The sequence below is a fragment of the Cryptomeria japonica genome, chromosome 5 (assembly GCF_030272615.1).
Source record: "Cryptomeria japonica chromosome 5, Sugi_1.0, whole genome shotgun sequence".
NCBI lineage: Eukaryota > Viridiplantae > Streptophyta > Pinopsida > Cupressales > Cupressaceae > Cryptomeria > Cryptomeria japonica.
In genome coordinates this window covers 197,981,788-198,053,876 of record NC_081409.1, presented here as the reverse complement: position 1 = coordinate 198,053,876, position 72,089 = coordinate 197,981,788, and positions in this window count along the sequence as shown.

Here is a 72,089-nt window from a genome sequence, read left to right as displayed (position 1 = left end):
ATTAATAGAAGAATTAGGCTAAAATAATTAAATAAATAGATATTTATTTAATTAGACTGGACAATTTTAGGTGTCTACATTTTGTCCCTCTTTGAGACAATGTAGCTTGTCGGGTTATTTCAAAGAAGATAATATGAACTGATACAGAGTTGCCCCAAGATGAGAATGATATGCCCCCTCGAGAGATTGGATGAAAATGTCTGGAAAGATCGCAGACAATCTCTTGATAAGAAAGAAAGTCTAGAAAGGACTGACCAGATAGAATAGAGTGACAGAGTCACGACATAAAGAAGACTGACTCAGGAGACTAGGGCTAGGGTAGTCTATAAGATAGACCACAAGGGAAAACATCCTCATTGTCATCCACACATCGAAGAGATCAGAGTGCAAAGAGAGAATAAAGCAGTAGCAGTCAGCAGTGATGGCAATGGTGCATAGATTCGATCGCGTTCGCCGATTTCAGAGGCCAGCAGATGCAGGAGAGCCGATGAGTACCATAAAAATTCCTTGTACTTTGTCACAATAAATGTTGTCGTAAATGCATGCTAGGTAGAGAAATAAATGCGCTTTAGGTAATGTCAAACAAGGTCAAAAAATGCTTAGGCGCGTCTACATTAGTGCCAGGCGCGTTTGTGTTTGTGCTAGGCACGTCTATGAAGGAAAAGGTGTTTGCGTCAAATGCGATCGTGTCTGTGTTGTACAATGCATTTGTGTAGGACAAGCATGTTTGTGTTATATGGATGTGTTTGCACAAAACAAAGGCACGTCTATGTATTACAGGCACGTCTGTGCAAATCAGGTGCGTATGTGCAAAATGTAAATGTGTTTATGTCTTCAAGGTCAAATCAGTAGTTTTGTGATGAACATATGTTATCGATTGGATAAGTTGTTGAGAGGATACACTCAAGCAGGTCCTCTAGGGAAGACTAGAATAGCAGATAGGGCAAGGATTGACAATTCTGTGATAGAACATACAATGCCAATTAGGAAACTACTCAAGAGGATACACTCAAGTAGAGGCCCTAGGATAGGATAGATCAAGACACTTTGTGATGAACAGGGAGTACCAAGACATAGTACTTTGTGATGAATAGGGAGTACTAATATGAGCAACACTTTGTGATGAACAAGGAGTGCAAAATATGAGCAGCACTTTGTGATGAACAGGGAGTGCAAAATATGAGCAGCACTTTGTGATGAACAGGGAGTACAAAAACGTAGTACTTTGTGATGAACAGGGAGTACCACGAGGATAAAAAGAAACACTTTGTGATGAACAGTGAGTGTCACTAGGATAGAACACCATATGATAAATATAAGCACTAGGATAAAAAGCAGCATTTTGTGATCAATAGCGAATACCACTTTGACTAACACAGTTGATTTGCTTGACTGTAGGAGTACCTACCTATGCTGGAGTCACGAGAGAGATTCCCATTGACTCAGAGCTTGCAACCAAAGCTGAGATTTGAGGATAGAGCAGCTATTGAGGTTATGGGCTTACACTACATTCTATATGTGCCTAAGTTTCGGGTGAACATGGGTTTTGCTGACTGCACTTGCCAAGAGATGGCACTCAGAGACTTGTAGTTTTCATTTGCCAATGGGTGAGATGACAATCACCTTGGAGGATGTATATAGGATACTAAGGATACCGATCAATGGGGAGTTGATACCCTATGATCGAGACGGAGACAGGGATGCCCTGAGATGAGTGTTTTGAGATCTGAGACTAGAGATGAGGGCTGGACACATGGCTTGGGACATGATGACATGGACTGGATTGGCACTACCAGCAGTATTGGTAGGAGTGATCAGTGGGTTCCTATGTCCTGATAGGGTGACATGAGGATTAGCTGTGGGCTAGGGAGGCACATTGGAGACACTGGTGACATAGTATACCAGATTTGCCTGGGGACCATGTCTGCTAGCACATTTGTATTATGAGCTTCATCAGTTTGTATACCATGGATCAGTAGGATTGGGCTGTAGAGTGACATTGTTGCAGGTGTGGGCTTATGAGCATCTGCTAGTGACATGACTGATTCATTTCAGAGGCAGGGATCATGGATGCAGTTTTGTTCACTTATATGATATGATTACATCGCAGCCACGAATTGGCAGGTTGAAATACTGGTGGCGAGTCATTGATGAGATTGACACTGTGGTATGTATACCATACCGAGAGTGCAAGGAGTGGGAGGATGACGCGGTTGAGCTGCCGTATACTTTCAGGAGTAGGTATCTGATTGGGTGGATGCCCTATGTGTTTGAGAGGCAGTTGGTTGACAGAGTGGGTAGGTAGTTCGGTAGGATTCAACGGATGCCACGGGGTTTCGGGATGTATGCTCAGACAATGAGAGATCAGGCACACTTCAAGCCATTGTTGTCATATGATCAAGTCATGATGCAGATTATAGAGATGATTCCCTTGCCTTGGGATATGTGGCTAGAGATAGAGGATGCAGGGATGGATGCAAAGTATACTACATATGGGGCGGAGCATCCATTTCCACGATTGACAGATCCAGGAGAGCTGATAGATGGAGATGGCAGAGGGGATGAGGATGATGATGGAGATGGAGGAGGTAGAGGCCAACGGAGGAGGCAAGGTGCAATAGGAGAGAGGAGAGTGGCTCTATGGAGAGAGGGTGGAGAGGAGAGACAGGCTTGCGTGGTGAGAGGTAGAGGTGGGTTGCCTTTACAGGTGCCAGCAGCACAGAGTCCCAGACAGGTGTAGGGATAGGTACAGGGACAGGGATAGGGGCAGAGGCAGCCACAGGTACATGGACAAGGGCAGCCACAGGAGAAGCCATAGGTACAGGGGGCCGAGGAGGAGGATGAGCTACTAGAGTTGAAGGAGATCTGCCAGGGACAGGCAGATGAGATCTAGGATCTCGAGTGTGAGAGGGATAGGCTCAGGAGATAGCTGAGAGACACTGAGCGAGAGAGAGATCAGGCTATCTAGTGCTATACAGAGGTTGAGATAGCATTGAGGATCGGGAGGCAGGCAACAAAGGACACAGGGGCTGGATACGCCTATGTTCTGCAGGCAGGGGAGGAGATAGGCTACTAGCAAGACCTATACTACGGGGCAGTGCCACCAAATCAGTGGGCTAGGAGCTTCCGTAGACCATCATAGACAGTGATGACCATCGGAGGGAGTCACAGGAGATAGGCATCTAGCGGTGGGGTCATGGGTCCTCCACCACCAAACAGAGGGGACATGAGAGATGATCATGTGGTGGGTCCTTCCAGGGCTCAGACTCCGTCGAGGCCAGGCATCTCTGAGGGAGAGAGTTCATCATAGCCTTAGAGGGCTCCCTATGTATCAGTTTTGTACCATTTTGTATGATGATGTAGACACCTTCGGGTGATTGTAGCCATATGATTTTGACATCATTGTATCATGACACTTATGATTTTTGAGATATATATATGAGATGATTTATCTTTGCGGAAGCTATATGCATGTGTACCTATGTGATGCGATGTTTCTATGTGATGTATGTTTCTATGTGATTGTAGTCACATAAATTTGTCCACCTAACTAAATGAATATTTAGTATTTATTTGATTATTTAACCATCAATCAATAATTAATTAAATTAATATTTAATTAATTCATCTTAACCCTCTTCTCCTATTAATTAAATAAATTATTCAATTTATTTGATTTAATTCACTTAACCAAATTCAGACCATTAATTAAATAAATAAATCATATTTGTTTAATTAAACCTTCTTTCACATTTAAATAAATAAATCATATTTATTTAAATCCCCCAAAATCCCACCTCTCACATTTAAATAAATTAACATTTATTTAAATCACCTTTATCCTCCATCCACTTGCATTTTCCTACAAATGCAAGTTGCACAACCATTTTAAATAAATTATTTATTTAAAATCCTATTTATCCTCACCCACTTGAAACCTTTAATGGTTTCCCTTAAAGTCTTCAAACTTAATGGCTTCCCTTAAAGTCTTCTTAAGATTTTAATGGTTTCCCTTAAAGTCTTCAAACTTAATGGCTTCCTTCTAGAGTCTTCTTAAGCCTTTAAAGGTTTCCCTTAAAGTCTTCAAGCATTTAATGTTTTATCTTCCTTTTTCTCATTTAAATAAATTAATATTTATTTGAAATGCAAATTACACCATTTAACTGAAATAAATGATTTTATTTTAATTGAAAATCTCAAAATTCCCCCCACTTGCATTCTCCTACAAAATCCACTAGCATGCCTAAATCTCTTCTAGGTTCTTCTAACTCCTTCTAATTAGCCTAATCCATCTCCTAAATATTGTCACATTCCTAAGCAACTTGGAGTCACTTCTCAAAGCCCTCATTTAAGGCTTTATGTCTTCAAATGGTTAACCTCTAAAGTCTTCCAAACCATTAAAGGCTCTTACATAACCATTTATGGTTAACTCACCTTTTACCTTTGGTTAGAGACTTTCCTCTAACTTAACCATCCTTTTGACTAGTGGGTCTATTCAAAGTATTTATTTATTTGACTAAGGTAACCATTTAACCATTGCACATTCCTTTATCCCTTGGATAAAAGAAATATCCATTAACCTAACCCTAACCCAACCCCCTAGGGTAACCATCATGTCCCCTCAAGCATTCAGTGCTCCTTATCTCTACTCTCAATCCTCCTCATGGTGACACTTGTCAACATGGGATTGGGTTGAAAGTCTCACATGGATTGAATATCTTTCAATCCTAGCCCTTGTTAAGATTTCTCGATCTTAACCCTTCATTTCCCCATTTATTCTATAAATAGAACCCTTCTCCTCAAGCAAAGAAGGAAGCATTAGAGTATTATTGTTATACTGGTATTAGCATAGAGCTTTTTCATAGCATCACTATCTACACTTGCATAGCATTTATTTATCATTTTCAACCATCTTGAATCTCCATATGGCATCCATGGCTAGTGATAAAAGCTAAGAGCTACACTCATTTGGGACTTGGAGAGGGGAGAAACAAGGGAGAAGCATCAAAAGGCATCATGGAAGCATCTTAGGGAGGCTCTTCTCCTTTCTTTTGTTTTGTTAAACTTCTTTCATTCTTTTTTGAAATCGCTTTTGATATGTTTGGAATGGTTTTCAGTTCTTTGTTTTGGTTTTATGGTTGAAACTAACTTATTAATATTGAACTTTGTTGTTTCCTTGTCCCCATTTCCGTGACATCAGTGATGCTTATGATATGGATGTAAATATGTATATGAAAAAATGCAATATTTTTGTTCTTTTATGTTTTATATGTTATGCAAATACAAATGTGAATGTATGAAATGCAAATGAATATGATAATCCAAATAACTATTTACATGATGAGAATGTAAAATGTGCTAACATGTGTTGTGTGCAGGATGTGATGCAATTGTCATATATATATGTATGTATGAAATGCAAATATGTGGTAATGCAGGTACAAACTACATGAAGTGCAAATGTTTTTGGTGTGTCATTATACTCAGTCAGGTGATAGCGAGCTACACGGACTCAAGAAGGACAATGGAGGTCAATCAAGAAAGGGGTATGGAAGATAAAAGATATGAAAGTGAAGGAGCTTCTTGTGTGTTATCATCATTGAGATTTATTATGGCAAAATAGGTTATGACAATCTAGGCATATGTTCGACCTAGAAAATCATTGTACCTATTTGCATGGAGATCAGATAGTTACAAACAAGGAATGCCCCAGTTCACACTAGACTCACAATATCCTCATATCCTTGGACAAGTCATAGCATTACTAACAGACAATCCACAGGCATCAAAAGAAAAATAGGTGACGATACCCCATCCTCACCTTTCTAGTCAAAGACATCCTAGAGATAGAATCTCTAGTCAGAGACATCCTGGAAAAGCTAAAAGACGTGTCACCAGAAAGATAAAATCAAAAGAAAACCAAGGCTCGACCCCAACATTCACTATAGTCCTCAATTTTAGTATCTCTTGTCACTTGTATAAGTCTATTTGATTGTGGTCACAATGTTTACTTTCAAAAAATGATAGATAGAACTGAACCATATGTTGTCTGAGTCTATTGAAAGATTTGATTTGTTGAAGCCCATTATTGTTGTTGTGTCTCATCTGAAACTAATACTTTATTGCGAAGAAGATGGAACTTTATTACGGATTGTGATGCCAATGTTGCTTTATTGTGGATTGTGTGTGGATAGACTGAAGAAAACTAGAATAAATTGTACTCCTCGAAACATGTGATGCTCTCAGTTCCACATCCATCACTAGACATAGGATTTGCCTTAGCCACATATAGGAGCTGATTTATTATGGATGGAAAGGGGTGAAAAGGAAGGTTTATTATGAATGTCTAACCAATCCTAGGTAGATCAATAACAAGCCATGATGGGAATGGGTAAGTTTATTATGAATGGATAGGCTGCGAGTGTGTGCAAAGTGAAAGGATGAAATGAAATCTTGAAGGAGGGAGGAGCAATATCTCTACGCATGGTGCTCGTGACCCAGTTTTCACCATGGTACTTGCCCAGGGCACCACCAAAGTGGTTTTCACCATTGGACGAAATGTTTTTCTTTACTTTTTTTTTATTTTTCAATTTTTTTGTGTCACAAGGTGCTTGTTTGCCAGGTTTTCACCAAGTAACGATTTTTTTATGTTTATGATTTTTTTTTGTTTTTTTGAATTTTTAAATATTTTTTATTTTTTGAATTGGGATACTCTAAAGAGCTATGTGTAAAACCTGCGAAGGTGCATGTTGTTGATAGGATCCTCCAAAGGTTCGCCATCTAGAGTTGAAAGCTGATATGCACCAAATCCATAGACCGTTGTGATGATGTAAGGACCAAACCAATTTGGTTTGAACTTTCCCTTCTGTTGGAAAATGCACACTCCAATGAGACATTGTAGGTGATTGAAGGTTTTGTCATTGATGGCAACCTTACAATCCTATGACACCGGCAAGGCAATCCACCGGCACTAACAAGATCAGACTTTACACTGGCACACAGACCACCGGCACTGGCAATGAAAGGAAGCATACCGACATAGAAGCTGATAGGAATTTTGTTGATAATATATTTTGTTTATTATTGTAAAATCATTGTAAGCCGACTTGGAAAATTGTAAAATGACTCATATATATAAGAGATCATTATAGAACATTTATGTAAGCATGGAGGAATGTAATTAGGCGAAATAAGGCAGACCTATTATGCAAATTATAGGTTAAGGGTTCATGTATGAAGCAAAGCTATAAACCGGTACTAGATCTAGCATAGTAGATGCTATTTTAAAGCAGTACAACACATTGGATTTATATAATCCACTTTGTAAGTCGGTGAGACTTCCCATTTTATAATTGAGTAGTGAGCTCTACGCACTTGGCCTTCCTGCATGTGCAGGCCCCTCTTGTAGCAATAATATTCTCTTATTGGCTAGTAAGTGAATATTGTGGGTCACAAATCCCACCGAGGTTTTTCCCACACCGGGTTTCCTCGTTAAACTACTGTGTTATGGTGTGTTTTTCATGTGGTCATTTTTATCTTTGTTTATTGCATTACTTTCTGTTTACCGGTATACAGTATTAATATGGTCTACATGTTTTAAGTCAAGAAAATCTAATTACCGGTTAGATACTGATTCACCCCCCCTCTCAGTATCTGTGGGAATCCTAACAATTGGTATCAGATCTTGGTCCTCTATTTTCAGAAGCCTAACATCTTGAGGAAGATCTTGACATCGGTAGAGATGGAAAACTTGATGAAGCAATTAGAAGCAGCTCTCTCAGACTATGATACAGAAAAGTTGAAAAATATCAAACTTGAAGATGATCTAAAGGCTGCACAGGATATTATTCAAGCACTTCAAGAAAATTTGACCATTGCAAGAAACAAGAGAAGAGAACTTTGTGAAAAGATGCAAAATGAGAATGATGAAAAGGAAACTCTTAGTGATCTGGTCAACAAGCTGAAACAAGAAAACATGACAATAAAGAATGAGATGCAAGATATGACTATGAGATTTTGTAAGGAAATTGAACATAGAAAGAAGAATGAAGAAGATTTGACTAGAAGACTAAGTGATACTGTAAATCAGCACAAAGAAAAATTCAAGAAAAGCTCAGAAGAACTTGGTGACTTGTTGAAGAATCAAAAACCTAATAATGACACTTGTGGACTTGGCTTTAAAGTTGGAGAAAGCTCTAGTACTGCAAACACACAGGATCATAGCAAACCGGTAAGACAACCTACTGCTTATAAATTCAATGGCAAATGCTTTAACTGTAATAAGTATGGTCATAGAGAAAATCAATGTAGATCTAGAAATTATCAGAATACCAATATACCCATTGGTCAATGTTCAAAATGCAACACCTCACTGGTATAGTTCAGAGGACAGAGGCAACAATAAAAGATAGCAAAAAGTTTCTTGAAAGCCTGAATCTAGTTTTGGCAGATCTTTTTAAAATTGTAACCAACTGGTTACAAGGGTGAAGCGGGAAACCACACTCTATTAACACTTTGACAACCTTTGTCATTGATGCCAAAGGGGGAGTAGTGGTATGAGAAATATCCAATAACTTAGGGATCATCTACTTAGGGGGAGCACATATTTTTGGTAACATTTTTGGACTTCAATTTTTGGATACACTTTTGAATTTTTCTCATGAGTGTTGCCATCAATGCCAAAGGGGGAGATTGTTGGCAAATGCACACTCCAATGAGACATTGTAGGTGATTGAAGGTTTTGTCATTGATGGCAACCTTACAATTCTATGACACCGGCAAGGCAATCCACCGGCACTAGCAACATCAGACTTTACACCGGCACACAGACCACCGGCACCAGCAGTGAAAGGAAGCATACCGGCACAGAAGCCGACAAGAATTTTGTTGATAATATATTTTGTTTATTATTGTAAAATCATTGTAAGCTGACTTGGAAAATTATAAAATGACTCATATATATAAGAGATCATTGTAGAACATTTATGTAAGCATGGAGGAATGTAATTAGGCGAAATAAGGCAGACCTATTATGCGAATTATAGGTTAAGGGTTTATGTATGAAGCAAAGCTATAAACTGGTACTGGCTCTGGCATAGTAGATGCTATTTTGAATTAGTACAACACATTGGATTTATATAATCCAGTGAGACTTCCCATTTTGTAATTGAGCAGTGAGCTCTAGGCACTTGGCCTTCCTGCATGTGCAGACCCTGTTAGGCCCAATATGGAAAGCTAATGTACTGAGAGGGGAGGGGTGAATCAGTACTCCAAAACTTTTCTTTTATAATAACATTACTGTTATACATAAACAGGATAGTGCAGTAACATATAACAAAACTATAATCAACAGATAACATTCATACATGATTCACTCCATAACACATATATTTTGGTCATGCAGAAACTCTTGGTTAGAGAGAAAAACTGTGGTGGGGATGGCACCCACAACTTCACTAATGCAATAATAAATAATGCTCGGTTAGAGCTACATTTAGCTATTTCTGATAGCTTACCCTATTAGGAGTATTCAGATCAGTTAGATCTACCTTGCTAAAGGATTTTACAACACTATATAAGTGTAGCACCTGGTTAAAGGATTTACAAAGACTTGGTTAGAGTCTTTTACCCTGTTATAGGTTTCTCTTACAACTTCAAAATATTACAATAGAATCATTACAAATATCTGCAACTTTACATCTGAAATGTTGTAGCAGATTCTATGTGCTCAAAATAAGATTACCTTGCCTATAGCATACCTCGGTAACTCATAAAGTAACTCGGTAAACCCTTCTGTTTACTTTGTTCCTCAACTATTCTCTGATAACCTTCTCAGTGACCTCTGTTTCTCTATAACAGTCATAATACTCTGTGATTTCTCATGTATCACATAAGTCTTGCTTCATACACACATGCACACACATTTCTCACATTCACATCTCTCTTTTTTCTAACCCTAAATTCATGTTGTATAAATAGACTTCTTATGTCGGTGATCCGATTCATTGCTTCAATCTTACAAACATGATTTCTCGAATAAATAACCATGCAAAATATTTCAATGGTTAGATGACCTCAAAATTATACAAAATTTGTATGTGCAATTTCCAATGTGATAACAATTCTGTGTGCCTCTATCTTGTAACACGTTTTCATATGTGTGTCCAGGTTCAATGAATCTGGTAACAAGTTTCACTTGGTGTATATCAACTCGGTGTATTATCTTTACTGCTCAATAGACATGAAATAACACTTGGTAGACAACTCGGTGTATACTGGACTTTGTGACTGTTTTCCTTCTGTAACCGACTAGACTGTTCATACCGACTTCTCTATGTGTACCGACTGCATGATTCGGTAATACTAACTGAATAGAATATAGAATGACTTCGTATATAAAACTAATGGAAATTTAATAAGTAGTAACAATCTCCCCTTTTGACATTAGTTGAGATATTTGACAAAACTACTTTCAAAGTCATTACTAAAAAATCTGTATACATTACAAAATTGACTAAACATGCATTATATACATTAGTCATTGAAATAGTATAATCAAATATACTCCCCTTATCAATATGCTATACAAAACTTTGTAATCATTGTTCTGTCCTCTGTTCATGCTCGGTTCACTGCTCTTGGATACTTTGCATATTCTACTCATTCTCTGCTCGGTATACTCCCCCTGTATACTACACTCTGGTTGTTTGATACTTTGAATACTATACACTCTTGATGATATACTTTGATATACTCCCCCTTTTTGACAAACATCAAAATTTGGTTACCATTGGGAGGTGGCAACTGATCAAAAATGGATTTGTACTTTGTCTGGGCATCGGTGAGGGCGATAGAAAGTGCATCCTTGACACTATCCATTAAAGTATTTTGAGCATTAATATCAGCCAATAATGAAATTAAGCCATCTAAAGTGCTTCCTTCTTTTGTAGTAGAGAGAGAAGTGGCTCGGTTTAGCTGTTCTTGAACAGATGAAAGATGAGGAAGGAATAATGTTTGAAGTGTCATTATGTCCATCCTGATCTTGTGTTCTTCATTCCTCAGTTCCAATTGTTGAGCCATGAGCTGTTGTAGCTTAGTATAAAAGTTCTGAATTGAATTTGACTCAGGGATCAACTTATTTGAGAGATCGGTGATCTCTTTCTCAATTGCTTCTGTTTTATTCTTAATGTCCTTAAGAAATTTAAAGAAAATGTGCAAAGTTTCTGAAATAATGAAAGAATGTGCTTGAGTTGAGGGGACAACTTAGCAATAAATTTGACAAGTTTTACCTTGCCAACAGCAATTGATTTCTGTACTTCCTTTATCATTTTAGCAGTTAGCTCCTTGTCTTTTAGTTTGCTCAAGCATTCAGATGCATCTACTCCAGATGTCTCAATCTGATTGAGGAGTTCATCCAATTGAATATGGATGGCTGCATCGATTGATACTGTAGCTGAAGGTAGCATATCTAATAGTAAGGTCTTTACCTTCTAAAGTACTTTATTCTTCCTCTGAATGGCCAGTTGCTTCTCCTATTTGGCCTTTGCTTTGCACAGTTCACCGAATTCATTGAGTGCTTGCCCTTTCAATTTGGAGATGTCTACATTGGGAAACACTATCGGTTTTGTTAAATCAATTTTGAAACTATGCTTTTTCAACTTCTTTTCTTTACCTTTCATTGGGTGAACCACTACTATAGCTTGAGAGGCCTGAGGACCCTTGGTAGGTTGCTTGGTAGAGACAACACTTTTGTCAATTTCTTTAGGCTCGGTAGTGTCCTTCGGTGTCTCGGTGCTTGGTGTCTCAGCTGTAACATTTTCCGTGCTAGAAGGTGCTTGAGAGGTTGGTTCTTGTGAAGTACCTTCTGCTGTAGACTTTTGACCTTCGGTGCCTTCACTTGTAGCCTGAGGAGCTTTGGTTGCACCAGGTTGATTGATCAGTGGGTAAGGCTAAACTTGTTCCAAAACAGATTCACTGGAGACAAGTTTTGCATAAGCATTGCCTTCTATCATTTCTTGTTTAGGTGCCTCTGCATCCATGATATCTTCATCTATTTGAATGGTGTCTGTGGGGTCTTGCTCAGTGACATCAGGCTCTTGGTCGGTGACATCGACTATTTCCACTGTAGATTGTTCACTAGCATTCTTTCTTCGAAAGATGGTCTTCCATTGCTCTTTTGTTTCCTTCTCTACCTCTATATACAGGCCATTCATCAATTTCAAGGCCTTTTGTTTTACTGTAAATTGAGTTTGGTTGTTTGTCAGATGTTCTTTTATTTCATCAGCTGACATATCAGGAAAGAGATGCACCAAACTTCTTTCTCTGATTTGTTTCTCCGAGTCTAGGGCATATTGCCATCTGGTTTCAATATGTGCATTTAATTCCTTAGGAATCGAATTACATACTTCTAATGGTACCACTCAGAATTTGAGAAGTGTGCAAATGACAACTTCTTCAATTCGCCTCTTTTCATTAGCTAATCTGGATTCATATTTAACAAATCTGAATCCACCAAATCCACCATATTCCTTTAGATTATTACAAAAAAATTCTACACTATGTACATCTACCTTCTTTCTTTTCACAATCTGAAATTTATTTGCATCTTCAAATTCGGTATCACTCGACTCTTTTAATTGCATCTTCACAGTCTTTTGTTTCTTACTCGGTGATGCAGCAGATGCCCTTGTGTTAGGTCTCTTTGTTAGAGGGGTTGGTAGGACCATTGAAGTGTCCTGTTTCTTTCTCTTCAACACTTTTCCCTTAGGCAATTCGGTGCTAAGTGTTATGGCTGCTTCTTGGGCTTCTGTCTCCTCTTCGGTGATGGCTAGAACTCCTTTGACAGGTGTGGAGGAAGACTCTTCTCCAAATTTCTCAGTTAATGCCTTAATCATCTTTGTAGGTTTTCTTGTAGCCTTAGGTACTACAATGCTCATTTTTACTTTTTCTTTCCTTTCTTCATAAGTTCCATACCTCAGCTCAGTAGTATGCCTTGGTAATGATAGATAGGCATCAATTTGCTATTGTGTGATATCAAAATCAATCTCGTAACCCATAGGTGAAAAAGATTGAGTCCTCAGTTCCACAGCATTCACATAACGGTAATCGGTGTCTACCTCAAAACATATTTCATCTTTGTATTTTTCTACCAGTTGTGGTGGAATCCGGTACCTATTATGCATTTTTTCTTGGAACTTGCTGAAGTAATCATCCATTATATCATTAAAGTTATCACCTAACTTCTTGATGAAGTCATTGATCTAATGGGTGATTGGTCGGTGTAATTCCCAAACAACTTTACCGACTGTTGGAAAAAAATTCTCAAAGTAGAAAAACATACACACAAGTAGTGATCCAAATTTTAGAGTGTTTGCTGAGTTGTTCTTCTTCGGCTTCCTAATTGTGTTCAGATTTTCAAACAAGTTCTTCAACAATACTTCACACAAGTCAACTTTCATGCCTTTCTTAACAATTTTGTATGCTAAGTCCACTGCTGCACAGGGTACACTGTTTTCCCTTGCCGATTGGAAGAAACAGTAACCAATTACTCTGATGGCAAATTTGAGTTCAGGATCAGTAACATTGTTCAACTTCAGACCTCTGTAATCTGATTCAACTCCAGTCAAACTGATCAATTCCTTCTGTGATATCATTTTCTGTGCTCGGGCATGATCATAGATAGGGTAACCGGTGATTAGATGAATGATTTATTTAGTGATCTTAAACAATTGCTCTTGTCGCCACATGAAATCATCATGCACTCGGCTTAGTACAAACTTGACCCACTAGGGTTTGAACACACGAGGATAGGTTAGGGCTTCAGTCAATCCCTTGATTTTGATATGCTCATACTTGTTATCCATTTTACCATCTGTGCACAATTCATCGTATGCATCCTTGAACTCAACATGACCAAGTTCTTCAACATGACATTTTGTGAAGAATCTCACATCCTCGACTAACAAGACTCGATCCAGGATGAGTGAAAAAGTAGTCTTGTCATCCGGTTCAAATGCAATTTTGGGAGTCATAGAGTATTTTAGTGAGGGCTTTTCTACATTAGTGACAACAATGGGGTCTTGGATCTTAGATGCCATTTTGATTTCAGATAAAAGTGGACATAGGAACCTTAGGGTTTGAGAACTTAACAAATGGAAGACGCTTCACACTCAGTAGATAACAACTTAATGAGTTCGGTAAACCAGCTTAGCAATGCGATGAGATTCGATGTAAATACCTTGGATTTTGCTTTGAAGATGGTTTGATCACCTTGATTCTCTCTGCTCTGCTTCTTGAAAACATGGTGAATGAAAATGACCGCGAAAAACCTTTTAAGTACTCAAAAATACCTTATTGGGCTTCGTGCAAGTTAGGTCAAAGACATTAAATGCACTCGATTCACTTAACTTTCTTTCCCTTTTTGTGCTTTAACTGAGTAACTAGATTTCCTTCATATACTGACTTGACAGGCTTCCTGAATTCACCGACTTAACAGTTTTCCTGTAAGGTACTTCAAAAACTTTGATAGAATTTCAAACTTACTCCCACATCTTACTATGTAGATTTTGAATTCAGTACATACTTAAATAGGAACTGTTTAAGATTTAACCTTGTGAGAATGCAGTCCCTTCATACCTTTATCGATTAATTTGGAGTGGGAGCACCTAACTCGGTAGGTAAGGTGCTTTCTTCATTTGACACAATTTCCTTCTTTCTCCAAATCATCTTTAATTTCTCTTTTATTTCCTCAGTGTCTTCTCTAGGTTGATCTCTGCAATCTCCAGCTAAATGTCCAGCTTTGTGACAATGAAAACATGTCATACCAGGATTTCTCCATGATCTTCGGTTATTCATTTCAAACCTTATAAAGCAGTTGGCACTTATATGTCCATATCTTCCACAACATTCACACCATATCCTTGTATTGTAATCCCATGGTACTGTAGAATATTGTCGGTAAGGATCTATGTGAATTCGGTAACCTCTAGTATTTGCTCGGTGTGTAGACCATATGTGGCTCTTTTGCTTAAACCAACACTTGTCGGTACCATGTCCATAACTATTGCAGTTTTTGCAAAACCCTTTGAATTTTGCCTTCTGATAATTGTTAATAGACTTTGTCCTACATTGATTAGATGTGTGACCATATTTATTGCAATTGTAACAATAACCATTGGTCTTAGTGGTATTCAGTTGCTTACCTTTTCTGATTTGACACATATTGGTAGTATGACCTTGATTTCCATAGTAGTAGCAAGTAGGCTTCTTCCTTTTGATGTTATTCCTTTTTCTAGCTTGTTTTGATGATTCTCCTCTCTCGGTAGTGCAAATTCCCTTCTTGGTAGAGTCTTTTCCTTTGTAACCAAGTCCTCCTTCTTTGTAGGGTCATCTTGTGTTCAGTTGCTCATCCAACATCTTTGATGCTTCATAACTCTTCTTCAGTGTTTCCTTGGATTTCTTTTCTGCTTCAAGTTCATTGCTCAACCTTGATACTTCAAGTTTCAATGTTTGATTCTCATCATCTTTCAGATTTTCTTCATGATGTGTATAACCTATTTGATCTGACAGATTTTGTTAAATACCAGTTAGCCTTATGATTCCATCATTCTTATCAGATACTAAGACTTCAAGTTGTTGTTTCTCTCTTTGTAGATATCTTGCTTTATCCTCGACTATCCTTAATGCATCTAGATTTTCAGTCATCTGTATACTGAAATGTTCATGTTCTCTTTTCATTGCTTTTAGTTGATCAGCCAATGCTTTGTTCTTTTCTTTCAACATTCCAATCATTTCTTCAGTCTCTTCAGATATACTGTTGTCAGATGATGTCTCGATTTGTTCCACTAACTCTTGAGAATCCTGCAAGTCATTAGATAATCTTCTCCTTACTTTCAGAGATTTTTGCATTTGTCTTTGCATGTCTGCAATCACTTGATTTGCATTATCCAGTTCTTCTTGTAGATACACAATCCTCTGAGATTGTTTATAGCCTTCCATTGATAAGATCTTTCTCTTTAGATAGTTAAACCCTTTTCCAAGATTCAAGCTCTGATACCAATTGTTAGGCCCAATATGGAAAGCTAATGTACCGAGAGGGGAGGGGTGAATCAGTACTCCAAAACTTTTCTTTTGTAATAACCTTACTATTATACATAAATAGGATAGTGCAGTAACATATAAAAAAACTATAATCAACAGATAACATTCATACGTGATTCACTCCATAACACATATATTTTGGTCACATAGAAACTCTTGGTTAGAGAGAAAAACTATGGTGGGGATGGCACCCACAACTTCACTACTGCAATAATAAAGAATGCTCAGTTAGAGCTACATTTAGCTATTTCTGATAGCTTACCCTGTTAGGAGTATTAAGATCAGTTAGATCTACCTTGCTAAAGTATTTTACAACACTATATAAGTGTAGCACCTGGTTAAAGGATTTACAATTTATAGACTTGGTTAGAGTCTTTTACCCTATTAAAGGTTTCTCTTACAACTTCAAAATATTACAATAGAATCATTACAAATATCTGCAACTTTACATCTGAAATGTTGTAGCAGATTCTATGTGCTCAAAATAAGATTACCTTGCCTATAGCATACCTCGGTAACTCATAAAGTAACTCGGTAAACCCTTCTGTTTACTCTGTTCCTTGACTGTTCTCTAATAACCTTCTCAGTGACCTTTGTGTCTCTATAACAGTCATAATACTCTGTGATTTCTCATGTATCACATAAGTCTTGCTTCATACACACATGCACACACATTTCTCACATTCACATCTCTCTTTTTTCTAACCCTAAATTCATGTTGTATAAATAGACTTCTTATGTTGGTGATCTGATTCATTGCTTCGATCTTACAAACATGATTTCTTGAATAAATAACCATGCAAAATATTTCATTGGTTAGATGACCTCAAAATTATACAAAATTAGTATGTGCAATTTCCAATGTGATAACGGTTCTGTGTGCCTCGATCTTGTAACACATTTTCATATGTGTGTCTAGGTTCAATGAATCTGGTAACACATTTCACTCGGTGTATTATCTTTACTACTCGGTAGACATGAAATAACACTCGGTAGACAACTCAGTGTATATTGGACTTTGTGATTGTTTTCCTTCTGTAACCGACTAGACTGTTCATACGGACTTCTCTGTGTGTACCGACTGCATGATTCAATAATACTAACCGACTAGAATATAGAATGACTTTGTATATAAAACTAATGGCAATTTAATAAGTAGTAACAAGCCCCTCTTGTAGCAATAATATTCTCTTATTGGCTAGTAAGTGAATATTGTGGGTCACAAATCCCACCGAGGTTTTTCCCACACCGGGTTTCCTCGTTAAACTACTATGTTATGGTGTGTTTTTCATGTGGTTGCTTTTATCTCTGTTTATTGCATTACTTTCTGTTTACTAGTATACAGTATTAATATGCTCTACATGTTTTAAGTCAAGAAAATCTAATTACTGGTTAGATACTGATTCACCCCCCCCTCTCAATATATGTGGGAATCCTAACACCTTCTTCTCTCTGTCTTGCTGATTTTTAGGATTTTCCTTGAGAACTAAGTCACCCATCTCAAATGTGTGAGGCTTGATCTTATGATTGTAACTACATTGTTCCTTGACTGAATGATGTGTAGCTTGAGTGATTGCCTTCCTTGATAAAGGAACTGAGATAGAATTACTAATGTGTGGACTACGTAGTCCCATATACGTGTCACCTAAAGAAGTTTAGGCATCCCTGATAAGCAAGCCCCTTGAGGAAGCTTCATTAAAGGTCCATGATGTATCGCCAGAAGGGAAAGGATGTGCAGAACAAGTGGTTGAGTGATGAAGGTTTATGATTGTGAAAAGAAGTGAAAATAGGATGGCATGATGGAGACTTAGGATCAACAAGTATGTTTTTTGACTTAAAATTGTAGAACTTTTGCCCCCAGTTATTTTGATATTAGGGGAGATCAACTCTTGCTCTTTTTCTTTCATAGGAGTTTTATCCTTGACTTTGATCTTTTCAAAGTCCAATAGCTTTTGATTTTGATTTGGACTAAAGGACTTCTCTTTAGTTTTGACTTTTAGATTTTTCTTTTCAAAGCTTGATTTGTGATCCCCAATGAGTAAGGGCTTTTGTAATTCTTGTTGATCAAAGTCTGGGAGAGGAGTGAAAATGGAATGAGTGGATGAAATGGTAAGGCTATGGGAGTTCTTAAGAGGTCTGGTGATACGCTCAATAGATTCTTCGCTGGAACCACTCGTAGGACTATTGATATCAAGAGTTGCTTGCACCACTAGAGGAGATTTGCATGCAAACTTAGTAGCCACAACACTAGGTGATTCACACTCAATTCCTTGGCATTGCAAATTGTTTGTAGATTGTTCCCGTCGACTGAATACCTTAGGAGATAGTGGGATTTAATCAACATGAAAGATATACTCACCACATCTCATGTCTTTAATCTTGAACTTTTCTTTGATCTTTGCTCGTTTTAATGTAGAAGCTTTCAAGGATTCTGGATCAACATATGTTGAAGAAGGAACAACCTCTCAATTGATTGGGATTGTTATTTCCGAATTAGGTTGCAGATTATTGCAATATATAAATGGATTTGGATCAGCTTTGACAGTCAATACAACTCCATTGTGTGGAAACTTGATACATCGATGATATGTAGAAGGAACGACTCTCATTTCATGAATCCAAGGATGTCCTAGTAATATATTGTATGTAAGATCCAGGTCTAGGACTTGACAAACCACATCCTTTGTAACTGGTCCAACTCTGAGAGGCAAGATCACTGTACCTTTGGATGAACGTTCTTCATCATCATATGCTTTGATGGTAATTTTGTTTGTAGAATTCACAGCTTTATCTGAATATCCCAATTGTTTAATGGTGCTCAATGTACACATGTTTAGACCAGCTCCTCCATCTATCAGGACTCGTTTTATTCAATGTTTGTGTAGAAAGGCTTCAATGTGTAAAGGTGCATTATGTGGTTGGCTCACGGAGGCATCGTCGGCTTCTGTGAATGTGGAATGGAAAGGTATCCCACCATGGCTTGAAACTGGTCCACGTTCAGATCAGTATGGACAAAAGTGTTTGTCAAGTTTTTGTCAAGAATGACTTTATGTGCGGGGGATATGCATAAGAGCTCAAGGATTGAGATAAGCACGGGTGTCTTCCCTAACTATTCTACAAGGTCATACTCAGGCTTGGTTGATGAGGAAGTAGTGTTTTTAGCTAGAGCACCTTGTAAGGTGAATTTACCTCGATGAGTTGTAACATTACATTCAGAGGTAGGTTTGGAAGAAGATTCAATACCTTTTAGGACAATCTTGGGTCTCTCAGTAGAATTCTTAGGCGTTTTGTCCTTGATAATAATGGTAGAGACATAATTATCCATTGAAATGTGATTGATAGTTGAATCATAGTTATAAGATGCTCTGGTATAGTTGGTTTGCTCATCTGTGGCTTTAGCTTTTCCCTTGTCATGTTTTGGGAATGGTTCTTTAAACATTTCATGTTCTTGATTGGATGAGTGTCCTTCAATCTCAATGTCTCCTCTATCAATAAGATCTTGTATGATGTTCTTCAATCGATGACAATTTCCTGTTTTATGACCTTTTCTCTTATGAAATTCACAATATCCATCATTAGTCCACCAATTTGGTTTGACCTTTGGCTCATATGGAGGCAAATCTAGAATTCTTATTATCTTGTTTGACACTAGCTTCTTGAAAACTGATTCTAGTGGTTCTCCCAATGGGGTGTACTTCCTTCGTGACTTGGAAGTTGTTTGAGTATTCACTTGATTGTTTGTAGAGATTGATCCTGAAAAAATGATTTTGGGTCATACTGTATTGGCATCAACAACACCATCATTGACTGTGTCCTTGTTTTTATTCCAAAATCTTGGCTTGTCTTTTCCTTTAAAGTCCTCTTTGTTTTCTTTGAATATTTTGACGATGCCTTACTCAATTAGGACCTTCTCTGTCACTAAGTCTTTTTCAATGACATCCTTGAAGGTGGACAAACAAACTTTTCTTAGGTCATAACCAATGTCTTTGTTAACATTCTGGGTGAACATTTCTACCATTTGTTTTTGTGGAATTTCACAAGAGCATCTGTTGGCAAGATTCCTCCATCTTTGTAAAAATGATGAAAAAGACTCTCCATCCTTTTGCTTGGTGTTGCACAAAGTAGTGACTGATATGTCTGTCTCTATGTTGTATGAAAAATGTTGGATAAATGCCTCTGCTAAGTCACCCCATGACTTAATTCTAGGTGGAAGTTGGGAGAACCATTTCATAGCTTGATCACCTAAGCTCTGTGGGAATAATCTCATCAAATATGTCTCTTCTGCTGCTACCTCAATGCAAGCTATGAAAAATTGTCTGATATGTGCCTTAGGATCCCCTTTTCCTCTGTACTTATCAAACTTAGGTGTAATGAAATGTGTAGGAAAAGGATGCATTGGAATGCTTTTGTCAAATGGATAGGGACATATGTCTTTCATTGTGTAAGTTGGCTTCGGTGTATTTATGTCCTCCATTTTCTTTTGTAAGTCTTTAATTTGCTGTTCCAAATTGTTTTTTAGGTGGAGATCGACTTCTTGGACCATACCCCATGCCTAAACCACCAGGTGGAGGGGGAGCATATTGCATATAGGGATAGTATTGATCATACACATGTTCATATGGAGGAGGTCTATAGCGATGTTGCGTATAAGGACCACTTGGTATGGAGTGATGATGAGGAATGAAATATCTATTTTGTTCATGTATATCATACACTACATGCATGTCATGAGTTTGTTCTAGTGTGTTGCCCCCAAATTTGATGCGGTGTTTCCTTGCGTTCAACTTTTGATCATGCCTTTGGATATCCAATTGCTTTGGTGGTTGATCCTTGGTATTGGTATGTGATTGAGTATATTTTTCTGCATAAGATTTCCATAATGGTCTGCGAAGGTTCGTATCATATGCTTGACCATGTGTATGTGGGACCTCAGGTTTTTGAAACAAAGATGATGGTGATTGAGGCACCATATGTGGTCCTTTATTGCCTCCACTATTAGGCATCCTTTGATCCATGTTGGGGTGAGGTTGTTGCAAAGGTCTATGTTCCATTATTTGAGACATTTCAAAATCATGAGGAATCTTGGCTCCACTTTGTGCCATCACTTGTAAGAAGTATTGTCTATCTCTCCTCATTATTTCCTCAACCAATCTATTGAAACGGGGATCCATAATGGAGTCTTCAACTCCTGCTAAATGTACAGAAATGTTATCCATATTGTCATTGTGTGTGTCATTGTTGTTTGTAGTGTCCATGTTCTCAATGTTTGGAATGTTTCTATAGGCATCCATGTCAGGTAATGTGGTATGATCATAATTGAAAAAGATATCATTGTCATACTCATAGGAACTCATGTTTGTGGGGTCTTAAGCCTCTTTAGCTTCTCTCCTAGATTTTTGGGAATGGGTTTCAACCATGAACTAGGTATTGACCAAGATGTGTCAGACTAGATGAAAATGAAAAAGAGTATGCAAGACCAAGAGTTGGATGGAATGTAAATGAATCTGAGGTGTACTTGCAATGTCCAAAGTGTAAGACCAAGTATGTATGTAGTAGAGTAGGTGTGGCTTCCTAAGAGATGATAGTTTCTCTTGATGAGGTAAGTTGACCTTGACTCTAAGTAAGACCAAATGAGACCCAAAGGTGATAGACCTTGATGAGGGACCACTTAGCAAAATGTTGTTGTATGTAATGTGTTGAAAAAGTGTGATGAGGACAAGCAAGTGACATTTTGGCTCAAGTTTAGACAAATGTGAATGTAATGTAAGGTGTAAAGCAATGATGCAATTTGTGAAACCTAAAGGTAGGTTGAATGCTAGATGAAACTCTGAAGAAATAACCTAGGAAGCTCAAGAATTCTGAAACTGATTGTGTTTTTTTTGTTTTGTTTGCTTGGTAGTAAAAGTTTTTTTAATTCTAAACACAGACATGCCTGTATACTTCATAGACATGATTTCCTGACATAGACATGGTTTTGTTAAACACAAATGCATTTCTGAGAGTAATGTTGCTCAAGAGAACACAGACGCATTTCTGCCCTTCAGAGACGCGGTTATATGACATAGACGCGACTCTGTCAGACACATATGTGATTAGATGACACAGACGCTATTCTGTCACACACAGACGCGTTTCTGAAAACTTTGTGCAATTTTTCCAATCTGTGAAGTTGCTTGTTGTGACCAAATCTGAATGTTTGACTATTTTTTATGACAAGAGGACATAGTAGTGATGAAGACTCAATGTTTGCAAGTGTCTAGACTCAAAATGACTCAAAGAAAAGTGTGTTGTATACTTCACATACGTGATTTCCTGACACAGACGTGGTTCTGTTAAACACAGAAGCATTTCTGAGAGTAATGTTGCTCAAGAGAACACAGATGCATTTCTACCCTTCACAGACGCGGTTATATGACACAAACGTGACTCTATCAGACACATACATGATTAGATGACACAGACGCTATTCTGTCAGACACATGCATTTCTAAAAACTTTGTGCAATTTTTCCAATCTATGAAGTTGCTTGTTAGGTCTCGGAGACAACTGAGAGGGGGGGGTGAATCAGTTGTCAAATAAATTCAAACAAAAAACAACTTAACCAACTTAATGCTTAATACCGGTAAACCAATCCAATATGCCAGTAGACATTTTTAATAGTTAATTGCAATACCAGTAAGGATTAATGCATGAAACATAAAGACAAAGTCATCCACAACACATAACACCAATATTTGTACGTGGAAACCCTGTAAGGGTAAAAACCATAGCGGGAAACCTTACCCACAATCAGATGATACTACTACAGATAGTAAGTGTATACAAATGGGGTCTACACATGTAGAAAGGCCAAGCGCCTAGAGCTCACTGCTCAATCACAAAATGGGAGTCACACTGACTATAGTTGGATGGTTAAATCCAATAAGAATGTACTGCTCAAAATAGCATCTTCATATGCTAGATTCAGTACCGGTGTAGTTCTGATTGTCTTCTCAAAAACCCTCCTTCAATCTTCAAATGATGTCTATGTGCATAGCTCTACTTATTCTTGCATATACCTTCACACAATCCTTTTTTGTATTCCACATTTGATCTTACAAATAAGATCTTACATTTATACCATAACCTAAAACCAATTTTAGTAGGTCGGCTCTACAAGATATTACAATAAAATTAATTTACATATCAATTAATACCCAATGCAATAACTGATTCAATATGTCGGCTTAATCTATTTACAATAATAATAAGTCATCTCCATAGTGTGCCAAGCTGATCTGGAAAAGATAAACCTGTCGGTGTAACCTGGACCTATTTGTCGGTAACAGCAAATATGCAAATGCTAATGTACCAACAAACAAAACTCCAAGACAAAGTGTCCACACGATGTCTTCGACATAACCAAGTGTTTTCCATATCATTCCAAGTGTCGATGATCATTATATCTTGCCAGTGTACCAGATATCGGTGACTGTGCATGAGTCACTTGCTTGCCGATGAATGTTGTTGATTCTCCAAAGTGACAGAGTTGATAAGTGTTTAGTAGTTGTTGACATCAATGACAAAACCATACCAAAATACCAACAATATCCCCCTTTGGCATTAATGGCAACACAAGATGGAAAAACCATCAAAGTGCCAAAACAGAAATGCCAAATACCAAAAATCAACAATCTCCAAAAAGAGATCATAACCAGAAATCAAAATACAAAAATAGAGAGTAATAATCTCTCCCAAACAGCAACCTCCCCCCTGGGAGCAACATTAGTTTTCCTTGTGTTTTTCCATACCAATCTCTCCCCCTTTGACATCAAATGCCAAAGTTATTTCCAAGCCAAGTTCATATACAAAATACCAATTAATTTAGTATACCAACTACTCCCCCTGAGAAGTAGCTTCCCATCAAAGTTGGAATAAAAGATTTCTCTATTAATTCTGTCGGTTGATGACAATCATCAACTTCCTAAGTCTCTGTCGGTGGGGGTATGACCCCAAGTTGATCTTTGAGATATTCAAAAGTCTCCTTAGGTAGAGGTTTAGTAAAGATACCTGCTATCTACTCTTTTGTATTCATATAAACCAGTTTTATTTCCTTTGCTTCAACATTTTCCCTTAGAAAATTTAGTTTGATAGAAACATGTCTGGTTTTAGAATGTAATACCGGATTCTTAGATATATCAATTGCTGCAGTGTTATCACAATAGATAGTAATAGGTTCCTTGCATTTTACCTTTATGTCTTACTTAAGCCATAGTACCTGTGTACAGTTAGTTGCTGCTGCAATATATTCTAATTCTGATGTTGATAAAGATGTACAACTTTGTTTCAACTCAACCAAGAAATTAGTCTATTTCCAAGAAAGAATGCTCCGTCGGTGGTGTTTTTTCTATCATCCACATCTCCTGCCCAATTTGCATCTGTGTATGCACATAATTCAAATTTTTCATCTCTAGGATACCATAATCTAAGATTTATAGTGCCTTGTAAGTACCGGAAAATCCTTTTTACTGCTGATTCATGATTTTCTCTAGGATTACTCTGAAATCTTGAAACAATATATACTGCATTCATAATATTAGGTCTAGTTTGTGTCAAATACAGTAAACCTCCTATCATAGATTTGTATCTAGTTGGATTAACAGGTGTAGATTTATCCCTTAGTGATAGTTTGTCATTTGTAGTCATAGGTGTGCTTACTAGTTTAGAGTTCTCCATCCCAAATTTCTTTAGTAACTCTTTTAAGTACTTGGATTGACTCAATAGTATACCTTTATCAGTCTGTGAAATCTGCAATCCTAAAAAGAATAGTATTTCTCCAATCATAGACATTTCAAATTCTTGCTGCATTTTAATAGAAAATTCTTTACATAATCCATCTTCTCCTCCAAAGATTATATCATCAACAAATACTTCTATAACCAAGATATCATCATTAATCACTTTATAATATAAATTATTGTCTGCATTACCTTTAGAAAAACCAATCTTCAAAAGATACTTATCCAATCTTGCATACCAAGCTCTTGGAGCTTCCTTCAATCCATACAAAGCTTTTCTTAACCTACAAACCATATCTTTGTTATCTGTCAAAGAAAATCCATTAGGTTGTTCAATGTAAACTTCTTCTTGAAGATCTCCATTCAAAAATGCACATTTAATATCCATTTGATATACTTTGTAGTTCTTATGTGGTGCAAAAGCCAAAAATAATCTGACTGCCTCAATTCTAGCTACTGGTGCAAAGGTTTCATTGTAATCAATTCCTTCTTTCTGAGAATATCCCTTACACACTAGTCTTGTTTTATTTCTGATAACCTTACCATCTTCATTAAGTTTGTTTTTGAATACCCATTTGGTTCCAATTACATTTTTATCTTCAGGTCGGGGAACTAATGTCCAAGTGTTATTCTTCTCAATTTGTTCTAATTCTTCTTCCATAGATTTAATCCAAAATTTATCTTCACATGCCTCATTAAATGATGATGGTTCAATTTGAGAAATAAGACATACCTCTTCATTTGCCAATCTTCCTTTTTTCATAACTCTTTTAAACTTTTTTCCAATTATCTGATCTTCACAGTGATTCAGTCTTACATATTGGGGTGTCTTTGTTTGTTGTTGTTCCTCGGTTACTATGGAATTTCCAGATGATACCGGGGTAACTGGATCTTCATTCTGTACCAGTGGATTCAGAGTAGGTTCATTTGTCAAAAATTTTGTTGCCGGTTCAGAGTCTATATACCTTGAAGTTCCTCTGAATTATTCATCAATCTTTACATTTGTACTTTCAATAATTTTCTGCAATCTTTTGTTAAAACATCTATATGTCTTTCTCTTAGATGAATAACCAAGAAATATTCTTTCATCACTTCTAGGATCAAATTTTCCAATATACTCATCTCTTCTAATATAACATTTACTTCCAAAAATTCTGAAATATTTAAGAGTAGGAGTAATACCAAACCATAGTTCATGAGGGATCTTACTAGTTTCACCTTTGATGTGAACTTTGTTGAATGTATAGACCATTGTATTGACTGCCTCTCTCCAATATACATGTGGTAGGTTTGCTTTTGATAACATACTTCTTGCTGCATCCAAGATAGTTATGTTTTTCCTTTCAACAACTCCATTCTGTTGTGGTGTCCGAGGTGCTGATAGCTGTCTTTTGATTCCATTTACTTCACATAATGTATTAAATTTCTTATATGTAAATTCTCCTCTTTGATCTGATCTTAAACATTTGATTTTCTTACCGGTTTCATTTTCTACCATTGCTTTGAACAGTTTGAACTTTCCAAGTGCTTCTGATTTTTCTCAGAGAAAAGTAACCCAACACATTCTAGAATAGTCATCAATGATTAGCATGAAATATCTATCATCTTGTAAGCTTTTAGTTCTAGCTGGACCACATAAATTGGTATGAATTAAATAAAGAGCATTATTAGATTTCTCTAGAATACTTTTGAAACTAGCTCTAACTTGTTTTCCAAATTGACATTCCTTACATACTATATTGTGAGGTTTGACAATTTTAGGTAAATCTCTAACTGCTTTAATAGTGCTGATTTTCACCATGCAATCAAAGTTTACATGACAGAGTCTCTTATTCCATAGCCAACTTTCATCAATATGTGCAATTAACCATGTCTTTTCACTATTATTCAAATGAAAGATATTACCTCTAGTCTGATTACTAGTTGCAATTTCCAAACCAGTTCTATTCATGATTTTGCATTTTCCATTTTTGAATTGTAACTAAAATCCTTTCTCAACTAATTGACCAATACTCAAAAGATTATGCTTTAATCCTTCAACATAGTAAACATTGTCAGTATTATGCTAACCATCAAGAGATATTGTACCCTTACCTTTGATCAAACAAGCTTTGTCATCTCCAAATCTGACTATGCCTCCATTTTATTCTTGAAAGTTCAAGAATTTACCTTTGTCTCCTGTCATATAATGTGAGCATCCTGAATCAATGATCCACTCATCCTTTACTTCAAATTTAGCTACCAAGGCCTGTTCTACCGATTGAGCAGTAGGTGTCGGTTGATCTTCTATTATAGCAACAAAAACCTATCCATTGTCTGTCAGATCCTCATCAAAATCATCAGTCACTCCTTCATCAGCAATGTAACAAGATTTATTTTTATTCTTCTTAAATCTGTATCTCTAATATTTAGGGTTAGGTTTGTATGTTCTTTTAGCTTCTTCTCTTAGTCTAGCATGTCTATCAAAGCATCTAGAAGCCATATGACCAATCTTATTGTAGTTAAAACATTTAAAGGGTGCTTTACCTTCATACTTACTTCCAACTGGACCTTTAGGCATTTTCCTTGCAAATACTGCTTCAAGTTCTTCATGTTCTTCATTTTCTTTCCTTCTTTCTTCAAGTTCTCTTGCATAAAAGGCTTTCCAATCAAATTTGTCAAATGATGGAGCAGATGATGTTGATGCTTTAAAGACTAAATCTATCTTTACAGTAGCAACAGGACCAAATTGTTCAATTTCAAAAGCTGAAAGTTTTCCAATCAATGTATCCCTAGTTACTGATGTATTAGGCATTGTTCTTAACTCATTTATAGTAGTGACTTTCATTTTATATGTCGGTGGCAATCCTCTTAAGACTTTTGAAACAATTTCATCCTCACTCAAGGTTCCTCCACAACATTTAATACCCAAAACAATCTCATTTATTCAGTGTTTCCAAATGATCCCAAATAGCTTTAGTAGTAGACCTATTTTATAGTCCCATGATTTGTTGATCAAATAATGCCCTCAAAAGTGCTTCTCTTGCTTTGTAATCATTTTCCTCATCTTTAGTCAAGTTGGGTGGATGGGGCTGACTCTGAGTAGGAGCAGTATAACCATTATTTGTAACATCTCAGATGTCCTTTCCAATGCAATTTAGATGTGTCTCCATTCTGATCTTCCATATGCCATAGTTGGTTCCATCAAGTTTAGGACTGTCCTTCCTGAAATAGTTAGTGTAGACACCTAAAATTGTCATGTCTAATTAAATAAATATGTTTATTTATTTAATTATTTTAGCCTAACTCTTCTATTAATTGAATAAATCTTTATTTATTTAATTAATTCATTTATCCTCTTCTAGCCTCAATTCTCATTTAAATAAATATATTTATTTATTTAAATAATCCTTTTCTTATATTAAATAAATATCTTATTTATTTAATTGATCCCACTTCTTCAATTAATTAAATAAATATTTTTTTATTTAATTAATTAATTAACCTTTTCCTCCTATGACACATGGCATTCATCTATTAATTCCGACACTACCTACCCTCTCATTATTTTATTATTTTCTCTACCTACCCTTTAATCATAGCCGACCATTTATCTTTTACACCTCTCAATCTTATCCCTCCATTTCTTATGGTGTCTTCTATATAAGGAGATGATTCCTTCATTATCAAACCCTGGCTAGCTCAATTGTGCACTCCACTATACTACGCCTTTTGCACTTTCATATGCAATCCTACTTGCAACCACATTTTCGTTCTTTGTTGAGCTCTTGTGCATACATAAAATTTGAGAGCAAATATATCAAGCATAATGCAAGTGTGTGTCCGTCAATGACAATCACAACATAAACATCAAAAATGCCAACATAATCTTTGTGATTTCATTTGATTTGCATTGTCTTAGGTAATCTTCATATGTTATGGTGGATCTTTGTTGTTGTTAGGCTAGGGTTTTGTGGTTGAATCTATTTAGTCTATCAACATTGTTGTTATCCATTTTCACCGTATACATTTTGGCACGCCCGATGGGACTCTTGTCCCTTTTGCATTTAACATCTTTTGTTGCAGATTTTGTGTTTTGAAGTTGTAGATCTGACATTTCCGACAACATTTTGATATTTTCGCATCTGCATACTTTCGGATCGCATTTTTGATTTTCTGCCACATCTACGACATTTGGAATCGCGTTTGCATCCTCAACAGTATTTTATTTTTCAGCAGATTCTGAAAGTCACGTCTGTGTTCTCTAGTCGCCTCTACGGAGTTTTCAGGAGCATCTGCATCCAAGAGCCACGTCTGTGTTCTTGAACCGCATCTATGTCATCTTTAGGCATGTTTGGGAAATTTTATAGTGTTTGTGTTTCTGATAACCGCATCTATGTGAATTTATTACATTTTGGGTTTTCTGTGATTCGGTTTTATGTCATCCAGATTTCAGATTTGGTTTATTTTGAGCTAACATATCTAGATCTAGCTAACGAAATTGGTGCAGCTTGTCTTGAAAGAAAAATCATTTTGTCGAAGGCCCCTATTTCACAAAGTCTTTTGGATCTAAAATTTACCTAACTTGTGTGCTTGCAGGAAGGGGTGATTATTTGAAACAATCCAAACTAGTAATAGATCTTTGTTGCAGGACCTTGGCAAGGGTTTTTTATCTTTATTGTGTGCCTTATTTTCATAGATTAGCAAACACTTCAATTGGTGCACTAAAATTGAACCATTGTCTTTTGTGTCTTGAGCAATAGGCTCTTTTTGTTTAATCTTTAGAAGGCATGTCTCCCCATGTGGTCATTAGGACTACTAGTGACGAGAGAATGACCCAAGTGGTAGCAAAAGAAAAGCCATATTCTTCCAAACCATTATAAATAACTATATTCATGGTGAAAACTATGGATAATGTGTGCCGATTAGTTCATACCGACACTATGTCTCCCCATAAACCCGTTTGATCAAATTTATTTTCAAATTTTAGGACGTAACCCCTACTAGCTGGGAGCCTTCTATATTTACAGAGCTGAAAGTGCCACATATATTGCCACACGAGCGGATGCCCTTACTAGAACCTTTTTGTTTTAGAAGCCAAAATTCTTCTAGTTGTTGGGGCAGGAGGTTGGACCTCTGGTAGCGGCCCACACACATACGGTTCTTAATAGAGATACAAAGTTCACCACGAGGAGTTTTTGTAGGGATTGATGCTTGGCTGTCCCGAGAAGTGATCACCGAGGGTGGAGCCAGTGGGGTCAAGCATCTAAGTATCCGCTCTGAATAGCATAGCCTTGGGGGAAAATCCATGTGGGATCAACAACTATTGTCTTGGCCAGCCATAAGAATTGTGCTTGACTTATTTTGAACAATCAAACATTCAAGACCAAACATCAAAACATTGTGTCTTTTGTGTCTTCAAGTGTATGCAAAACAACTTTACATCAAACAACACACTTTTTTTTGGAGTCATTTTGGAGTCTAAACACTTGCAAACATTGAGTCCTCATCAACATTGTGTCCTCTTATCATGAAAAATAGTCAAACATTCAGATTTGGTCACAACAAGCAACTCACAGATTGGAAAAATTGCACAAAGTTTGCAGAAATGCATTTGTGCCTGACAGAATAGCATCTGTGTCATCTAACCACGTCTGTGAAGGGTAGAAACGCATCTGCGTCTTTTGAGCAACTTTGCATTTACAGCATCTCAGAAACACGTCTATGTCTAACAGAACCACGTCTATGTCATTTAAACATGTCTATGTCTAACAAAATAGTGTCTGTGTACTTTAAGCATGTGGGTGAAGTATACAAGCATGTCTGTGTTCATAATTGAAAACTTTCATAATCTAGCAAACAAGAACAGTCAGTTTCAGACTTATTGAGCTTCCTAGGTTATCTCTCTAGGGTTTTTCATCTAGCATTCAACCTGTCTCTAGGTCTCACAAAGTCCATCATTGTTTTACACCTTTCATTACATTCACATTTGTCTAAACTTGAGTCAAAAGGTCACTTGTTTGTCCTCATCATACGTTGTCAACACATTACATACAACTACATTTTGCTAAGTGGTCCCTCATCAAGGTCTATCACCTTTGGGTCTCATTTGGTTTACTTAGAGTCAAGGTCAACTTACCTCATCAAGAGAAACTATCATCTCTTTGGAAGCCACACCTACTCTACTACATACATACTTGGTCTTACACTTTGTACATTGCAAGTACACCTCAGATTCATTTACATTCCATCCAACTCTTGGTCTTCCATACTCTTTCCATTTTCATCTAGTCTCACACATCTTGGTCAATACCTAGTTCATGGTTGAAACCCGTTCCAAAAAATCTAGGAGAGAAACTAAAGAGGCTCAAGAGTCCACAAATATGAGTTCCTATGAATATGACAATGATATCTTTTTCAATTCTGATCATACTACATTACCTGGCATGGATGCTTATAGAAACATTCCAAATGTTGAGAACATGGACACTACAAACAACAATGGTACACACAATGACACTATGGACAATATTTCAGTACATTTGGAAGAAGTGGAAGACACCATTATGAATCCCCATTTCAATCACTTGGCTGAGGAAATAATGAGGAGAGATAGACAATACTTTCTACAAGTGATGACACAAAGTGGAGCCAAGATCCCTCATGATTTTGACATGTCTCAAATAATGGAACATAGACCTTTGCAACAAACTCACTCCAACATGGATCAAAAGAGGCCTAATAGTGGAGGCAATAGAGGACCACATATGGTGCCTGAATCACCATCATCTTTGTTTCAAAAACCCAAGGTCCCATACACACATGGTCAAGCATATGATACTCACCTTCGCAAACCATTATTGAAGTCTTATGCAGAAAAATATACTCAATCACATACCAATGCTAAGGATCAACCACCAAAGCAATTGGATATCCAAAGGCATGCTCAAATTTTGGACACAAGGAAACCCTGTGTCAAATTTGGGGGCAACACATTAGAACAAACTCATGGCATGCCTGTAGAGTATGGTATACATGGACAAAGCAGATATTTCGTTCATCATCATGACTCTATACCAAGTGGTCCTTATACACAGCATCACTATAGACCTCCTCCATATGAATATGTCTATGAACAATACCATCCATATATGCAATATGCTCTTCCTCCACCTGGTCCTTTAGGCTTGGGATATGGTCTAAGAAGTCGGTCTCCACCTAAGAACAGTTTGAAACAACAAATTAAGGACTTACAAAAGAAAATGGAGGACATAAATACACTGAAGCCAACTTACACAATTAGAGACATATGTCCCCATCCATTTGACAAAAGCATTCCAATGCCTCCATTTCCTACACACTTTGTGACACCTAAGTTTGATAAGTACAGAGAAAAAGGAGATCCTAAGGCACACATAAGACAGTTTTTCACAACTTGCATTGAGGTAGCAGCAGAAGAGACATATTTGATGAGATTATTCCCACAGAGCTTAGGTGATCAAGCTATGGAATGGTTCTCCCAAAACCCACCTGGAATTAAGTCATGGGGTGACTTAGCAGAGGCATTTATCCAACATTTCTCATACAACATAGAGACAGAAATATCAGTCACTACTTTGTGCAACACCAAGCAAAAGGATGGAGAATCTTTTTCATCATTTTTACAAAGATGGAGAAATCTAGCCAGTAGATGCTCTTATGAAATTCCACAAAAACAAATGGTAGAGATGTTCACCCAAAATGTTAACAAAGACATTGGTTATGACCTAAGAAAAGCTTGTTTGTCCACCTTCAAAGGCATCATTGAAAAAGGCTTAGCAACAGAGAAGGTCCTAATTGAACAAGGAGTCATTAAGATATTCAAGGAAAACAAAGATGACTATAAAGGAAAAGATAAGCCAAGATTTTGGAATAAAAACAAAAACACAATCAATGATGGTGTTGTGCATGCCAATACAGTGCGACCTAAAATCATTTTTTTCTGGATCAAGCTCTACAAACAATCAAGTGAATACTCAAACAACTTCCAAATCATGAAGTACACCCCATTGGGAGAACCACTTGACCATTTTCAAAAAGCTAGTGGCAAACAAAATAATCACAGTTCCAGATTTTCCTCCATATGAGCCAAAGGTCAAACCAAATTGGTGGAATGATGATGAGTATTGCGAATATCATAAGAGCAAAGGTCATAAGATAGGAAATTGTCATCGACTGAAGAACATCATACAAGATCTTATTGATAGAGGTGACATTGAGATTGAAGGACACTCATCCAATCAATAACATGAGATGTTTAAGGAACCATTCCCAAAGCATGACAAGGGAAAAGCTACAGCCACAAATGACCAAACTAACTATACCAGAGAATCCTATAACTATGATTCAACTATCAATTACATTTCAATGGATAATTATGTCTCTACCATCATCATCAAGGACAAAACGCCTTAGAATTCTACCCAAAGACCCAAGATTGTCCTAAAAGGCATTGGATCTTCTTCCGAACCTACCTCTAAATGTAATGTTACAACTCATCGAGGTAAATTCACTTTGCAAGGTGCTTCAGCTAAAAACACCACTTCCTCATCAACCAAACTTGAATATGACCTTGTAGAACAGTTAGGGAAGACACCCGCACTCATTTCCATCCTTGAGCTCTTACGCATATCCCCCACGCATAAAGCTATCCTTGACAAAATCTTGAGAGACACTGTTGTCCCTACTTATCTGAACGTGGACTAGTTTCAAGCCATGGTGGGATACCTTTCTGTTCCACACTCCCTCACATTCACAGAAGCCGATGACGCCTCCGTAAGTCAGCCACATAATGCACCATTACACATTGAAGCCTTCATACACAAACATCAAATAAAATGAGTCCTGATAGATGGAGGAGCAGGTCTAAACATTTGTACATTGAGCACTATTAAACAATTGGGATATTCTAATAAAGCTATGAATTCTACAAACAAAATTACCATCAAGGCATATGATGATGAAGAGTGTTCATCCAAGGGCACAGTCACCTTACCTCTTAGAGTTGGGCCAGTTACAAAGGATGTGGTTTGTCAAGTCCTAGACCTGGATCTCACATACAATATCTTACTAGGACGTCCTTAGATTCATGAAATGAGGCCATTTCCATCTACATACCACCAATGCATTAAGTTTCCTCACAATGGAGTTGAAATAACAGTTAATGGTGATCCTAATCCATTCATATACTGCAATAACTTGAGACCGAAAACTGAGATGATTTTTCTAAGTAATAGGGAAGTTGTCCCTTCTTCTACATACATTGATCCTGAATCATTAAAACCTTTGACCTCAAAACAAGGTGAGCTTAAAGGTAAATTTTAGGACAAGGGCATGGGTGAATACACTTTGAATCAAACCATGTGCTTACAACAAGTTATGAGTTCACCAAAAGAATATGGAAGACCACATCCTAATAAGCAGGTATCTATCATTATACTCAAATGGGACCCTACTATCTTTCAAAGATGGGGTGAAGTGGAAGAAGAAGACTTATACAAAATGCTTTACAAAGACCCTGAAAAAATACACAAGATCACATCAGCCTACCATGTGAAAAGTATGGCAAAGGATTCAAGATCCTACAAAAATTTGGGTATGATGGCAAAAGTCCTCTTGGCTTAAGAAAGGAAGGCATCATTGAATATTTACGACCTGAATTAACATTCAAAAAGGAGCACTCGAAGGGACTTGGTTTCGTGACTTCCAAGGTCCACACTCAAAAGACAGAAGAAGCATTACAAATCAAAGTTGCCAAAATTCAACAAGAAAATCACTATTCCACAAACTCCAATGAATGGGAATGGGGTTCAGACAAATCCGCCAGTGACTATGAGCTCACCAAGACATTCTGAGAACCAGATGAACCCACAAAAGAAGAGGAATTTTATAGAAAATTCAAAGTTGGTCAAGAAATAACCCCTGAGGATTCCACACAGTCCTTGTCTCTAGGTTCTAGGTCGAAATCACAAAGAATGAGAACACCTATCCCAGAATGCGCTACTAGTGATGACCATTTGGATTCATTCACGATCAAGACAGATGAGGAGAGTGCCAATGATGACCTCGATAACTACCTTGACATACCTGAATATAACTGCATCTTCACTCTTAGCCCCGCTAACTTCGAAGACATCAAAGGCCTTCCCCTTGTTCACCACCAACTTATTGACTGGGACCATGAAGGACCTACACAGTTTGACACATTCCAAAATGATGAAGCTTTTATTGACTCTCTTGGCATATGAGATGATCTTCCCCTTGGGGACCATAAAGTGGGATACACTATAGAACTCAACGGCATGGCATATTTTGGTGAGGGTGTCAGGCCTTCCAGTCGCAAAAATATAAAAAATAAAAACAAATCAAGGGTCTTATGGCGAAAACCAAATTGTGGCACTGTCTGACCCCAAAAAAGTAAAAAGAAAGGACGTATCTAAGGGTGAAAACCTCTCTAAGGCACCCGAAGATGGAAGGCTTGACATTCTCCCAGTATCATATGAGGAAAAGTCATCCATGTTGGTAGAGGAGACTATCAAAACAAACATTGGCACAGAAGAAGTTCCACACAACATATTCCTGGCTCAATCTTTGACAGAGTCAGAAAGGTCAAAGTTCATAAGTTTCTTCACAGAACGACAAATCAACTTTGCATGGTCATACGTTGATATGCCTGGATTGGATCCGGATTTGGTAATGCATCATTTGACAGTTAAACCGGGGGCAAAACCAATGAAACGGAAATTAAGAAAGATGCATCCATAAGTGGCATTATTAGTCAAAGTAGAGCTTGAGAAATTATTGGATGTTGGATTCATACGCCCAATTGATTATCCCAAATGGATCTCCAACTTAATGCCTGTCAGTAAACCAGATCGTAGTATCAGAATATGTACAGATTTAAAAGACATCAACAAAGCTTGTCCTAAGGACGATTTTCCATTACCAAATATTGACTTGATTGTCGATCTCACAGCAGGTCATGTGATGTTATCTTTGATGGATGGATTCTTTGGTTACAATCAAATAAAAATTGCATCTGAGGATCAGCACAAAATGACATTTACTTATCCTTGGGGAACCTTCTACTGGAATGGCATGCCCTTTGGGCTAAAAAATGTAGGTGCTACATATCAAAGAGCCATGACTACTATCTTTCATGATCTCATGCACATTACTGTGGAAGATTATGTTGATGACCTCTTGGGTAAATCAATAGATAGAGATACACATTTGGACATACTTTTAGTTGTCTTTGATCGGTTGGAAAAGTATAAAGTAAGATTAAACCCCAAGAAATGTGTCTTTGGAGTAACCTCCAGGAAGCTCCTGGGATTCATTGTCTCAAAAAGAGGAATCGAAGCCGATCCAGCAAAAGTTAAGGCCATCCTAGAGATGCAACCACAAAGAAATATCAGTCAACTTTGATCTTTGCAAGGGAGACTCCAGTCCATACGAAGATTCATAGCACAACTTGTAAATAAGTGTAATCCTTTTCAGCATTTGCTACATAAAAACATCAAATTCAAATGGGATGATAATTGTCAATGAGCTTTCCAGACACTCAAAGATTATCTTCTGAATCCACCAGTTCCAGATCAACCTCTATTACTATACATATTAGCTACTTCAACAGCACTGGGGGCACTCTTAGCACAACAAGTTGCTAAGGGCAAAGAAAAGGCAATATACTATATCAATCGCACATTGGTGGGATATGACCTAAACTACACACCAATTGAGCATGCATGTCTCATTGTGGTCTTTGCTTTGCAAAAATTATGACATTACATGCTAACTCATAAGACTAAGTTGGTTGCAAGGATTGATCCATTGAAATACCTTCCCAACAAAGCAACACTTACTGGGTGACTAGCCAAATGGGTGATGCTCCTGAGTGAATTTGACATTGAGTACGTGGATAGAAAAGTAATAAAAGGACAAGCTATCACAGTTCGGTTAGCAGATGCTCCCATGTTAGATGATGTTCCTCTAATTTCATAATTTCCAGATGAATCCATTTTAACAGTGTCACATGCAAAGCCTTGGCAACTATACTTTGACGGCTCATACACATAGCATGGGGCAAGAGCTGGCATCCTCTTCATAACTCCTCAAGGGGATTCTATACCAAAATCATATCGATTATCATTTCCCTACACTAATAACATAGCGGAATATGAGGCATTAACAATTGGATTACAGATTGCAATTCAGTGGAAGATCCAGGAACTTCATGGTTTTTGGGACTCTCAACTTGTAATTCATCAAGAAACTAATGACTACCAAACAAAGGATGAGAAATTAATGCCCTATAAAAGAATGGTGGATGACTTGAAATAATAGTTCACGAAGATAGACTTTGAGCAGATACCAAGAGAGCAAAATCAAGCCGCAGATGCCATGGCTACAATTGCTTCACTAATTGATCTACCACAGAATGAGACCCGCTATGAGTTCTTGGTGGATAACCTTTTGGTTCCCTCATATGAAATCACTCCTACCGAGATGATATGCATTGTCGGTCCTGAGTCCCAATTATATGGTGTCATTTTCGCATACCTTCGTGACAATATCCTACCTCCTAACCTATCCAATAACCAACGTCGCACTTTCATTCACCAATCTTCTCGATACGTCATTTTAGCCGATATCCTATACCATCAAAGTCTAGATGGCACTCTTCTTAGATGTTTAGAAAGCGACAAAGCTCAGATTGCATTATGTGAAGTAAATGAAGGGATATGTGGTCCACATTCTAGTGGTCCTACCTTAGCCAAGAAACTCATCAGGAATGGATATTACTGGCCCAACATGGAAAAAGACTCATATCAGTTTGTCAAGAAATGTAAGTAGGTTCAACTTCATGGAGACCTCATCCATGCGCCGGCGCAAGAACTTCAACCAATTGCGACTCCTTGGCCCTTTTGTCAGTGGGGACTCAATCTAATAGGCAAGATTCACCCTCCATCTTCCAACGGTCATAAATTCATCATCACTACCAAAGAGTATTTCACAAAATGGATTGAAGTGGTGCCTCTTACACAAGTCACTGAAAAACAAATTGCTACATTCATTCTCAACTATATCATTTGTCGATACAGTATTCATCTTTCCATCATCACCAATAACGAGCGTCCCTTCAAAAATTAGGATGTTCATGAACTCTGTGACTGCTTCCATATTACCCATCATTTCTCCACACCATATTACCCCCAAGGTAATGTTCAACCTAAGGCGTCTAATAAAACAATCCTTAAAATCTTGAAAAAGATAGTCGATGACGTTGGTCGTAATTGGCATATCCAACTTAATCCCGCACTTTGGGCTTACCGCACAAGTGTCTGCACACCTACAGGAGCTACACCCTATTCACTTGTCTATGGCACTAAAGCTATCTTGCCTATTGAGGTCGAGTTACCCTCTTTACAAGTCTCTTTGCAAAACATTATCAGTGATGAAGATTATAGGGTCTCTCGCTTACAAGAACTCAAACTATTGGATGAACAAAGACAAACTACTTTTAATCATCTCAAGGCTTATCAACAACGAATGAGTCGCATCTACAATCATAAAGTCAAGCCTCGCACATTTGAGGTAGGCGATTTGGTTCTCAGAGAAAATCCTAAAAATCAGCAAGACAGAGAGAAGAAGGGCAAGTTCGAACCAAGCTGGCTTGGTCCTTACATCATCATAGCAGCATATGGATCTGGTGCATATCAGCTCTCAACTACAGAGGGTGAACCTTTGGAGGATCCTATCAACAACATGCACCTTCACAGGTCTTACACATAGCTCTTTAGAGTATCCCAATTCAAAAATACAAAAAAATTCAAAAATTCAAAAATACAAAAAATTCAAAATATAAAAAAAAAATCATAAAAAATATAAACAATCGTTACTTGGTGAAAACCTGGCAAACAGGTGCCTTGTGACACAAAAAAAATTGAAAAAAAGAAAAACATTTCGCCCAACGGTGAAAACCACTTTGATGGCACCCTGGGCAAGTACCATGGTGAAAACCAGGTCACCGGCGCCATGCATAGAGACATTGCTCATCCCTCCTTCAGGATTCCATTTCATCCTTCACTTTGCACACACTCACAACCTATCCATCCACAATAAAACTTACCCATTCTCATCATGGCTTGTTATTGATCTACCTAAGATTGGTTAGCCATCCATAATAAAAACATTCCTTTTCACCCCTTTCCATCCATAATAAATCAGCTCCTATCTATGGCTAATGCAAATCCTACGTCTAGTGATGGGTGTGGAACTGAGATCATCACATGTTCTGAGGAGTATAGTTTCTTCTACTTTTCTTTAGTCTATCCACGCACAATCCGCAATAAAGAAACATTTGCATCGCCAGTCCGCAATAAAGTTATGTCTTCTCCGCAATAAAGTATCAGTTTCATGGATTCAGTCAGTTTCAAATGAGACACAACAACAACAATGGGCTTCAACAAATCAAATCTTTCAACAGAATCAAACAACATTATGGTTCAGTGCTATCTATCCTTTTGTGAAAGTAAACATTGTGACCACAATCACATAAGACTTATACAAGTGACAAGAGACACTAAAATTGAGGACTACAGTGGATGTTGCTGTCGAGTCTTGGTTTTCTTTTTTATTTTATCTTTTTGGTGACATGTCTTTTAGCTTTTTTAGGATGTCTCTGACTAGAGATTCTATCTCCAAGATGTCTTTGACTAGAAAGGCAAGGATGGGGTATCGTCACCTATTTTTCTTTTGTTGTCTATGGATTGTCTCTTAGTAATGCTATGACTTGTCCAAGGATATGAGGACACTGAGAGTCTAGTGTGAACTGGGGCATTCCTTGTTTGAGACTATCTTATCTCCATGCAAATAGGTACAATGACTTTCTGGGTCGAACATATGCCTCGATTGTCATAACCTACTTGCCATAATAAATCTCAATGATGATAACGCACAAGAAGCTCTTTCACTTTCATATCTTCTATCTTCCATTCCCCTTTCTTGATTGACTTCCATCATCCTTCCTAAGTCCATGTAGCTTGCTATCACATGACTGAGTATAATGACATGCCAAAAACATTTGCATTTCATGTAGTTGTACCTGCATTACCACATGTTAAAAGTTCATACATACATATACATATCACAATTGCATCACATCCTGCACACAACACATGTTAGCACATCTTACATTGTCATCATGTAAATAGTCATTTGCATTATCATATTCATCTGCATTTCATACATTCACATTTGCATCATACATAACATATTAAAAACATAAAAGATAAAAAATATCGTATTTCATCATGTACATATTTGCATCCATATCATAATCATCACATGGAAACATACATCATAAAACATCTCATCACATAGGTACACATGCATATAGCTGCCGCAAAGATGAATCATCTCATATATATATATATATATATATATATATATATATATATATATATATATATATATATATATATATATATATATATATATATATATATATATATAATCAAAAGTGCCATGATACAATGATGTCAAAATCATATGGCTACAATCACCCAAAGGTGTCTACATCATAATACAAAATGGTACCAAAAAAATACATAGGGAGCCCTCTAAGGCTATGATGAACTTCCTCCCTCGGAGCCGCCTGGCCTCGACGAAGTCTGAGCCCTGGAAGGACCCACCCCAGGATCATCTCTCCCATCCCCTCTATTTGGTGGTGGTGGAGGACCCATAACCCCACCGCTGGATGCCTATCTCCTCTGACTCCCTACAGTAGTTGTCGCTATCTGCAATGGTCTACGAAAGCTCCTCGCCCGCTGCTCTGGTGGCACTGCCCCATAGTATAGGTCTCACCAATAACCTATCTCCTCCCCTGCCTATAGAACATAGGCGTAGCCAGCCCATGTGTCCTTTTCCACCTACCTCCAAGCCCTCTATGTTGTCTTAGCCTTAGTGTAGTACTGGATAGCCTGATCTCGCTCCCACTCAGTATCCCTTAGCTGTCTCCTGAGCCTAGCTATCTCCCTCTCCAGATCCTAGATCTCATCTGCTTGTCCTTAGCAGATCTCCCTCAGCTCAAATAGCTCATCCTCCTCCTCCTCGGCCCCCTATGCTTGTGGCTCTGCCTATGGCTCCCCCTATACTGGTGGTTGTGCCTCTACCTCTACCTCTTCCTATACCTGTACCTGCCTCTGTCCCTATTCCTGCACCTGTCTAGGACCCTGTGTTGTTGGCACCTGTAATGGCAATCCACTGCGACCCCTCACCACCTGAGCCTATCTCTCCTCCCCACCCTCTCTCTGTGGAGCCACTCTCCTCTCTCCAACTGCACCCTGCCTCCTCCGTCAGCCTCTACCTCCACCATCTCCATCATCATCCTCATCCCCTCCACCATCTCCATCTATCTGCTCACCTGATTCTGTCAAGCATGGAAATGGATGCTCTGCCCAATATGCAGTGTACTCTGCATCCATACCTGCATCCTCAATCTTAGGCCACATATCCCATGGCATGGGCACCATCTCTACTAGCTACATCACGGCCTGATCATATGATAATAGTGGCCCAAAGTGTGTCTAGTCTCACACTATCTATGCATACATGCCGGAACCCCGTGGCATCCGCTGGATCCTGCCAAACTACCTGCATACTCTATCCACTAACTGCCTCTCCAATACATAGGATGTCCGTCCAATCAGATATTTGCTCCTAAAGGTATAGGGTAGATCCACTGCATCATCCTCCCACTACTCGCACTCTCGGTACGGCCTCCATATCACAGTATCAATCTCATCGATCACTCGATGCCAGTGCTCCAACCTGCCAATCTGTGGCTGTGAGGTAATCATATCATATAGATGAACAAAACTACATCCATGACCTCGGCCTCTGAAATGTATTGGTCGTGTGACTGGCAGATGCTCATATGCCCATACCTGTAACAATGTAACTCTGCAGCCCAATCCTACGGATCCATGATAAACAAACTGATGAAGCTCATATTATAAGTGTGCCAGCATGCACGATCCCCAAGCATATCTAGTATGCTGTGTAACTAGTGTCTCCAAGGTACTCCCCCAGCCCATAGCCTACCCTTGTGTCGCCCTATCTGGACACAAGAACCCACTGATCACTCCTCCTAGCACTGCTGGTAGTGCCAATCCTGTCGCTGTCATCGTGTCCCATGCCACGTGTCTAGCCCTCATCTCTAGTCCTAGATCCTGGAACACTCGTCTCAGGGCCTCCTTGTCCCCATCTCAATCGCAGGGTATCAACTCCCCATCGATTGGTATCCTCAGAATCCTATAAACATCCTCCAAGGTGATTGTCATCTCACCCATAGGCAAATGAAAAGTGCATGTCTCTGAATGCCACCTCTCAGCAAGCACAGTCAACAACCCCATGTTCACCCAAAACTCAGGCACATACAGAATGAATCGCAAACCAATAACCTTAATGGCAGCTCGATCCTCAAATGTCAGCTCTGGTCGTAACCTCTGAGTCAATGGGAATCTCTCTTGTGACTCCAGCATAGGTAGGTACTCCTGCAGTCAAGCAAATCAACTATGTCAGTCAAAGTGGCATTCCCTGTTCATCACAAAATGTTGATTTTTATCTTAAGTGCTTATGATACTATATCCTAGTGACACTCACTGTTCATCACAAAGTGTTGCTTCTATCCTAGTGACACTCACTGTTCATCACAAAGTGTTGCTTCTATCCCAATGACACTCACTATTCATCACAAAGTGTTGGTTCTATCATAGTGGTACTCACTATTCATCACAAAGTACTACATGTTTTGCACTCCCTGTTCATCACAAAGTGTTGCTCATATTTGCACTCCATGTTCATCACAAAGTGTTGCTCATATTTGCACTCCCTGTTCATCACAAAGTGTTGCTCATATTTTAGTACTCCCTGTTCATCACAAAGTACTGTGTCTTGGTACTCCTTGTTCATCACAAAGTGCCTCGATCTATCCTAGTCTTCCCTAGAGGACCTGCTTGAGTGTATCATCTCAGCAGCTTATCTAATCGACAGCATATGTTCATCACAGAACTGTCGATTTGGCCTAGAAGACATAAATGCACATTTTTGACACAAACGTGCCTTCATGACATAAACATGCTTACAGACTGCATAGACATGCCTACTCTGCACAGACACGCCTGAAATACACAGATGTGCCCACATAGCACCGATGCGCCTGCACAACGCAGACGCGCTCGCATTTGACATAAATGCTTTTTCTAGCACAAACACGCCTGGCACAAACACAGATGCGCCTAGCCAACCTAGAGGCGCCTGGCACCAACGCAAATGCACCTACACATTTTTCACATTATCCTAAAGCGCATTTATTACACCACCTAGCATGCATTAATGACAACAATTAATGTGACAAACTACAAAGAGGTTTTGTGGTACTCACCGGCTCTCCTGCGTCGGCTGGCCTCTGAAATTGGTGAACACGGTCGAATCTATGAACCAATGCCATTGCTGCTGACTGTTGCTGCTCTATTCTCTCTCTGCACTTTGATCTCGTAGATGTGTGGATGATAATGAGGATGTTTTCCCCTCGTGGTCTATTTTATAAACTACCCTAGCCCTAGCCCTCGTTTCTCGAGTTAGTCTTCTTTATCCTCTGACTCTGTCACTCTATCCTATCCGGTCAATCCATTCTAGCCTTTCTTTCTTATCGAGAGAATTTCTGTGATCTTTTCAGACATTTTCATCCAATCTCTTGAGGGGGCATATCATTCCCATCTTGGGGCAACTTTGTACCAGTTCATATTATCTTCTTTGAAACAACGCAACAAGTTGCATTGTCTCAAAGAGGGGCAAAATGTAGACACCTAAAATTGTCATGTCTAATTAAATAAATATTTTTATTTATTTAATAATTTTAACTTAACTCTTCTATTAATTGAATAAATCTTTATTTATTTAATTAATTCATTTATCCTCTTCTAGCCTTAATTCTCATTTAAATAAATACATTTATTTATTTAAATAATCTTTTTCTTAAATTAAATAAATATCTTATTTATTTAATTGATCCCACTTCTTCTATTAATAAAATAAATCTTTATTTATTTAATTAATTCATTAACTTTTTCCTCCTATGACACATGGCATTCATCTCTTAATTCCTACACTACCTACACTCTCATTATTTTATTATTTTCTCTACCTACCCTTTAATCATAGCCGACCATTTATCTTTTACACCTCTCAATCTTATCCCTCCATTTCGTATGGTGTCTTCTATATAAGGAGATGATTCCTTCATTATCAAACCTTGGCTAACTCAATTGCCCACTCGACTATACTACACCTTTTGCACTTTCATATGTGATCCTACTTGCAACCACATTTCCGTTCTTTGTTGAGCTCTTGTGCATACATAAAATCTGAGAGCAAATATATCAAGCAAGATCAATGGAGATAGGAAGAATGGAGATCCAAACCCTATTGGATATGTGATGGTATAATCTGATGAATACTAAGAGGCGGGGGTGAATTAGGATTCCAAAAATCTTTGCACTTAAACACTTTGCAAGACTGATAGTAAACCAGTAAAACAATTTAGCAAACAAACCGGTTAACAAACATGCAAACCAAATAGATAATAATGCATTCACTCACAGAAGCACAAACACCATAACACAAGAGATTTTGACGTGGAAACCCAAGTGGGAAAAACCACGGTGAGATGGAACTCACAAGTAACTATTTGCAGAATAGAAACCAGACCGGTTAAGGTCTTACAATGTTCTTTACCAGAACAGATCCTGTTAAGAATCTCAATCTCTGTTAGGAGATAAGTCCAATTAAAAACTACCTTGCTAGAGGATTTTAGATCCACAAATGTGAACCAACTTGTTAGAGGATTTACAAGAGGCTTTTGGAGCTACCCAATTAAGGGCTACAGACTTGTCAAAGATGTGAGTAATCAACAAGTGTTTGATCTAGCAAATAGCATAGATTGCTTGGTTAGATCCTTGATATCTCGATCTTAATGCATTACAACATTACTTCAGTCTTCTACACATTCATACTCTCTCTAACTCTTCACCCACCTTAAACCCTAGTAACAACATCAACCTCAACAACAACAACCACTTCAACAACCTAAAACCCTAGACATGATGTCCTTATAAAGGAATCTAATTTCATGTCGATCCAATAGGATTACAATACAATTTCCTAGGTTCAATGCATCTAGACATATCTGGTAACACGACAAAAAAAGCACCGCCAGAGAGTCGGCACCGTTAAATGATCGGTGGATGGTAACTCATCACAGAGTATTACCGGTTCATACAAAATACTGGTTGTCGGTTTGTCAAAAATGAAGACTGGTAACAATGTGTTATACCGCTTTAATCCCTCGTACCGCTTGGTATCCACAAACCGATTGGAGTCGACATGTCGCTTCAAAACGGGAAACACATTTTGCAAAACATCAATAGTCTAAAGACTATAATACAACATACCAGTTGGAACAAATACCGATTGTGCTCTAACTCATACATATAAAGAGGATCTTAATGCAAGTGTGTATCCATCAATGACAATCACAACATAAACATAAAAAATGCCAACAATCTCCCCCTTTGGCATTGATGGCAACACTTAGGAAAATAAAATTTTGACATCTAAGTGTTTTACAACAAAACCAAGTCATTAGCAAAATTGCTCCCCCTAAGCATATACACTATCCCTTTAACAATACAATGTATGCCAATTTTGCATATAGAGATATTCAGAGCATATATCAAAATTTTGATACCAGATACTTTTTCCCAATACTTCTCCCAAAGTCCAAATAGAATTCTTCTCCCCCTTTGCCAACAATAAAAAGTACCGTTGAACAACCCTATTCCCATTTGATATTAAAATAATAAAAGTTTATGACAATAAGGAATAATACTTGTCAAAAACAGATTTGAAGTCCTGCAAAAATTGTTTCATTAATAAAGACCAGGACTCAAGGAGGGAGGTGGCTACTTCATTCTCTGTTTGCATCTGGGAGACATGTGCTTCCATGGCATCAACTGTGCTCATCTCTTGTGTAACTTTCAAGGCATCCAGGTTCAAATAACACTTCTGAAGAATTTGCAGATGTGGGAGTAGAACCAGTTGTAGCTCCTGCAAATCTCTAGACCGTGTGCTGATCTCTTGATCCATTTTTGTTGATTGGATGTGAAACCGGTGAATGGTTTGTCCATAAGTTGCAAAGGAATCATAAGGTGGCTTGAATGTGCTCATGTAGGACTGTAAGTCTATTTGAAGTTTTTGCTTCTGAGCTAGCACATCATCATAGAACAGATGGGGTTGAGAGATTTTGCTAAGTAGCAGATTTCCCTCATCCAAAGCATCCCTTATATCCTTTTGGTCTTTTTGCAATTCAGACCGAAGCTCATTCAACTTCTTCGCCAGAGCAATATTAAGAGCTTTTTGATGCTCTTTCTTGACATTTGCCTCAGCTGCCTCTTCCAGGCTCTGCACTTGATCATCCACAATTGTGCATAGGAGCTTAAGTTTGGCCAGTGATGATTCAGTGCTTGGAAGGTTAGTAGTAGGTATCAAACCGGTAAGTGTGTCCATAGCCACTTGAATAACATCCTGCTCATTCTTCCTCCATATGTTTTCAAGGTGCTCTTGCGCTACCTTGATGCTCTGCATTAGCTCCGATTCACTTGCAGATTGGAGATCGATAGGATTGGTGAGATCAGCCGGTTTGGCTCGACTCCCGGTTTCCTTCGGAGTCTCCATCTATGTGAACTTCTCCGCTTCTCCTACCTTATCCTCTTCCGCTTTCTTCTTCTCCACTTCTCTCCTCTTCTCTACTTCCTTGTCTTCCTCTTCCTTCTTCTTCCTCTCTGCTTCCTTCTTTTTCTTCTGTTCCTTATCTTCCTCTTCTTTCTTTTTCTTTTCATCTTCTTGCTTCTTTTTCTCCTCTTCATCTTTCTTCTTCTTCTCCTCTTCATCTATCTTCTTCTTCTTCTCTTCATCTTTCTTCTTCTTCTCCTCTTCATCCTTTTTCTTCTTCTTCTCATGAAGAAAAGACCTTTGTATTTGTTCATTACATCAAACAATTCCGAATTTGATAGTTCTTTGACAATATTTCAAAGGTTTGTAGGAGGAGATATCAATATTTATCGGTGCAGATGATGCTGGTTCATTCTTTTTTTTCTTTCTTGTCTGTCTCACCTTCTTGGGCTACTCCTCAGACAAAGTTTCTTCTGAGTCCGAAGAGTTGCTTTTTGTCTTCCTCTTTCTCTAGAACACTTTAGCCGATGCAGCTTCTGGTTTCTTCTTGGCTAGTGACCACTTGGTCACTTTTGGAGTTCCAGTAGTAACCAGTGTGGACACTGTAGGCACTGCCTTTGCCTTTTTCACTGTCGGTTCCTTTTCTTTCATTGTTGGTGGTTCCTCAACCGATGCTATCCTTTCTAGGTAGGTGTCAGTTCTCTTCGCTTTAGGATCAAGAGGTGAGGCAATAAGGGTAGAGGCATACCCTTCCAGCATGTTATACATCACCTCATAGCCCATTGGCTCCACTTCTTCCATTCTAGGCTCAACAGCCTCCATTATGCATTTGTCCACTTGGATGGTGAAATAGATGTCATCTTCATATTTCTTGATGATATCACTTGAGATCCTCATCCTTTGGCTTATTTTTCGTCTGAACTCATCAAAATACTTGTTTAGAACTTCAAGATAACCGGTTCCCACTACTTGCAAACTTTCCTTTATCTGTTTGGTAACTGGTTGGTCCGTAGACCACTGAATGTCTCCCACTCCTGGGAAGTATCCTTGAAAGTAAAAGAACAATCCAACCAATAGTTGTCCAAATTTAAACCTTTGTGCATTATTCTGTTTGATCAACTTCAGATTCAACAGGAGTTGTCTCTGCATACCGATGCATAGATCAAATGATGCATCTTCCTTTATCATCCGGTAAGCGGCATTTACCGCTATAGCAGATACAGAGTTAATTCTGCTAGCAGAGAATGTCTGGTAGCCTATCACCATGCATGCATACTTCACCAGATCATCCTTGATTGAATTGACTATCATGCTACATGAGTCACTCATTGAACCGGTGAGCTTGGACATTTCAGTTTTGCTAACCATCCTTAGGGCTGACACATCCCCTGTATTGCAGAAACTAGTGACTACATGAATTGCCTATAGCATGATATCATGCATCCTCTCCAGGTACATCTTGTCACCGTGGACTCTACTCAAAATGATCCTTATGTGATCCTCTATAAAATCTTCCAGGAAGTAGGCAACATTGTGGAGTTTCTTCTTCTCCAAGATATTATTCTCCGATTTGATTTTATTATCCTTGCCACAAAACAAACCTAACTGGGAGTGGATAGCTAGAGACCCTAGGTCTTCAATCTTGCAATCTATATAGTTAGAAATTCCCTCTTCTACTATCACACCAGCTGGAACTAGTGATAGAGCATTATACTTGGACTTTCATTGAATAAAACTTTCAAACTCAATGGAAGCACTGGTATGAGATGTGGAAGCCATGATAGAAACTTTAAGAACTTCAAGAAATACCTTTTAAAACACATGAATTTAGGGCTTTCCGATTCTCCTTCACTCCACACTCTATCGGTTGCTGAATCACCGCTTTGTGTTCTCCACTTGACCGTTTGCAGTTTGAATTTGAATCTCTTTCGCGGTTTGTCAATTTCTCAAGATCTCAGCTCAAATCACCTTTTCATCGCTCTGCTCTTTGAAAAACTTTTCTTTGCTCGAAAACAGATAGTGAGAAATGATTTAAAAAATGCCTTTAAACATATCTCTCACCTACTACCATTAATGCTCCTCTATTAGGGCATAAACCCTAATTTGCCTTTTTTTTACCATTTTAGATCTTCTGCCAAGTGACAGGTATCACATACCGGTTAAGGTCTTTTACCGGTGTAAACCAGGGGTTTGAAACATTTTGTTGTTTGCTCCCCCTAAGCTTTTCTAAAGCTTAGTTTGGTGGTTCCGTGATTTCCACACTAGGTGCAGAAACCGGTTCCTCTTGTAACACCGCTGGTTTCTTCTTCCAAGTTTTGTTCATATCTGCTTGAACTGTTTGAACACCAATATTTCCTTCCAGAGTGACCGGTATATCATTAGATATGTTCTTTCTTCATCTACAAAATCTGGCAATGTGACCCAGTTTGTTGTAGTGATAGCAACCAATCCAGGTGCTCTCCAAGGTCCATTGTTCATGTTTCCATTCTTCCTTCTGCATGTTGCAGTAGTGTGACCATGATCATGACAAATCCAATAGTTTGCTCTCCATTCGGTTGCCGCTTGATAGTCACTGCTTCTTAGCTGATGATTGAAGACATTAAATCGGTTGTGATTCTGGTTCACAAAAGGTTCAGGACCAACTCCTTGGGTCCTTTGACGATATCTTCCAATGTCATTCATGACAGACCTACATTCAAATGCTCTATGCCCATACTTGTTGCATGCATAACAGTTACCATTGAATCTATAGGATCTAGGCTTATCATTTAGGAAATAAGGAAAATTGTTGTAAGCCTTACTCCTACACACATTTGCAGTATGTCCTTCTTTAAGACAGTTAAAGCAAACAGGTTTAAAGTTTTCCTTACCTTTATTCTTTGATGTCGGTTGTTTCTTTCATGCTCCAGCATTTGTACCAGAGGTCTCACCTTCCTCATGACTGGAATAACCAAGTCCATTGGTATTCTTGACCAGTTTGGCAGATTCAAGCTTTTGCTCAAGCTTGACAGTACTCTTGTTGAACTTAGCAAGTATTTCCTTTGACTCAGAGAGTTCTTTGGAAATAGCAGCATTTGCTTCCATCAGGTTTTCATCCTCAGAGATGGCACTGTTTAGTTCACCTTGCATGTCATCCTTTTCCACTTTGCTAGCATGGAGTTGAGCAGTTAGGGCACTGATCTCTTGTTTTAGCTTGGGGATCTCATGATCTCTTTCTTTCACCAAATCTTCAATTTTCCTCCGATTCTCAAGCTCTTGACACATCCAGATAGTCAGTCCTTCCAACTCCTTTCTTAGGTTGGAGTTTGATTCATTCAACTTATTTACTTTTGCAATTAGGGCTTCCATGTCTGCTTCATCTGGAGAACTATTTTTCAAATAGCTCCATAAACTTTTCTGCATGTTCTCTCCTTTTTTCTTGAGATGCCTTGTATTTGACCAAGAGATCATCATAGGCTTGCTCAGACTGAGTGAGCCATTGAGTAAGTTCCCTCAAGGTCTATTCCCCCATATCTCTTTCCAAGTGGTTAAACTTATAGAAAGGTAGGCTCTGATACCAATTGATGAGTACTAAGAGGGGGGTGAATTAGGATTCCAAAAATCTTTGCACTTAAACACTTTGCAAGACTGACAGTAAACTGGTAAAACAATTTAGTAGACAAACCGGTTAACAAACATGCAAACCAAATAGATAATAATGCATTCACCCACAGAAGAACAAACACCATAACACAAGAGATTTTGACGTGGAAACACAAATGGAAAAAACCACGGTGAGATGGAACTCACAAGTAACTATCTGCAGAATAGAAACCAGACCGGTTAAGGTCAGACCGGTTAAGGTCTTACAATGTTCTTTACCAGAACAGATCATGTTAGGAATCTCAATCTCTGTTAGGAGATAAGTCCGATTAAAGACTACCTTGCTAGAGGATTTTAGATCCACAGATGTGAACCACCTTGTTAGAGGATTTACAAGAGGCTTTTGGGCGTACCTGGTTAAGGGCTACAGACTTGTCAAAGATGTGAGTAATCAACAAATGTTTGATCTAGCAAATAGCACAGATTGCTTGGTTAGATCCTTGATAGCTCGATCTTAATGCATTACAGCATTACTTCAGTCTTCTACACATTCATACTCTCTCTAACTCTTCACCCACCTTGAACCCTAGTAACAACATCAACCTCAACAACAACAACCACTTCAACAACCTAAAACCCTAGACATGATGTCCTTATAAAGGAATCTGATTTCATGTCGGTCCAATAGGATTACAATACAATTTCCTAGGTTCAATGCATCTGGACATATCTGGTAACACGACACAAAAAGCACTACCAGAGAGTCGGCGTCGTTAAATGATCGATGGATGGTAACTCATCATAAAATGTTGGTTGGTAACTCATCACAGAGTATTACCGGTTCATACAAAATACCGGTTGTCAGTTTGTCAAAAATGAAGACTGGTAACAATGTGTTATGCCACTTTAATCCCTTGTACTGCTTGGGGTCGACATGCCGCTTCAGACCGGGAAACACATTCTGCAAAACATCAATAGTCTAAAGACTATAATACAACATACCGGTTGGAACAAATACCGGTTGTGCTCTAACTCATACATATAAAGAGGATCTTAATGCAAGTGTGTGTCCATCAATGACAATCACAACATAAACATCAAAAATGCCAACATAATCTTTGTGATTTCATTTGATTTGCATTGTCTTAGGTAATCTTCATATGTTATGGTGGATCTTTGTTTTTGTTAGGCTATGGTTTTGTGGTTGAATCTATTTAGTCTATCAACATTGTTGTTATCCATTTTCACCATATATAGTTAGTAGACATTAAATCTCTTAAAGCTGTTAAACTTCTGCAAAATAGGACTATGCTCTGATACCAATTGTTAGGTCCCAGAGACAACTGAGAGGGGGCGGGGGGGTGTGAATCAGTTGTCAAATAAATTCAAACAAAAAACAACTTAACCAACTTAATGCTTAATACCGATAAACCAGTCCAATATGCCAGTAGACAGTTTTAATAGTTAATTGCAATATCGGTAAGGATTAATGCATGAAACATAAAGACAAAGGCATCCACAACACATAACACCAATATTTGTATGTGGAAACCATGTAAGGGGAAAAACCACGGTGGGAAACCTTACCCACAATCAGATGATACTACTGCAGATAGTAAGTGTATACAAATGGGGTCTGCACATGCAGAAAGGCCAAGCGCCTAGAGCTCACTGCTCAATCACAAAATGGGAGTCACACTGACTACAATTGGATGGTTAAATCCAATAAGAATGTACTGCTCAAAATAGCATCTTCATATGCTGGATTTAGTACCAATGTAGTTCTGATTGTCTTCTCAAAAACCCTCCTTCAATCTTCAAATGATGTCTGTGTGTATAGCTCTACTTATTCTCGCATATACCTTCACACAATCCTTTTTCGCATTCCACATTTGATCTTACAAATAAGATCTTACATTTATACCATAACCTAAAACCAATTTTAGTAGGTCGGCTCTACAAGATATTACAATAAAATTAATTTACATATCAATTAATACCCGATGCAATAACCGATTCAATATGTAGGCGTAATGCGTTTACAACAATAATAAGTCATCTCCATAGCGTGCCATGCTGATCTGGAAAAGATAAACCTGCCGGTGTAACCTAGACCTATTTGTCGGTAACAGCAAATATGCAAATGCTAATGTACCAATAAACAAAACTCCAAAACAAAGTTTCCACATGATGTCTTCGACATAACCAAGTGTTTTCCATATCATTCCAAGTGTCGGTGATCATTATATCTTGCCGATGTACCAGATATTGGTGACTGTGCATGAGTCACTTGCTTGCCGCTGAATGTTGTTGATTCTCCAAAGTGCCAGAGTTGATAAGTGTTTAGTAGGTGTTGACATCAATGACAAAACCATACCAAAATACCAACACTTGACACAGACGTGGTTTTGTTAAACACTAACGCATTTCTAAGAGTAATGTTGCTCAAGAGAACATAGATGCATTTCTGCCCTTCACAGACGCGGTTATATGACAGAGACGTGACTCTATCAGAGACAGACGTGATTAGATGATACAGACGCTATTCTGTCAGACACAAACGCATTCCTGAAAACTTTGTGCAATTTTTCCAATCTGTGAAATTACTTGTTGTGACCAAATCTGAGTGTTTGACTGTTTTCCATGACAAGAGGACACAGTATTGGTGAAGACTCAATGTTTGCAAGTGTTTAGACTCAAAATGACTCAAAGAAAAGTGTGGTGTTTGATGTAAAGTTGTTTTGTATACACTTGAAGACACAATGTTTTGATGTTTGGTCTTGAATGTTTGATTGTTCAAAATAAGACAAGCACAATTCTTATGATTGGCCAGGACAATAGTTGTTGATCCCACATGGAGTTTCCCCTGAGGCTACTCTATTCAGAGCAGATACTTAGATGCTTGACCCCACTAGCTCCACCCTCAGCACTCACTTCTCGGGGCAGCCAAGCATTAGTCCCCATGAAAACTCCCCGTGGTGAACTTTGTATCTTTACTAAGAACCGTATGTGTGTGGGCTGCTTCCAGAGGTCCGACCTCCTGCCCCAACAACTAGAAGGATTTTGGCTTCTAAAACAAAAAGGTGCTAGTAAGGGCATCCGCTCATGTGGCCATACATGCGACACTTTCAACTCTGTAAATACAGAAGACTCCCATCCGGTAGGGGTTATGCCCTACAAATAACCAAATAAATTTGATCAAACTGGTTTATGGGGAGACATAGTATCAGTATGAACTAATCAGCACATGTTACCCATGGTTTTCACCATGGATACAGTTGTTTATAGTGGTTCGAAAGAGGTGGGTTTTCCTCGCTACCAGTTGAGTCGTTCTCTCCTCACTAGTAGTCCTAATGACCACACGGGGAGACAAGCCCTCTAAAGATTAAACAAAAAGAGCTTATTGCTCAAGACACACAAAACACTGGTTCAATTTTAGTGCACCAATTGAAGTGTTTGATAATCTATGAAAGCAAGGCACACAATAGAAAAAAAAATCCTTGTCAAAGTCCTGCAACAAAGATCTGTTAGTAGTTTGGATTGTTTCAAATGATCACCCCTTCCTACAAGCACACAAGTTAGGTAAATTTTAGATCCAAAAGACTTTGTGAAATAGGGGCCTTCGACAAAATGATTTTGCTTTCAAGACAAACTACACCAATTTCGTTAGCTAGATCAGAAGATGTTAGCTCCAAATAAACCAAATCTGAAACATTAAATGCAAGACAAAATGGTGAAAAATGAAAACCTTAAATGAGGAAAAAAAAAATTTAGAACATAGACGTGATTTTACCCTACACAGACGCGGCTCCGTAACACATATGCATTTAAAGTGATCATAGAAGCGGCTTGATCTCGCAGATCCGATTAAATCACCCACATACGTGCCTATAATGAAAACCTATAATCTAAAAAATAAAAATACTGTCAAAAACACAGAAACGATTCAGAGGTTCATTGACGCGATTCGGGAACACAGACGCGATCCTGCAATCTACAAAAAAAAGTGAAATAATGTCGAAGATGCACACGCGATTCCTGATGTCACAGACGTGACAGAAAATCAAAAACATGACCTCAAAATGCACAAACGCGAAAAAATGTCGAAATGTTGTCGGAAATGTCAGATTTGCAACTTCAAAAGCACAAAATCTACAACAAAAGATGTTAAATGCAAAAGGGACAAGAGTCCCACCGGGCGTGCCAAAATTTATATGGTGAAAATGGATATCAACAATATTGAAAAATGAAATGAATTCAACCATAAAACCCTAGCCTGACAACAACAAAGATCCACCCTAACATATGAAGATTACCTAAGACAATGCAAATCAAATAAAATCACAAAGATTATACCATCACATGTCCAATAGGGTTTCAATCTCCATTCTTCCTATCTCCATTGATCTTGCTTGATATATTTGCTCTCAGATTTTATATGTGCACAAGAGCTCAACAAAGAATGGAAATGTAGTTACAAGTAGGCTTGATCACATATGAAAGTTCGAAAGCATAATGTAGTTGGGTAGTCAACTCATTAGAATGCATAGAGTTGATAATGAAGGAAGCATCTCCTTATATAGAAGACACTATAAGAAATGGAGGGATAAGATTGAGAGGTGTAAAAGATAAATGGTCGACTATGATTAGAGGGTAGGTAAAAGAAATAATAAAATAATGAGATGGTAGGTAGTGTAGGAATTAAGAGATGAATGACATGTGTCATGGGTGGAAAAGGATAATGAATTAATTAAATAAATAAAGATTTATTTTAATTAATAGAGGAAGTGGGATCAATTAAATAAATAAGATATTTAATTAATTTAGTAGGAAAGGATAATTTAAATAAATAAATGTATTTATTTAAATGGGAAATAAGGCTAGAAGAGGATAAATGAATTAATTAAATAAATAAAGATTTATGTAATTAATAGAAGAATTAGGCTAAATTAATTAAATAAATAAAGATATTTATTTAATTAGACTAGACAATTTTAGGTGTTTACACACACCATTTCAGACTCTAGTAGGTCATATGTCGGTATGAAGAGTTTCTCGACCAAAAACTCACACTTTTGACTATGTGCCGACATCTGGAGGAGGGAACCAATAGTGGAAATTGCATCTGCAGCTCTGTTACTGCTATGTGGGATCTCATCAAACTTGATTGATGTAAACTTCTGCTTGAGGTCCTCAACTATACTGCGATAAGGAAAAAGATTGTCATCTTTTGTTTGATACTCATCATTGACTTGTTTAATGACAAGCTAGGAATCACCATAGACATGTAATTCCAACATCTTCCATTGGATAGCCAAACGGAGTCTAGTGATTAGTGCTTCATATTCTGCAATGTTCTTAGTGCAAGTAAAGGCTATCTTGTATGTGCAAACGTATAAAAATGACCACTTTCCTAAATGAATATTTAATGTTCATTTTATTCTCATTCCTCTATTTAGTTAAATCTAATTTAATTAAATCGTCCACATTCCTCTATTTGATTAAATAAATTATTCAATTTATTTATTTAAATTCACCTAAGCCTTTCATGTCATTGAATTGAATAAATCATATTATTTAATTAAATCCCTTCTCTCTCCTTTTAATTAAATTTATATTTTATTAAATTGTTCACTTCAAATAAATAAATCTAATTTATTTAAATCCCCCACTTGCATCTATTTTGTTGAAATAAAGCAATTTATTTTAATTAAAATTACCCTCCATCCACTTGTATTCTCCTGTATCTCCCACTTGCCTCCTAACCCTCTTTCTAGATTCTTCTAGAACCCATCTAATCCTAATCAATTAGCCTAAACCCTTCAATCATTCCTTTTCCCTAAATTTGAGGATGTCACTTCTCAAATTTGGAAGAAAGTCTTCCAAAGGCATTAAAGCCTTTATGCCTTCAACAAGCTAACTTGATGAGTTCCCCCAAATTTGGAATGACTCTTACAAATTTGTCCCCAAAGTCTTCCAAACTATTAATGGTTAACTAACCCCTTTTGGCATGGTTAGAGACTTTTTGCCTAACTCAACCCTCATCTAACCATAGGGTCTCATGAAGAATTCATTGCTTTGACCATGGTTATCCCTTTAACCATTGCATAAGAATTTATCCTTTGGGTAAAAGCTTTATCCAATGGGTAATCTTAACCTAACCTTAACCCTTACCATCTAAGGTAACCATGAGGTTTTCTCAGGCATTTAATGCTTCTTACATCTCCTCTCAAGCAGTCTCTTGTTGACAATTGTCACCATTTCATTGGTGATAATTGTAAACATGGATTGATAACTTTCAATCCTGACCCTTGATAGGGTCATCCAATCTTGACCCTTCATTGCCCTGTTTTTCCTATAAATAGAGCTCTCATTCCTCCATTTCATATCCAAGGCTTTACCATCAAACTTATAGACATTTTACTAAGCATCTAAATCATCTTTATCTAGCATTTAGCCTCTCTTTGATAGAAATAATCATAACATCTTTATTTATAATCATGGTAAACTAGTGTGATATGCTAGGATAGTCTTGTTACTAATCCTTTCATCTTATCATCATATGTATGCTAGTTTAGTTCATCTTTTTATTAATATCATGCACATTAGGATTGCATTCATGTTAGATTGATCAAAAGCATCCCTCATTCTCATGATTGTCATCTCTAAATCACTTTTCTCAGTGATCTGAGAGCAAAGGTATTGACTTAAGGGGTCTTGTGAGATAGAGAACAATGGAACATCCCTTGGAAAGTTGAGCTATTCCATATGGCTCCATAACTTGCACCAATTGGTGTGTGGACTAGTCATGATTTCATAAATTTCATTTCATTGCATCGCTTTTCTCGCATACATTTTTGGCATCCATCATGGGGCATAACCCCATTATCAAACCATTTTTTATGCAGGACTAACTTTGCAGGTACGTGGAAAACTTGACTCAACGCATGGAGAACATCCTCTAGCGCATTCGGTCATTACTTTAACGCATCTGGTAGACTAAAGAGAAGCGCAAACTCCTTCGTCATCCCCACATCTACCACCCCATAGGCATAGTCCCATATATGTCCGACCAAATGCATGTACTCCTCCACCGCCACAATACTATCAATAGTCAGACCCCACTCTAGTACATCCTACGTCCGACGAGCATATAAGAATGCTTCCTATGGTATACCCTATTGTCAACCATAATGCCGCTAAACTCGACTGTGCAGGAACCTCTCAATCACAAAAGGCATCTACCCTATTAAGAATTGTGACATATATACATAGGGCATCTCTAGCCTATCCTCAGCCCACACCTCACACTCCATATACGGTTTCCAAATAATCGTATCAATGTCATCCAACACCTTCCTCCAATGCTCTACCTTGCCCAGCTTACGCTGGACAACTATCCTTGTATATCCATAAACATAAGCATGACCAACTAGTTTATCCCTCTCAGCAAGTGGCCTCACTACGAGAATGTGCTCCCAAGCCCACACCTATAATAATGTGACCCTGGCTGATAGACTGTTGTATCCTAAGTACACAACCTGATGCAAATATTTGTATAAATGGGCCAACATGCAGAACCCCCATGCAAACCGGCAACCCTATGTCACCATATCTTCAAGAGCCAATCCCCATCCCACTACTAGTCCCTTCAACCTACGATCGGGACACAACAAGTCACCTACAAAACCTGCCAGTACTAATGGTAGAGGGGCATAATCAAAATCTATGAACTCCTGCCAAGGGATCTCATACCCACAAATCAGATCATCATGAAAAATCTGGCGAAGTGCCTCTATCCCACCCTCCTCAATCTGCTCATCAAGCAATAGTGCCCCTACCACAGGGATCTGTAAAATGCAATAACGGTCCTCTGGAGTGACTGTAATCTCGCCCGTAGCCAAGTGAAAGGTGTTCATGTCACTATGCCACCAATCTGCCAATGTTGTCAGTAAACCCCGGTTAATGATATACCGAGGTGTGTCCAACAAAGAGGACAACCCACATCTCTCAATAATATCTATATCTACCTATGTCAATCATGGAATCAGAGACCATGGTCTCGAAAATCGCTCTCGCAACTGAAGAACCCCAATTCATTCCTGTAACAAACAAAACATGTCCAAATATCAGTTCCCACATCAAATCCAATATATTAAAATCAAACATTCCATATCAACTTAAAAAAACGAAAATCACATCAAGTTTCATATCCAAAATCAAACCCATATCAAAATCAAACATTCCATATCAACTTGAAACAACGAAAATCAAATCAAGTTTCATATCCAAAATCCAACCCATATCCAATCAAAAATTTTGTATCAACTTGAAACAAATCCAAATCAAATCAAGTTTCATATCGAAAATCCAACCCATATCAAAATCAAAATTCATATCAACTTCAACCAACGAAAATTAAATCAAGTTTCATATCGAAAATCCAACCCATATCAAAATCAAAATTCATATAAACGAAAATCCAACCCATATCAAAATCAAAATTCATATAAACTTGAAACAAATCCAAATCAAATCAAGTTTTATCTATCAAAACCATATCGATAAATCAACTCAAATCCATATCGAGAAATCAAATCCATATCACAAGACTCATATCAGGAACCATATCGGAACTCATATCAGACATCATATTCATGACAAAAAAAATCAATCAAAGATCTAAACCAACAGACAATCAGGATCATCATTCAATCAATCAGCTTGGAAATTCAACAACAAAAGCAATTTCAAAAAAATATATCAACCAAACACACATCGGCACAACAGACACAAAGATTGGCTACAAATCCAAGAACACTTGGCAGACACCTACTCACCCCAACCTATCTTCCTTCATCTAATTTTACCCCGTAGCATCATATTTTCCTCCTAAATCACTACATTTTTTGCTCACGCGCTAAAACATCTTCCCTATGCGCTAAGTTGTCATCTCTGTGCTAGCTAAACTCAACTACATGCTACAAACTTTACCCTAAGCGCTACCCTGTTCCACCCATGCGCCACCATCTTTCCCCTACGCGGTAGGTCTACCCTATGCACTACCCTTTTCTCGCTATGCGCTATCTTGTTACCCATATGCACTATCCTACCCCTATGCGCTTCCCTAAACCTGTGATGTGCTACCAAACAACCCCCCAACGCTACCCTTAAAAACTAACCTTATGCACTAAAGGTTTTATCGTATCTGCTACGCAAACGACCCCATGCGCTAAACCGTGAAAATCTGACAGAAAAAATAAAAAACGTGATCAAAATCGACCAAACAAAAAGCAAAAGGGGCAAAATTTAGATGACTTACAGGTGGACCATACGTGGCGGGCCTTCGGTATCGACGAACGCGCTTGAATCAGTGCGAAGCATAGGGAACCGACATTTTTGTCACTCTCCAAATGTCACTATCACCAAAAGTCAAAATGCACAAATGATACAAATAAAATCACTTTTCACCTTTTTATAGGGTAAAAGGAAATTAGGGTTAGTAGGTGGGGCATGTATTTTGCTCGTGCTCGCTTGTAACCCTAGAAAACATCATTATCGGGAGATGAATCAATTGGCGCGCATTCAACACAGATGAAATTTTAAAATGTGCTCAAATCTACAACAATTATCAACAGCAACCAAATTTTCATTTTTTTTGATTCATCTCCCGAGGGGGCATTATCAATACCATTTATCAAATCTGGGGCACGACATGGACATCTCGACACATGACATCATACCAATCAAATTTTGGCAACGCATCAATTTTCTTTGAATCAACATGTGCACACACGTCACTTCAAAGAGGGACAAAATGTAGACGTATAAAAATGACCACTTTCCTAAATGAATATTTAATGTTCATTTTATTCTCATTCCTCTATTTAGTTAAATCTAATTTAATTAAATCATCCACATTCCTCTATTTGATTAAGTAAATTATTCAATTTATTTATTTAAATTCACCTAAGCCTTCCGTGTCATTTAATTGAATAAATCATATTATTTAATTAAATCCCTTCTCTCTCTTTTTAATTAAATTTACATTTTATTAAATTGTTCACTTCAAATAAATAAATCTAATTTATTTAAATCCCCCACTTGCATCTATTTTGTTGAAATAAAGCAATTTATTTTAATTAAAATTATCCTCCATCCACTTGCATTCTCCTACATCTCCCACTTGCCTCCTAACCCTCTTTCTAGATTCTTCTAGAACCCATCTAATCCTAATCAATTAGCCCAAACCCTTCAATCATTCCTTTTCCCTAAATTTGAGGATGTCACTTCTCAAATTTGGAGGAAAGCCTTCCAAAGGCATTAAAGCCTTTATGCCTTCAACAAGCTAACTTGATGAGTTCCCCCAAATTTGGAAGGACTCTTACAAATTTGTCCCCAAAGTCTTCCAAACCATTAATAGTTAACTAACCCCTTTTAGCATGGTTAGAGACTTTTTGCCTAACTCAACCCTCATCTAACCATAGGGTCTCATTGAGCATTCATTGCTTTGACCATGGTTATCCCTTTAACCATTGCATAAGAATTTATCCTTTGGGTAAAAGCTTTATCCAATGGGTAATCTTAACCTAACCTTAACCCTTACCTTCTAAGGTAACCATGAGGTCTTCTTAGGCATTTAATGCTTCTTACATCTCCTCTCAAGGAGTCTCTTGTTGACAATTGTCACCATTTCATTGGTGATAATTGTAAGCATGGATTGATAACTTTCAATCCCGACCCTTGATAGGATCATCCAATCTTGACCCTTCATTGCCCTGTTTTTCCTATAAATAGAGCTCTCATTCCTCCATTTCATATCCAAGTCTTTAGAATCAAACTTATAGACATTTTACTAAGCATCTAAATCATTTTTATCTAGTATTTAGCCTCTCTTTGATAGAAATAATCATAACATCTTTATTTATAATCATGGTAGACTAGTGTGATATGCTAGGATAGTCTTGTTACTAATCCTTCCATCTTATCATCATATGCATGCTAGTTTAGTTCATCTTTTTATTAATATCATGCACGTTAGGATTGCATTCATGTTAGATTGATCAAAAGCATCCCTCATTCTCATGATTGTCATCCCTAAGTCACTTTGCTCTGTGATCTGAGAGCAAAGGCATTGACTTAAGGGGTCTTGTGAGATACAGAACAATGGAACATCCCTTGGGAAGTTGAGCTATTCCATATAGCTCCATAACTTGCACCAGGAGTCCCATTGGTGTGTGGATTAGTCATGATTTCATAAATTTCATTTCATTGCACCACTTTTCCCGCATACAATATGATTTAGGGATAAAATCTCCTTGGGGTGTGATCAACAATATGCCTACCCCCGATCCATTTTGGGAGCAAGAACCATCAAATTATAACTGCCATGTGGAGGATGTAGTGACAATCATTATGAATTCATCTGGAAATTTTGTGAGGATCGGGTGATCACCTAGAAGCGGAGCATCGGCCAGCTAGTCTGCTATTACTTGTCCTTTGATTTCTTTTATATCTACATATTCAATGTCGAATTCACTTAGTAACATGACCCATTTAGTAGTTCTTCTAGTGAGAACAACCTTTAATAAGAGGTACTTGAGAGGGTCGATCTTAGCAATCAATTTTTTTTATTGTTAAGCATGTAGTGCCAAAGTTTTTGTGTGTTGAAGACAAGTGCTAAGAACGCTCTTTCAATAGGGGTATAATTGAGCTCATACCCTACTAATGTGCAACTAATATAGTATATAGCATGCTCTTTTCCCCGATCATTTGTCTGTGCTAATAATGCCCCCAATGCCATTGCAGTAGCTGATATGTACAAAAGAAGTGGTTGTCCTGGGATAGGAGGCATAAGAACTAGAGGTGATGCAAGATATTATTTGACTTTCTCAAAAGCCTTTTGACACAGGCAATCCCATTTGAATTTGGTATCCTTGCGTAATAGGTGTACAAATGGGTGACATTTATCTACAAGCTATGAGATGAAGCGTCTAATGGATTGGAGCTTTCCTTGGAGGTTGCATATCTGTTTGAGGGTCTTTTGGGGAGGAATTTCCATGATAGCTTTCACCTTTGCAGGATCAACCTCTATGCCTCTACAAGAAAAAATGAAAGCTATCAATTTCCTTGATGTGACACCAAAGACGCATTTCTTGGGATTTAATCACAGTTTATATTTTTCAAATCTCTCAAAAATTTGCCTTAGGATAGGGATATGCTCATGTCTCATCTTGGATTTTCCTAGAAGATCATCCATGTAATCCTCCGTGATTTCGTGCAAAAGGTCATGAAAAATTGTTGACATTGCTCATTGATATGTAGCTCTAGCATTCTTGAGACCAAAAGGCGTGACTTCATAAGAAAAGGTACCCCATGGTGTTGTGAATGCTATTTTGTGTTGGTCTTCCTCTACGATCCTAATATAATTGTATCCAGAAAATCCATCCATAAGTGATAACATTTCATGTCCTGCGGTGAGGTCTACAATCATGTTTATGTTGGGGAGCGGGAAATCATCCTTAGGGTGGGATTTATTCAAATCTTGGAAATTCATGCAAATGTGGATGCCCCCAGCACGTTTGCCAACAGGTACAATGATGGATACCCATTTAGAATAGTCTATTGGTTTTATGAATCCAACATCCAACATATTTTGAAGTTCTACTTTGACAAGGAGTGCAATGTGTGGATGCATCTTGTGTAACTTCTGCTTTACTAGTTTTTCATCTGGACAAATAGCAAAATTGTGAACTACCAAGTTAGGATCTAGGCTTGGCATGTCAGCATATGACTAGGGGAAATTGATCTTTGTTTCTATGAGAAAACTAATAAATTTTTGTCTTTCTTGATCTATCAAGGACTTGGCAATGAGCACATTCTTTGAGGTGTCTTCAGTGTCCACATTGATAGTGTTTGTTTCCTCTATCAGCAAATCTGACCTATCCTATTAAGGAGGAACAATGGTAGGGAGGTCAAGTCCCTCATCCTTAAGTTCTTGACCCAAGTTTTCACTTTTGGATACACCCTTTGTTTTTACTTTTTCCTCATCCAAAGGTGCCTCGGGGAGGTTTTCACCAAAGAAATCATGATTTTTCTTTTTATATTCTTTTTTGCGACTAAGGGCATTTACCTGACTACCAAAGTATCCTTTTTCATGCAACTAAATCTCGTGAACTCTATTGCAGTCTTCTAAATTATGCATAGTCAAGAGAGTCATGAGAGCACTATCATCAACACAATTGTCTAAAGAGGGCTTGTATCATTGGTCCCAGTCTATAAGCTCAGGATGAACAGGTTGTAGCTCATGCGGGGTGGAAGGGGTTACGGGGGTGATGGTGTTGATGTGGGTGTCAAAGAAGATGTCATCTTCATGCTCAAAAGGAATTTCATGGAATTCCTCTTCATCAGAATCTTTGACATCCAAGGAAGGACTTGAAGGGGTACCTGTGATAGTGATCTTAGGTACTGGAGTATAACCCAAGCCCCTATTATACTTGTATGAGATGGGATTTATTGGTGCTTTGATTCCTTTCTCTTTCGGCCCCAGGTCATGTCCTTTATAACCCATCTTCTCTACTATGGCTGATGCTTTTGGATACATCTTCTTGGGTATTTTTGTTGGATCTTCATCTTCTTTGTGGTACAACCATGAAGAAACATTTGTCTCAAGACTTTCCTCATCAAGTGGACCCCATTGCTTGAAGGTAGTATACTTACATTATATAACGGGTTTCTAATCCTTTTTTATTTCTTTGGGCTTACCAAATGCCTTAGGATACAAGGGGAGATTGCATATTAATAAGAAATCCCCAAGTTTGTATTCTCTACAGCCATTGTCTAGGATCTTGACTTTGGGCTCTATTTGAGATGAGGTGGAGGCGACTTTAGATGCATCAAATGGGGGAGTTCGAGCGGGTTTATTTAACAAACAATGGTATGGATGTTTCCCCCCTAGGAGCTTACAATACTCGAAAGGTTGTGGATCACCTTTGATAGTGATCTATCTACCATTGAAGGGAAATTTGATGCATTTATGGTAAGTAGAAGGAATGGCTTGAAGAGAATGAATCTAAGGGCATCCAAGGAGAATTTTATAGGGGAGATCAAGATCCAAAACTTAGCAAGGGATCACCATTGTAACAGGGCCCACTTGAAGAGATAAAGTGATCATTCCTTTGGAAACCCTTTCTGCATCATCATAGGCTTTGATTGCGATTCATCCTGATGTATGAACCAAGTCCTCAGAAAGCCCTAATTTATTTATTAACTTATATGTACAAAGATTGAGTCCAAATCCACCGTCTATCAAGATGCATTTAACCTTGTGTTTCTAGATAAGGGCTTCAATATGCAATGGTTTATTATGACCATCATCCGCAGGAGCATCATTGGAGGTGAAAACAAGGTGTTGTTGGGCAGAGAGGTTTCCAATGAGGGCTTGGAATTGGGTAGCACTGATGTTGTCAGGGACACATGAGTCAAGGAGGGATTGTTCCAAAATATCTTTGTGGAAATGGAAGGTCTTGAGAAGCTCTAGGATGGAGACATGTGCAGGGGTTTTCCCAAGATGGTCAAGGAGATCATATTGAGAGGTGGATGACATGGGAGGAGAGTTTGGTGGAGGAGGGGCTCCTTGGACAGTTACTCTCCCACAACGGATAGTTACATTGCAGTCATTTTGAGAGTGGGAAGTGGAAGGGGCGGCACCTTGAATGACTATCTTTGCAGGGTTAGGTCTGCTTATCGGTTGAGGAGGGGCGGGATCACCCTGAACAGTGATCTTAGGTCTTCTTTGGGAGGGGGGGATTAGTTCCCTGGACAGTGATGACATTAACATGGTTATCTGTAGGCTCAATGCAACCCACCAGAAAGTCAGCCGATTATATGATTGGTATAATCATAGTTCAAAGCATTAGATGATGAGCCCTTTCCTTTGTCATGCTTCGGGAAATGTTCCTGGTACAACTTGAGTTTGACATTATTGTTACCGGGTTTTGCTATTGCTACCTCAATATCACCCTTATCAATGAGATCTTGTATGTAGTTCTTCAGTTTCATACACTTTCGTGTATCATGCCCATTGATACGATGATAGTCACAATACTCATTCTCATTATACCACCTAGGTTTAGGTTGATTAGGATCAAATGGGTGATTTATTGGAAAGATGACCGCACCCACCTAGACAAGCTTTTGGAACACAACCTCAATGGGATCAACAAGGGGAGTATACTCTCTTGGAGCCTGATTGTTAGATCGGGGTGGTCGCCCCTGAACTAAGACATTGTTGGGAGGCCTCTGAGATTGATTTTGATTGTTTTGATGAGTGTTGAATTGGCGATTAGTGGTGGTGGGCTTTGGAGGGGTAGTCACGGTCTGAACCCGCTTTGGATCAGTGACATCATCATTGACTACGTTCTTGTTCTTGGACCAAAATTTTGGTTTTTCATTGTGATAAGAGGAGGTATTCTAACTTGATTTTTGATAATTCTTTAGGGTACCTTCCTCTAACAAGACCTGTTCAAGTGCTAGGCCCTTGTCAGTCAACTTCTAGAAAGACTTTATGCACTAAGATGTCAAGGGTTTTGATAGTTCGAGTACTAGATTTTTTTGAAATAACTCAATTTGGAGTTGTTCTAGCATATCCCACTAGAATTTAATGATAAAGTGTCGCCACCTCTGCAAGAATTTAGCGAAAGTTTCTCCAGACCTCTATTTCATGTTACAAAGGTCCATCATGGAAACATCATTGACAATGTTATAAGCATAGTGGGCCACGAACTTTTCTGCTAAGTTCGGGAAGGAGGTGATAGAACTTTGGGGCAGGGACGAGAACCATGCAAGAGCATCTCCTGTGAGACTCTTAGGGAAGAGCCTATGAAGATATAAATCACTATAGGAGACTTCTTGGAATAAGATATGAAACTCATAGACATGGTCTCGAGGGTCCCCTTGACCCTCATAATTCGCGAACTTAGGCATCTCAAACCCTAGTGGGTAAGGTGAACCTGATATCGAAGGATCATAAGGACAAGGACAAAATTCCTCAAACGAATAAGGTTTTCTCTTGTTAGTCCCTTCCTTTATCCTTTTAATGATGTTTTTCATGTCCTTGATTTCCTTTATTATATCATGTTGTGGATCTTGGACATGATGGACCATGTTTGCCCTGAGTATCTGGTGAGTCATGGGAGGTATACCACCACCACTAATATAATGATATGATGAAGAAGCGAGAATGTGAGATGTGATGACCGATATAATGGGGACTTGAGTGACGATTGGTTGCGACCCGCGAATTGTTGTGACGGGAGGAAGCAAAGCATGGATGAAATTAGCAGCATTGTTAAGAGGAATGGAGGATTGTGGAATAGATACATGTGGTCGGGTAGAAGAAGATGGCATAGAAGCATGCTAAAGAATTGATGTGATCGGATTTGCTAATGGTATGGATGTCAAGAAGGAAGAAGGTTGGATGGACACTACAGATGCGGATACCGTAGGCACTATTGATTAGGGTTGAATGATAGGCAAGGGTGAGATTGATTATGGTTGAATGATAGGCAAGGGTGCGATTGATTATGGTTGAATGATCGACAAAATGATGTGAGTAGGAGCAAAGTCTCCTTGTGATTGTTGATCGAGAATGGATCTATCAAAATTAGGGGGAAGGCAAGCTCCATTTTCAAAAAGAATCTTTAGAAGACCACTAGGATTATGTCAGATGAATTTCTCCATCATTTCTTGATTGTAAAAATCCTCCAAGAACGTTCACACTTCTGGGGAGAGCTCATCTTGATCAACCATGTTAGGGTCCCCTTGTGGTTGTGGGTCTTAGATGTCGGGTTGCACACTTTGTGTAGGATCTTGTGTAGGGTCTTGATATAGGACACTAATGTCCGGCATGCCATATTGTTGTTTGGCCATCTTCTTCTTTTGGGATCGAGTTGTGACCATGCAAGAATAATATTGGAAGAAAAGTTTTGATGAAAGGACTTAGCTGGGATTTTGGATTTTGATGTGATTTGGATTTGATGAAGAGTTTGTTTAAGATTGCACCTTAGCCCTTGGATGAGGATTTTAGGTGGGGGATTTTGATGAAACTGCAAGCAAGGTGACAGCCAAGTTGGGTAAAATTTAAACCTTAGGATAATGATCAAAGTCTCTCCTGTACTAAGGATTGACTAATGATCCCAAGCAAAGTAAAGACGTAGTGTAGGAATCTTGATCGACTCAAAAGATGAGGCACATGTACTTTGGGGAGATTGTTTCCCAAGCACAAAAGCCAAATGATTAATTGATTAAAGATGAGGTCTAAATAGAACTTCACAAGGTATAAAACCTTAGAGCGAGGTTGATTTGATTGAAGGATGATTGATTAAGGATTGATTTGATTGAAGATGATTCATAAAGGATGATTGATTAAGGATTGATTTGATTGAAGATGCTTGATTAAGGGTTGATTGATGTGCTAAGCCCTTAGAAAGCATTAGTGATGAACAATCCAAGGAGGGTGATAATGATGACTAGAAGAACTTGATAACTAGATTATCCTTGGAATGGAAATGACTCAATAAGTGATAGGTTTGGATGGTAAATTGTATGAAGGTATGTGACCACCCCGATTTTGATGATAGTTGGTATTGAAAGACATGCCCGATTCTTAGTGTAGGGTACAGACTCTAGTTCCTCACTAGCATCAAACTCATTGCTATGACCATGTATATAATCGTGATATCAATGCAAAAAGGTCCTATGTTTGAGCAAGAGTTTGCGATTAATATACCAAAACTTTCAGTGTCTAATGAGTTGGGCTTGGGTGAGCTTCTTTTTCTTGATTGGATGATTTATTGACTTCTTGGGATGCTTGTACAACTTAGGCTTATGAAACATGAGGCGGGCAAAGTTTTAACGTAGTTTTGACTTGTTGGAAAATTTGGACTTGAGTGTGACTTGGACTTGGCTAAGGTTGACTCTAAATTTGATGAGGATATGAATAAGACAACACTAGGACATGACTAGGATGACAAGTTGTACAAGAATAAGGTATGACTAGGACATGACTTAAGGATGACTAAGGACTATGACTTGGACTATACTTGACTTGGAGTATAATGTGAGAAAGGTTGACTTAGGCTTGAACTATAATGATGACTAGGATGTTTTATACTAATTCTACTCTTGGAAAGAAGACATGGAAAACACATTGGCCATTGACGCGAATAGAGACTTCAAGCACAACATGCTATCCTAGGAAATTGGCTGAGGAGGAAAACCTTTGCTTGCTGACTCAGCTACACACCCAATAGTTAATTAGAATATGGTCGTTGAGCCTCACAATGGATTCTCACCATCGTATTAGCCGACTCCAAACGTTAATGGGGACATGATATGGCAAGTCTCTTGGGGGAGTTACTATCTCCCTTGCATAAAGATTATCCACCTTTTGGAGGTGAACCGGGTAGCTTCTATTCCTAGAGTTCTTAGTAAGGGTTTTCATTCGAAGACTATCCTTTCTAGTCCCGCAAGCACGATTGAGGCCTATAGCCCAACAAAGTACCAAGCACAATAGTAGTCACGCAAGCGTGATTTAGACCTCAAGGGCCCTACAAAGTGCTCGATATGAGAGTAAACTCAAATAGCTCCGTCCTTCGAGATTTTCATCTCAAAAGGTGATTTGATTATAGTGAGTTGGAATGCTCGGGTTCAACCGTACTCACTCAGGTCGTTCCCCTCTCACCAATGCCTATGCTAGTGTGTCCGGCAAATCAGCAGGGCAGGCCCACTAAAGGTAAAAAGCATGCAAACAAAAGGAAAATAAAACACGGAAGACAAGTGATTAATTCCCTTAAGCAAAACCAAATTTTATCTAACTAGAAAAAAATGCACACAAGAACTAATCTAGTGGGAATATTGTCTTCTATACAACATCCTAAAAAGAAAACAGATTAGTAGCCTTAAATTAGGCCTTGGACCACTCAAATGAAATCTACAAGACTCAAAAATATAAATAGTAACACAAAATTATGCAGATACGGCACTCGCGTTGTTCTGCAAACACTAGCATCGAACCACGAATGCTGGTGCTAAACCGTGAGCACTAGTGCTAAAACAAGAATATAGTAAAATGAATAGACAACAAACAAAATTAGAAAAATTAAAACCCAAAAATAGCATGCAGGAAGTAATACCAGCGGACACGTTGTTCTATAGTCGGTCGTGTCAAAACATGAGCACTCGCGCTAGAGACAGAAAACCTTAGCAGTTAAAAATATATTTAAAAATTCAAAGTTTTTCTTTAAAGAGGCACGAAATTTTCTAAGGCGCTCACGCTATTCCTAGAGAGCTTGCGCTAAAACAACATTAACAAAATAAAAAACTAAATAAAACAGCTTAACTATTTTTTTTAATTATTTTTTTTAGATAATTTATCCTTTTTATGTGTTTTTAACAACTGGTTAGAAAAACAGAAAGCAGAAAGAGTGAAAATCAGAGCAGAGAAGTGAATGGAGAAAGGTTGCAAGCGGACGTGTTATTCTCGCAGCCCTCGTGCCGAACTACACTATGTTTTGAAGGTAGGAAGAAAAATTCAAATTGCTAGTGGTCTCACCGAAACACGGGTGCTCACACCGAACCCATATCGCTCACGTTGGAATGCAATCACTCGCGCTAATCTGTGACCTTCGATAAAAACTCACAAAAAACTTCCAAAAATATGTTAAATTAGGGACGTGGGTCCCACCGGGTGTACCAAAAATGAAGCAAGGTAAAAGGATTGGAAGGAAATAACACAGTTAACATGCAAGGAAATGAACAACAAATCAAATAACCAAGCTATACCTTCATTTTTACCTTCCTCTTTAGATTGAGCGGGATGATGTCGAAGTAGAGCCCCTTTTCCAACTTGATTTGATGTGCTCCTTGATTGAATGTGGTGGCTCTCCAAATGTGCACAAAAGTATTAAAAGGATGATGAGATGAATGGGTTGAAGATGGAATGGATATGCAAGGTGGATGTTAAAATGACTAACTAATGGGTGAGTGGAAAATTTGCTATAGTCTAGTTGCTTGGATGGACTTTTGGACTTAAAATGGTAGCATAAACTTACTAAACTTGGATATGTCAAATGAAGGGGTGGAGTCCCCAATTTATAGAAGAAAGAGAGAAGAAATGGAGGGCTAGGATTGATCCAATATGGAGGGACAAGATTGCATGTGATCCCACACATGGATCAAAAAAGGTTGATATGACAAGTGTGAGATCTAAGAGATATGTCATAAAGGCATTTCTTGTCTCCACACTCCTCAAGGTTTATTGGAAAAGCTTGGCTTCCCAATGCACCTAGGAAAGACAAAAGGAATAAAAATATTCCTTGGATGATGGGAAGGAGAATTTAAAAATTCTCCAAAAAGGGAGCATGGGGATTTCATGAATTAAAAGGAATTAAAAATTCCTTGGGTGAAGGGATACATAGAGGAATGTAATATTTTTGAAAATCTCACATTCACCTAGGAAAAGAGAATTTAAGGAAGGTAGTTGAATGGGGGGATGCATAGAGGAATGTGAGAAGGGCATTTAAAGAAAGTGGTTGGATGAGAGGACAAGGAGATCTAGCTTAGAAGGGTCGGGGGTTGACTTTGTGGCTAACCATGGGGATTAGCCACTAGCAACCCATTAAAAGAGGAATTAGAAGAAATTAGGAAAGGGATTAGGTGGGATTAGAGAAAGTAGGATTTGTAGGAGGATTTGACTAGGAGAGAGAATGAGTGGAAGAAATTAAAAATTGAAGAATAATATTAAATAGAATTAAGAGAGTTTCTAGAAGAATTAATTAGACTAATGATGGATTAGAAAAAAGGTGATTTGTAGGAATCACAAAGATTAACTAATTAATTGAGATTAATTAATTAAAGGGGAGGATTAAGAAGAATTAATTTTGATTGCCTTAGGAAAATTGATTTATTAAATAAATCAATCATTGGGCTATAGTGACAATATTAATTAGATTAAATTTAATTAATATTGAGAAAAATAAGGATTAACATAATTAAATTAATTAATTATGTGGGAGAGTTAAATTAATTAAAATAATTAATTTAAGTGTCTACACTAGTTTCTCTATTGAAAATAGGATTCATATTTGAGGTTTACATAATAACAAAATTAGTCATTTCATATACCCTCAAGAAAAGAGTGTTAAAAGGACATGGTGGAGATGAATGTGATAGTGAACTTTGATAATGAGGATACAAATCCAAGGTCTAACTCCAAATTTGGTATTAACCACAATAGGAAAAAATAACTAAGGTGGTCACATAGAGAAAAGACCCAAGGTCAAGGACAAAAAAGTATTGCAAGGTCAAAATAAGAAAGAAAAAAAAATATGGCAAAAGCAAAGCATATCGTAAGTAGTAAGAACTAGTAGCAAGAACCTATGTGATCAAAATATAGATATAAACAAAAAGACAACACTATGAAATTGAGTAGATCCTCGCTAATAAGTAGATATAGGCATTGTTCGAACATGATATGGAAAAGCAACTACACCCAACAAAACAAAGAATGAAAGCAAGAAGAGATGATAAGGACTCAGTTGGCCCAAGCCCACAAACCAAATGATTAAAATGGTAATTAGCAAGCATTATTGAGGGAAATTACATCAATATAGGAACCAAAGGTAAACAATTGAAGAGACAACAAAATTGTAACTATCCTAGGATAAAAGGAAGAAAATAAAATTGGGATACCTAATAGGACCTCTAAGAAGGGTGTTGAGGATCATCAACCTAGTGCAATAAAGGGTGAAGGGGTTAGGA